This window comes from Marmota flaviventris, chromosome 1 (genome assembly GCF_047511675.1).
Source record: "Marmota flaviventris isolate mMarFla1 chromosome 1, mMarFla1.hap1, whole genome shotgun sequence".
NCBI classification, from domain to species: domain Eukaryota; kingdom Metazoa; phylum Chordata; class Mammalia; order Rodentia; family Sciuridae; genus Marmota; species Marmota flaviventris.
This window is the reverse complement of record NC_092498.1, coordinates 12,174,851-12,232,839: the sequence shown is the minus strand read 5'-3', so window position 1 is coordinate 12,232,839 and position 57,989 is coordinate 12,174,851. Positions and strand designations below refer to the sequence as shown.

At 45.4% G+C, this 57,989-nt stretch overlaps 3 protein-coding genes across 9 annotated transcripts in view; 2 read left to right on the top strand and 1 right to left on the bottom strand.

The window, feature by feature from the left end:
* Nucleotides 1-817: 817 nt before the first annotated feature.
* On the top strand, nt 818-16,098 carry Casp2 (caspase 2). 7 transcript variants are annotated; one of them, XR_011707370.1, is made up of 13 exons: nt 823-1,012; nt 3,429-3,579; nt 3,856-4,023; nt 4,177-4,258; nt 4,842-4,936; nt 5,198-5,374; nt 9,353-9,481; nt 9,635-9,725; nt 12,744-12,881; nt 13,017-13,126; nt 13,289-14,132; nt 15,337-15,406; nt 15,625-16,098. XR_011707370.1 is itself a non-coding variant. In XM_071611429.1 (11 exons), exons 1-11 carry the CDS (start codon nt 939-941, stop codon nt 13,205-13,207), a joined length of 1,251 nt encoding a protein of 416 aa, XP_071467530.1. In that variant the 5' UTR covers nt 821-938; the 3' UTR covers nt 13,208-13,382. The 7 variants fall into 7 exon arrangements, 3 of the variants coding, with proteins under 3 accessions (XP_027799194.1, XP_071467530.1, XP_071467505.1); XR_003583846.2 differs by lacking the exon at nt 15,337-15,406; XR_011707368.1 differs by having other exon boundaries at nt 15,337-16,098.
* Nucleotides 16,099-20,940: 4,842 nt separating this feature from the next.
* Nucleotides 20,941-51,423, top strand: Clcn1 (chloride voltage-gated channel 1). The gene is made up of 23 exons (XM_027943449.2): nt 20,941-21,120; nt 24,011-24,131; nt 24,510-24,641; nt 25,244-25,372; nt 25,578-25,711; nt 26,858-26,935; nt 28,020-28,098; nt 33,099-33,224; nt 33,524-33,608; nt 33,837-33,938; nt 34,241-34,325; nt 34,583-34,732; nt 39,757-39,826; nt 40,004-40,114; nt 42,648-42,861; nt 43,100-43,233; nt 45,259-45,503; nt 45,876-45,984; nt 46,258-46,337; nt 46,556-46,594; nt 50,189-50,293; nt 50,376-50,462; nt 51,052-51,423. The coding sequence occupies exons 1-23, from the start codon at nt 20,941-20,943 to the stop codon at nt 51,421-51,423; spliced, it is 2,967 nt and encodes a 988-aa protein (XP_027799250.2).
* A 1,914-nt stretch (nt 51,424-53,337) lies between these two features.
* Nucleotides 53,338-57,989, bottom strand: part of Fam131b (family with sequence similarity 131 member B) — an 8,738-nt gene continuing 4,086 nt past the window's right edge. Inside the window, exons 6-7 of the mRNA XM_027943386.2 lie at nt 56,450-56,593; nt 53,338-56,234 (exon numbers count right to left, since the gene is read on the bottom strand). Of these exons, the coding sequence (XP_027799187.1) occupies nt 55,762-56,234; nt 56,450-56,593 (617 nt within the window). The 3' untranslated portion in view covers nt 53,338-55,761. The remainder of the gene's footprint in view (nt 56,235-56,449; nt 56,594-57,989) is intronic.

Sequence of the window (57,989 nt, the reverse complement as noted above, 5' to 3'; positions counted from 1 at the left end):
AGAATGCAGGATCCTTACATCTAACAGGGTGGGCTGGGCAGGATCAGGAGTGACCCAGCTTCCTACAGTAGTAAGGCTAATCACAGCTCTGATGGTCCCTGCTCCATGTGGGAAGCAGTTACTGTGCCTCTCCCCTACCCAGGAGCTACAGTGCAATCCCCACGCAGGGTCTTCATCCTGTCTGAAAGCAGTGGAGTAAATTGCCCCAGGTAGACTTCAAGTTTTGACAATGGATGAAGGTCAGAAAGGTTAACAACGTGTTTCTTGGCAACGGGTGAAGGGTAGTATCCAAGGAGACTCCCTCCTGAATATCTATCTTGGAGCGCGGGATCACCTGCAGAGTGTCCCCAGCCCCTTCGGCTTCACTCTGACTGACTGCTGGGGTTCTACCCCAGCCCCGTGTCCTGCTTCTTCAGACCCCCAATGTGCTGCGACTGGGATGCTCCTCACTTCCCCCGCAAACCAACATTCGTCGCGGGGGTCTTGTCTAGCGCCTTCTGGTGTTCGCCCTCTAATCTGTGCATTCGGCCCCTGGGGGTAACTCCAGTAAAGCGACAAGTCTCACTGCCTCGGTCTCCGGAAGTTATTGCAGCAGAATTGGCAGGGAGCGGGGGGAGGAGCCAAAGGAGGAGGCCTTGATTTCCGCGGGAGCCGATGGCCAGTCGGATTCTTCAGTAGGAGGGGCTTCAGCCATTCCCCGCCCCTTCCAGTTCCGCCGGCGCCTGCTCTCTTCCCATTAGACGGCGCGACCCGGGCAAGAGTTCTGTGTTGCGCACGCACCATCACGAAGGCGGACCTGCCTGAAAGCGGGGCCGGGCTAGGAGCAGTAGGCGCAGGCGCGATTGCCCAGGAGGTCGGGGGAGGGATGCAGAGGAAGTGGCGGCCCTGGGTTTGTTTGGGTTGTGGGCGGTGCGTGCACAGCCCGGGAAAAGCGGGAAATGGCGGCGCCGAGCGCGGGGTCCCCTCCCGCCCTGCAGCAAAGGGGGCTAATGGCTGCTGACCGGAGGCGCAGGTGAGAGGGGAAGGGGTCATTGGGGCCTTCATGGCGTCCAGGAGAGTCGACCGCGCGGTCCCAGCGTGCAGTCTTGTCGCCCCCTGTTCTTGGAGCCCTAAAAGTAGCCGTGTCCGGGCTAGCTGCCAAGGATGGGAGGCCCTGAGGAGCCTTCGGGGCCGTTCCGAGCCAAACCCCGCGCAGGGGCGCGCGAGCAGCCCTCTTGGCCTTGCCTTTCGTGAGCAAAGACTGCCCCAGCCTCCCTTTGTCCACCTCTTGGGGGCTCTGCATAAGGATAGCTCTTTGCAGCCCTGCTAGTCTCCATCCTTTCTTCTGGGTGATGAGGAGGAACTAACTGTTCTCCTTAAAAACCAATGAGCCTTTCTGCAGGCATAAGTGTTCTGCCTGATATACATTTGATTTGGATAGACAGTTTCATGACCTGCATTGCTTTCCATATAATGACCAAGTTTTTAAGAAGAATTCAACATAGGCATTGAAGTTTAAGTACTCTGGGAAGATTGGGAGGCTCCTGAGTCTCAGAGCAAGTCGCCACTTCTGCCTTGATCTTTCCTGTAATGAGACAGATATAACGGGAAAGATGTATTGTAATGGTCTTGGTCCAAACCAGGGCCAGGACTGGGGATTAACCCAGAATTTCGGAATAGGCACCTTCAGAAGCACACAGAATCAAAACTTGGTTTTGTTAGACTCCAAAACTTGGTTTTTGTTAGACTCCCTTGGTTCTCTGCCCCCACCTTGCAACTGTGTCTTAAAAATTGAAGGTTTGGAAACTTTTGAAAAGTTCACATTGGGAGCAGGTGTGCAGAGAGTGGACCACGTTTTCGATAAAAACCGATAAATTTTTGGTTGAAAATTCAAGTACCAAGTCTGGTACTTGAGGGAAATTGAGTAAGTTGTAAGAATGGAAAAGATTGCCTAGGGAGGAGAGTCTTTTTGGGGAGTCCTAATTCAGTATCAACTTTAAGGACAGGCCAAAGGTCTTCCAAAAGAAATAGAAGCGTGGTAGGCAGAGAGGACCTAGAGGGAATGGCCCTTGTGAAAACTATTCGGAAGAGAAAGTTTTAAAGACTGATCTTTATCTCAAATTCCTTAGGGTTGTTACCAATCATAAGAGATCTGCTGCTTTGAAAAGAGATCTGTTACTTATGAACCAAATTTGGAATAGCAGGATATTCTAAATATCTCCTCTGTCTTAGATGCCCACTTGTTCTCTTCTTGGATATCTGAATTCCTCTCAGACTCTGCTTTTCCCTCTAACTATAAATATCTAGTCCAAGTACATCCATTTTATAGATGCATGTTTTTCTTGTAAATTTTATTATTTTTTGAAGTCAGGATGAAGGTTTAATTAACTAGGTTTTAGGTTGTGTGATGGACCTTTTTTTCTTTTCTCACTGCTCACTTCCAACAAGCCTTTAATGTTGTGTATTTGAAAACTAAGCAGACCTCTGCATTTACATACAAGGGCACCTAGATAATATATCGGAAATAGGAGTCTTTAATTCATAAGCAGAAGTTGGTCTCTTCCCAAATTGATAGAAACACTAAAAAATCTTTGAAATACAGATATCTCTAATAAATTACCACAGTAATTTAACCTTGCAGTATAATTTCAAGTGACACTGTTCATCACTACATCTGATAGGATTCTGATCATTTCTAGTGTCATTTTGTCACAGTAACTTAAAGGTTTTAAAAACCTTCGTTTGTGTAAGTAATCTAGAAAGCATGTGACTATTAAATCTGGCCATTGGCTTCAGATTTTGCCTTTGTATTAAATTATTTTATTCCTCACCCAAGGTCATTTTAAACTTACATTACTTTTAGATTAATACTATGAATGTTTTCTGGAACTCTCTTAATATTGGTCTGTCTGACAGAGATACATCCTTTCTCTTAGATATATGTGTACTTGTATTTGGTATCAAGATATTTTTTTTTCTTTTTTTTTTTTAATTTTTTGTTGTTGGTTGTTCAAAACATTACATAGTTCTTGATATATCATATTTCACACTTTGATTCAAGTGGGTTATGAACTCCCATTTTTACCCCGTATACAGATTGCAGAATCACATCAGTTACACATCCATTGATTTACATATTGCCATACTAGTGTCTGTTGTATTCTGCTGCCTTTCCTATCCTCTAGGTATCAAGATATTTTTATCCCACACTCAGACAATTCATCTCAGATAGCCTCAGTTGAATGTACTCCCCAAAGAATTTTACATTATTCCCTTAGGATTGGTGTACTATTACTGCTTAGTACATCTTTGATTTTAACCAAATTCAGTATAATGAGCCTAATCTTTGTTATTGTAAGTCCCCTTTTTGTTTATTTTGTCCATGGCTCTTCCTCTACTCTTTGTCCCAACTTGTACTCGACTGCCTTTTCATTTACTGTTGTCTATAGGATATCAGTGGTTTATGGTATGCATCCTGACCATCAGGAGACTCTGAAAAAGAACCGAGTGGTGCTAGCCAAACAGCTGTTGCTGAGTGAACTATTGGAACATCTCCTGGAGAAGGACATCATCACTCTGGAAATGAGGGAGCTCATCCAGGTATCTGGAGGCAAAAGAGAGGGGCAAGGAGATAAATTAATCTTAGGGGTAGGAATAGAAGATGATAAGCCATGATGCCTTGCTAAGGATATGCAGATGCCTTCCTAACTATAGAGAATTTGAAAGAAAAGACATAATGGAAAAGACTTCACCTGTACATAACTTTTTCTGTAAAAGGAATTCTTAAGATGAATGAGGAAACTACTAGAAAGCTTATGTAAAAAATGGGATTATAACTAGATAATTGTGATTTCATAGTTTGTTCTGGTCTCTCAGGCCAAAGTGGGCAGTTTCAGCCAGAATGTGGAACTCCTCAACTTGCTGCCCAAGAGGGGACCCCAGGCTTTTGATGCTTTCTGTGCAGCACTGAGGGAGACCAAGCAGGGGCACCTGGAGGATCTATTACTCACCACTCTCTCTGGTCTTCAGCACGTACTCCCACCGGTATGGAGCCCTGGATATGTTGAGATTTGGGGAAGGGTTACTCTGGCTGGAAAGGACTTTTTGGGGACAGGGTGGGGAAACTAGATTTTATTTTATTTGGACTGAACCTTCTCCCTAAGGTCTATCATGGTGAGTCCTAAAATTTTTTTACAGTTGAGCTGTGACTACGACATGAATCTCCCTTTCCCAGTATGTGAGTCCTGTACCCCTCACAAGCAGCTCCGCCTGTCGTCAGGTGAGAATTAATGGGTTAAAAGGAGTCTCACACATTGATTTCTCTTTTTTTGACTAGTGTTTGGCTTTTCCTTAACTAAGACATATTTCATACTGGGAACAATTCCTTCAGTGAATTTGTTAAGGACTAGTAGGATAATTTAAATAGTGCGTTAGCTGGGCCCATTTCCCTTCCATCACAGTTAATATTCTTTATGATGATTGGCCTGTTGAGCAACTTATATTGGTAGAAAATTTCTATCCAACTAACTTGTCTTTTCTTTAAAACTGAATGAGAAAAGACTATGTTTGGGGCTACCAACCTACTAATTGTGTAGCCTGGTGGTTAAAAACAGGCATTTATCAGATCACCTTTTCAGACATTAAACAAGTTGAGTACCTACTACTCCTGAGCCCAGTGTAGAGGATCCCCTGTGAGCTGAAGCTAACAGCACCTGTGCCCTCTTGGAGTTTACCAGTCAGGGGAATAAAAGACCAAAATTTATCAAAACCTCAGTTCAGAGGGATGTCTGATATTATAATTAACTGCTAGAATTGATGTTTGAATTATATACAAGTTTTTTTGCTTTCTTTTTGTATCACAGACACTATGGAACACTCCCTAGATAATGGAGATGGTCCTCCTTGCCTTCAGGTGAAGCCTTGCACTCCTGAGTTTTATCAAACACACTGCCAGTTGGTGAGTCTTGTGTAATGGCAAGAAAGTTGGAAATTAGATACTCTTTCATGAGTCTTTGAACCTAGTTTTCATGTGCATTTTCTAACTGCCTTATTAGTCAGAAAGTCATTGCTGGTTGGATGCCTTCTGTAAGTGGGTCTCTATTCACCTGGTGAAGTTAAGAAGATTATGTCTTTGGGAGTGGGGGATGCCTAATCTAGTGAGGGTGTCATAGTTCCTGTCATTAAGAAGCTCATGGTCTAACTTGCCCCCACTCCCCAGGCCTACAGGTTGCAGTCTCGGCCTCGTGGCCTGGCATTGGTGCTGAGTAATGTGCTCTTCACTGGAGAGAAAGAACTGGAATTTCGCTCTGGAGGGGATGTGGACCACAGTACTCTAGTCACCCTCTTCAAACATTTGGGCTACAATGTCCATGTCCTGCATGACCAGACGGCACAGGTACCTGAGACTGGAAAGACTGGCACGTAAATCAGATGACTGGGCAACACGTGGGGGCCAGACAAGTCTGCTGCCTCTGTGCCTGCTAGGATGTGTCTTAGAGGTTATGTACTCACAGCGTCACTACTGTTGTGCTCTTCACTTTGCAATCTAGTAAAAAAGAATTAGAACCATCCAGCTGTATCAGTGTTGACATCTCAGAGTAGCTGTGCTTTCATGGAGTAATAATAGTCCAGGGTTAGGTTCTCACTTTTACATGTTCAGAAACTTGATTCCCAGCCTCTCAGGAAGTGATGAGATACTGGGATTCACCCTAACTAACTCAGAAAAGATATTTATAAACTGGAACTATGCAGGACATTTATTCTTGCTTGATACCACTGCTTAGGAGCTTAATTATTTGTTAAATGATTACTTTAGAAGGTATAATTCTTTCAAATCATATTCCCCATATGTTATGGGGTTATGGCCCCAAGTCCTTTTGTGGGTAGATTGCTTCCAGACTAGATTCTCAGACCATAAGCAGTTTCATTGGGGTTATTCCTCATTAACCTCAGTGACCAAGCTGCACCACTACTGATTTCATTGCCTTTAGAATTTCTCTTGAAATTAACAGTCACTTATATATAAGTTTATTATGAACTATTTTGATTCCATAATAATACTTCCTTAAACTTGCCTTTGGGGTTGTTAGTGGTGACATTAAAATTTCTAGGAGATTCACTTTGTCCTGTTGAGGCAAAGAATCTTGGTTTTGTGTTTAGCATTTGTTCTGTGTCCTTTGTTCCCCAGCTGTCCTGCTTCTGTGGGAATAGTTATGCATCTGCTGTCACTTGGCTGCGGCCATTTTCGTCAGCGGGTACCTAGGTGTTGTCCTCTGGTGTTTTTGCCAGCTTCCCCATAAGAGCCAAGCAGAACAGCATCTTCGGTTGTCTTGTACTGAAGTAGGTCACACACTTGCCAGAGAGGCCTGCTGGCCATGCAGGGACAAGGGTAGCCTGTGTACCAGTCACTACAGAGGGAGTCCTGTGACAAGGTCACTGACACAAAATGTACACTGTGTATGTTTCCTCAGAGGTTTTGGTTCAGCCATTCATTTCACTAGGAGTCTATCATGTGATGGTTTTCTAAATCATACACAACTGAGAAAGGATTTTATATGCATAATAGTTAAAGATACAATACTGAGTCACCAACTCAGCTGTTTACTGCTGTATTTTGATACATTCAGTAGATTTAATAAATGCCATTTCATTTATGGCAAGCCTGGTGCAGATTCAAGGACCTATTGAATTCTCATTCTCTGGGAACAGTGTTCTATAACTAGAGTTGCAATGAGGCTTAATTTTGAGCACCTTATAATGGGGGACTGTTAGCTATCAGAAATTTTTAAAATGTGGGCCTTGAATTCAAGGGACTTGAGATAGATTAAGGAGTCTTAATGTCATCTAAAAAGGAAATGCATCCCTTTATATTCCTAAAGACCAAATAGGATTAGAGACACCATTTTCTGTAGGAGCAAAGAGGAAGAACCCCCTGGGAACATGTGGTCTGAAGGATAAATGAGGCAGGTGAGACTTAAAGAGGCTACTAAGGCAGAGGAGAGTGGTGGCATCTAGGCAGGGAGAAGAGTGTGTAGGCAAGAGCTGCGTGAGTCATAAACTAGGTGATCACCGTGGGTGTCATAATTTGATGCACTGGGCATCTGCCCTGCGTGCTGCTTCCTGGTAAACCTCTCAAGAGACTACTCTTGTGTAATTTTTCAGCACCAAAAAACATTAAGGTCTTCTTTTTCGCCTGTCAGACATTTTTGACTTTAAATTCCATTAGAAAACAGGGAATAATACAGTTAATCATAGTGAACACTCTTCTGTTGATAGTGCCAAAGAGAACACCAGAACTCTCTCCGCCCAGGTTTATTTTCAGTATCTCTTTGCATTGTTGCATCTACCTTGTACCTCAGGAGGTTGCTAGACCTAATGCGGACATTAAGAAATGGAGATACATTTTGAAGTGGCAAAGTTCCTTTTCTGATGTGCTAATGTCTTCTAACTTACATTCCAGTCACAGGCTGCTTTGAGAATGTAGGGACAGGCTGGATCATCCCTGGAAAATGCAGCCATCCTTATAATTTGTGTGTAATTTCAGAGGATTCACAGGTTCTTTTCACATGTTTCCCAACCCCCAGCCAAAACACACCCAAGAGCTAAGAACCCCGCTATTTATAGAACTACTGCAGAAATAAATCTACAGATCCTATTTTAAGCTATTCTACTTGTGGAAAAATTCCTCCAAATAACTAATCTGCATTTGTTGAATAGTTTAATCTTATTAAGTTTAGCTACAAAGTATGTATGTTCTTACTTTGAGTTTTGTTATACTCTATTTACTGGCCGAATAATTTTATGAAGTTGAAAATACTTATGACTAGATGCCCAGGTATATATTTTATTCCATTCTTCAAGCAAAAGTAACTTCTTAACTATTACATGTTCAATTCTACTAATGGTCAACTCTAAAGGAACATTCACGAGCATGTTATCTCTTGAAATTATGTGTTTCATAAACAAATTAATTTTGGATCTTTTATTAATTTAAGATTTCCATTATAGTTGGCTTCTATTTACCCCAAAGATAGAAAAAATAGTTGTTGTTTTTTTTAATATTGTCTATTTCAAGTTATATTGCCATGCATTTTAACTCTTTTATATTACATTTCAATTATATGCAAACAGAAGTATTATTCCAAACAAATAGATCAATACATCTCAAACTTATAGCATCAGGATCAGCTGGAGGGCTTGTTAACAGTTTGCAGCAGAAACTTTCTCACAAGTTCCTATCTGATGTTGCTATTGCTGCTTTAGGGATCACACTTTGGGAACCAGTAAAATATATTGTACTAACATGGTCTTTATGGGATGGGTGGATGGTAAATATATATGGGAAAGAGCATATTTTCATTAAATTTCCTTCAAATCCATAATCAAATGAATTTGTTTTCTCTCTGCTTATCTCAGGTACGAGAGAAGACCCAGAGAGACATAGGTTTGAAAATTATTATACTGTAAGACAATATATAACTCTCTGGTGGATGAACCAAATGTTTAAGTTAGTGATTTTCCTGTAGGCATTTGTGCAAGATAAACAAGATCTTCATTCAAACTACAAGATTGATCCATAATAGGTTTTTTTTTTTTAAGTAACATGATTACTCTATTAGACATGCGTGTTATAATGACAGACACAGTGATTGATTCCTTTCTGTGCAATAGCTCATTTAATCTTCACAAACTAAGAACATTTGCTTGTAATTATTTTCCTATTATGTGGAAATTGGAGCCTCAAGAGGCTAACCATTGTTCTAATCTACGGACCCTGGTTCACTCCTAGGTGACTAACATTGGAATTCACATATGTAGTCTACCCTGTGTGGAATCGTCCATCACAGTGTGCTTTCCTTAAGCAAAATGTTTTATGCAGACGTTGTCATTGTCTCTTGGATATTTATAGTCCCTGACAGAAAGAAACATAAATTCTGCTGTGCTTTCTGTCATGATGATATTAACCCTGTCACAGAGCAATGTTTTTTACCTGTAGCTGAATAATGGTCCCCCTTGTGTCATTTGTAAGGTCATTTGTTCAAATGAAGGATCTGGTTCATTGTCAGGGAACAAATTACAGTTGACCAGCTCAGGAATAGCTTCATTAGGGGCTTGCTTTAGTCTAGGAGTTTGTAACCTTTCCCAGTGAGTCTGTGAATCTATATGCAGAGTTTTGTGTCTGAATTCTTGTGCATTTTTCTGGCAAGTGCATAGCTTTGTTTAGCCTCTCAAAGTGGTGACATATCATTTGCTACAGGAATATACAGAAAACATTTTATCTTTAATAGCTTAGGGTTTCAAACAGAAACTAGAGATTGGTATTTATATTGGTGCTGATGTCAGTAAACAACTCTGAAAGGTGTTTTTCTTCTAGGAAATGCAAGAGAAACTCCAGAATTTTGCACAGTTACCTGCACACCGTGTCACAGACTCCTGCATAGTGGCACTCCTTTCACATGGTGTGGAGGGCAGCATCTATGGTGTGGACGGCAAACTGCTGCAGGTGTGTGTAATCTAGGGGAAGCTGACAGTTGGACCTAAGCTGCGTCACTTCCCGCCTGCCCTCCTTTATAGCAGCAGTTACTGTTGTATGTGTAGGACTTCCAGAGTCCTTATTGACAACTTATCCTCTCTTCTCCTTTATTTCTCTCCGCAGCTCCAAGAGGTTTTTCGGCTCTTTGACAACGCTAACTGTCCAAGCCTACAGAACAAGCCGAAAATGTTCTTCATCCAGGCCTGCCGTGGAGGTGAGTGCCCTGGCAGACCGGCACCTGGGTGATGGCTCCTGGGCAGCCTCCACCAGCTCTCACTTTCCTGTTTGCTCCTCTCAGGTGCTATTGGATCCCTTGGGCACCTCCTTCTGTTCACTGCTGCCACCGCCTCTCTTGCTCTGTAAGTGTCTCCCAATGCATGGGGTGTGCTGGGACTTGGGCAGCCCCTGGCTCTCAGGCTGGTCAGTTCTCTGTGCACCACCATAGCCTGTTCTCAGAGTTCTCTTGTCAGTGTCTTCGCCCCTTTTTCTGTCTCTCTTTTCCTACTTCTCTTCACATTTTATCTCCTTCCTCTTTTCTCTTTCCTTCTGTCTTCCCCCTTGTACTTCTCTGTTCACCTACACTTCCATTCTTGCTTCCTTTTTATCATTCATGGACCACACAGGATAACAATACAGACTCCATTTCAACCTTGGACTTTCCTGAGCTGCTTCTGTCCCTCTTTTTTTTTCCTGCAGTCTGTTCTACCCCTTTAAGAGGCAGGCCTGCATGACAAGGCTCAGAAGACACCACAGGCCTGCTTCTCACCCTGGAGGAAAACAGTAGTAATTAAGAGTTCTAAATTTGGAGTCAAATTCTGACTCTGCTGCTTAGTAATTATTTGAAGTTAAAGAAGTTACTTGACATTCCTTCGCCTCAGTTTTCTTTAAATAAAATGTAGACAGTTATACCTATTTCATAAGGTGGTTGTGATGATTAGATAGAACAGTGCATGAAAAAGCAAGTTTACACAGTACCTGATTTAGGGTAAATCTACAAAGCTAGCTATGACTGTTAGAATGTGGTCACTGCCCTCAAGGGGCTTATAGTTTGGGTTGAAGTCCATTTTGTTCAACCATTCACATTTTTGAAGCTGTTATATAATAGCTAACATTATTTTCCTAATCTGATATCACCAAAGATGTAGTTTACTGAGGCCCTACAACATGACTAATACTACACCGGATACTATCACAGAAGCAAAAGAGGATGTGGCCTCACTTTAGAGCCTAGCAGTTACTTTGGAAACTAAAGCAAATATACACTTAGTAGCTTGAGACTAGTTCTCAAGCATGAGCAAAATTAGAAACCACACCTATGAGGAAATACTTAGTAAGAATACATCATTTTAAGTGCAGTTAGTATGAAAAGACTTTTGTGGCTAGGGTAAGGCTTAATTTGGATCCAGGATATATGATTTACATAGGTAAATCTTTGGTAAAGTCTTTGGAGAGTTTTTCCAAGGGAAAGGAACAGTATAATGTGACAAGCACCTGAGAGTAAAAGGACACATTCCCCCTAACCCCAGTTGTGGGATCCAGTTAAAAAGCTGACATTTCCTGTGGTGTGTATGATCACAGGAAGTAGGTCCAGCTGATTACAAACTTTTACTCATAGTTGAGATTTTGAACTTCAACAGATGACAGTATGAAGCTGTTGGGAGCTTAAGAAAGAAATAATATGTTGAGTTTCCCCCAGGAAGGTCACCATGTGAGGGAGCTGCTCTAAGAGCATATGAGAACACAAACCTAGTTTTGCATTAACTGTGCTTTTCCCAAGTCCAGAGCACTGCCTGCCCCTGGTGGCACTTACAAATGTTGATGAATGAATGAAAATTTACCTGCCTAAGAAATTGTAGCAGTAATATAGAAAACATTAGGAGATGTTGTAAAGAAAGAACCAGTAGCATTTACTGAGTGATAGATCTATGATGTGAAGGCAAAAAAGGAGTTCCCTGTCTCTTGAAGGACATTCTTATCTTGGCCCATTTCCTTTAGGAGTCATAACCAGCAAAGTGAAATAAATATGACATTAGTGGTCATTTTCTTATGAATTCAGAGATGAATACAGAACTGAATCTGGATAGGGCAATTGCTCTTTCCTGGGGTAATCTGAATCTTTGCTCCTCCTCTTCCCCTTGTCTCTCAAAACTGTATTCATTAAAGGATGAACAGTAGTTGATTATTCCTTTGAAAATTTGAGCTTTCCTTCTGCTACATTTGATAATATAATTAATGTCTATGAAAGTATGACCCCTGCCAAGTTGACTAACATCTCAATTGAAGTGGAAGTTTCATAAGGTGACTTTTCCTTTACCATATCCTTAGGGCTTCATATAAAACAGCATCTGATACATGGCTGTTGCTCAGTGACCTATTATTGAATCATTGAATCTTGGTCCTTTTTTCCACAATTTTTCACCAGGCTCTTGAATGTTGCATGGAGCAGGAAATACTATGAAAGAGCACACACCTCTGCTATTGACCTGTGGTCTTCCCTGTCTCCCTTTCTACCAACAGGACTCCTGCCTCCCCCCAAATGAAACAGCAACATTGAAAATAAGAATCTGTCTTGGGATAGATAAGCTCTAAGTCAAGAGTTTGGGCATGTGCTCAGTGATGCTATGACACTACCACTGAGCTTGAATAATGGTGTTCTTTTTTCAGTTTTGAGGGAAAAAAATAAATTATTCCTATTTTAATTTCTTCCTTTTAAAAATTTCTCTTAAATCTTAGATGCCTGCTATAATTTATCTTGTAAAATTAAACAAGTAGTAAGCTTTAAAGCTATCAAAATCACCATGGGAACTACTGATCATGATTAGTTTTATAGCTTATTTTACCGATAATATAAAGTTATGATTTTTATATAGCATTTTTTGGTTTTTGCTTATGTAATAAAACTGAGTGTGTCAATATTCTATTGCGTTTTACAGTCAAAGCACTGTGACTTCTAGGTATTTTTCCAATTGAACTTAGATGATTTTTTTTGCCTCGCCGTGTATATATGCATGTGTTTGAGTGCAGTGCCTGGCCTAGTAGGCACCCCCTGGATAATGAGGCATGCTGGGAAAGTAATAACTTCTGTTTTTAAATTCATCTATCATAGGTTGGAGACAACAGCTGGAGATGACTCTTCCCATTCAAGGTTATAGGGAACTTGGGCTTACCTGTGACAGGCTGCTAGAGATGGGAGAAAGTAACATCTTTGTTCAATTTGTGTGCCTTTCTACAGATGAGACTGATCGTGGTGTTGACCAGCAGGATGGAAAGAAGCCCGGGTGTGAGGAGAGTGATGCTGGGAAGGAGGAGATGCTGAGGATGAGACTGCCCACTCGCTCTGACATGATTTGTGGCTATGCCTGCCTCAAAGGTATTTGGAATTCCAGTAGGTAACCCAGAAGATATACTCTGGGCTTGAGTTTTTCATACTGCAGGTTACAAGATACCATGGAAGTCACCTGTATGGGGGAGGATTCCCCATGACCTTCATGCCTTCTGGTTGCAGGCACTGCTGCCATGCGGAATACCAAACGGGGTTCCTGGTATATTGAGGCACTCACTCAGGTGTTCTCTGAGAGGGCTTGTGACATGCATGTGGCCGACATGCTGGTTAAGGTAAGTCAGCCTGGGCCGGCTCCACAAGCCCTCGCATCTCCGTAGCATTCTCCCTTCTCTTCCTTGCCCCACTTCTCTTAGGCTCTCTTCTCCTGTGTTGGACTGCTGTCGTGAAAGCACAAGCTGATCTCAGACTCTGGACCACTGGCTCTGCCTTTCCAGGTGAATGCCCTCATCAAGGAGCGTGAAGGCTATGCCCCTGGCACAGAGTTCCACCGATGCAAGGAGATGTCTGAGTACTGCAGCACTCTGTGCCGTCACCTCTACCTGTTCCCAGGATACCCTCCCACGTGATGCCACCTCCCCATCGTCCATGCTGTTGGCGGCCACTGGATCACCAGAGGCACGATAGAGCCTTTTTTCTTCCAGATGCAGTTTCTGTTCTGCCCCCTCAGGGATATGGGGACCCCCCAGGCTTGTTTCCGGTGCCCGTCATCTCCGCCTTTGTGTGTGGGACTCCAGGCCAGCTCCTCTTGTGTGAAGCTCTCCCTGTAGAGCCGGCTCTGGCTGAACTTGTTGCCAGGAATGTTTTGGCTGCAATCAAAGAGCCTGGCAGGCAGTGCTATGAACAGTACCATTGTGGGGGAGGGCATGCAGATTTCTTAGTGTTTGTTACTTCGGCCCCCAGGGCTTCTGCGGGGCACTTTGGTCGTCACTCTTATTACAGTAGTAATGATGTCTCAGAGATGGTCTCATATCTGTTGTTTGTTTCGCTTCCCAACACCGTTTGTCCCAGAGTGAGAGTTTGGAGGGTGTCCTTAGTTAACATAGGCATTTTCATTTGGCTTTGAAAAGGTAGATGTGACTGAAAGACACACCCTCTACTGTGAGCAGAAGTGCCTGTACATTCCCTTCAGGACCGCGGGTCCCTGTGGACAGCAGTCTTCTCACTTCGCCCTTTGGGCTGCAGGAAGCCAGCCTTTCATCAGCGGTTGGGTCTGCATGCTTTGCTCCTGGGAGTGTTAAAGAGCTTCCTTGGGCCTGTTTTCCCCGAGCGGTTACTGAAGTGAGTGTGTGGGGAGAGTGGGCAAAAGGCCAGGAGGGTGGTGTTCTCCTCACACTGACCTGCCACCGTGTCTGCTTTCTCTCCGACATGTCCCTTCCTCTCCCGTAGTGTTCTCATGTCCGAGCAGTCAAAGGGAACCTCACATCTGGATTTCTGGAATAGCTTCCACTGTTGTCTCCCTCCTTCATGTCTCTTCCTTTCACTGTGTTTCCTCCTGTTCAGTGCTGCCATGTCAGTGGGCGGTGCCCCTTTGCTGGGTCCTTTGGCTCCTGCACTCTGCTTCTTTGTCAGACTTGTTTCGATTTTATGTGGTCTTCTCTCCCCTCCCATTCTATTTCAGTGAGGATATTACCACATACATTATTATTCTTTCAAACCTAGAAACTTTATTTCTGCTTCTATGAAACCTTCCTGTTCTTAAGGCATTCTTTTCCATTTCCATTTTACCCCCTCCAGTCTATTCTTCACATAACAGAATGGTTTGGGGTTTTTTTGTTTGTTCATTATGTTTTGGGGGACATTATTTTAGTTTTTAGTTTCTTGGTATTAGAGATTGAACTCAGGGACACTGTACCACTGAGCTGCATCTCTAGCCCTTTTTATTATTTGTGGGGGGAGGGGGGACGACAGGTTTTTTGTAAGTTACTTAGGGTTTTACTAGGTTCCTGAGGCTGCCTGGAACTTTTGATCCTCCTGCCTCAGCTTCCTAAGTCACTGGGATGATAAGCATGTTCCATTGCCTGGCCACTTTTTTGCTTTTTAAATATAAATCTGATGATGTCATTCTCCTGCTTGGAACTCTTTGGCTTCCTGTTACACCTCATAAAATTCAAACTCCTTACTCTAGTTTGTGAGATATGGCCCTTGTCTTCCACTTGAACCTTATTAAGTAGTGGCTTCTCACTATGCTCTAACCCCGTGGCCTCTTAGTGTCTCAGCTGTTCTAAGCTCTCTATCCCAATGCTCTTGCCTGGGATAGCATCTTATTCTTCGAGTTTCATGGAGGCCTTCCCAATCTATGGTCTATAAACAGTCTTCTCTGTTTATTACTGCTTTCTGTTTAATTCTTCTTCTTTGGTTCTGAGGATTGAACCTAGGGGCATGCTTCCATTGAGCTGCATCCTCTAGTCCTTTTTATTTTTTGAGAAGAGGTTTTGCCACATTGTTTTTGGGTTTTTTTTTTTTTTTAATATTTATTTTTTAGTTCTTGGCGGACACAACATCTTTGTTTGTATGTGGTGCTGAGGATGGAACCTGGGCCGCACACATGCCAGGCAAGTGCGCTACCGCTTGAGCCACACCCCCAGCCCCGTTTTGCCACATTGTTGATTCTGGTCTTGAACTTTTGATCCTCCTGCCTCAGCCTTCCAAGAACCTGCAATTACGGTGTCCACCACCTTGTCCAGCTCGCTTCATTCTTTCCTTGCACTTATTGCAACTTGTAATTACATATTTGTTTGTTTTACTTGTTTGTTTTTATATCTCCTACTAGGCTATAAGCTCCAAGAGGGCAGGAACCCTGGCTCTCTTACCTGTATGGACCCAGTGCTTGGCGCTTACTAAATCTTCAGTAAATGTTCGTTGAATGAAGAAAGGAGGCCAGCAGCCAACCCTTTCTAGAATCCTACTTTTTGACAAAATTTCCCTTTTGACATTGTACAGTTGAGTATTTGTACTTGTGTTTTTCCAGGTGTTCTGTTTTTGTCCACTGGTATTTTTAGCTCCTTGAAGACATACCATCTGTGAGACAGCTTCTTTCACATCCTGCATGGTGCCTAGCGGAATGCACACATGCAATAGTCAAGGTGCTCAATAAACATTTGTTGTGCGAGCGGGTGGCTTGAAGACTTGCTCCCTTGGGTCAGTGTAGGATGGGCGTATTTGAGTGATCTAGCCTTTCCACTTCCCACTGCCAAGATTTGTTTTGCCATGAGGTGCCAAATAAATGTTCATATTTGTTACTGTTGCCTGCCTGGTGTCTGTTTCTGTAGATGCTCAGTTTTCAGAGCCACGTGTCTTCATTTTCTTGGGCCTTGTCCTGCGTCGTTCCTTGCCACCTCATGAGGCATACCTAGAACTGAAGACCCCTTATTTTGCTGCCCCTCTTTCTCATACATTGGCATAGCCCTGGGTTTGATTTCTCATGTTCAGATGAGTCTTTACCAAGCAGTGTTGGTTCTAGCTTATTTAATTATGGGATGGAGGCTGGAGTGACAGACTGGACTGGAATAGGAGGATAGGAGGGAAGGAATAGTAGTACTCCATTTCTCACATGGTCCAAGTGAGGTTTAAGGTGAGCAGAGATTGTAACAGACTTAGGGCTGGGCATGGTGGCACAAGGTGGCAGAAGGATCTTGAGTTCAAAGCTAGCCTCGGCAAAGGCGAGGCACTTAGCAACTCACTAAGACCCCGTCTCTAAATAAAATACAAGATAGGGTTGGGGATGTGGCTCAGTGGTTGAGTGCCTCCGAGTTCAGTTCCTGGTACCAAAAAAAAAAAAAAAAGAATTCTAGGGCAGCATGGAAGCACTGGATTCTGAGTTGTGCTCTTGGGGTATATGTCTAGAGACAAATGTGCAGGTAGAGGTGGGCTTCAGAGGTTTAGCAAGAGATTAAAAATTCTGTAGGAGCATTTGGGTGGGAAATAGCTGTGGGACTTGGGGAAAGTTGCTGAGGAGTACAGAGTGGGTGGTGGCGGGGCGGGGCGGGGGGGGGGCAATTGTCTAAGAAGAGGGAAAGGGCATAGTTAAGCTGAAGCACGTCACCAGACAGGGGATCCAGTGTGAAAGAATACCAGGGGCAAAGAGCACAAAAAAGGGACTGAAACCAGTTGGTCACGCTGTCAGGGATACAAGAATCTAGGAAAGTTTAAGGAATTGCCGGAATCTTGGGAGTAAGAACCCATTTTCAAGACGGGAAAGCTTCGGAATTACAGAACAGTGTTTGCTGAGCAGAAGTTCGTGTCCTTGCCACCTGCCCTTGAATCAGGGCATCAGGTTGAATTTCACAACTCAATTCCCTTCCCCCACTTACCTCTGCCAGGGGATTCTCTTCTAAAATTATCCCCCTCCCTGAGCTGGGGGCTGCCCTCTGCCGCCCTTCCCCATCCTGTTTTCACAAACGGAAAAGGAAAACAGGAAGAAATGAAACAAATGATATACCAGACCAGAGCTGCGAACCTAAGAGGAGGGAGAGCTGTCTGAAGACAGGAGAGTGGCTACTGGGGATGGAGTGCAGGGCCTAGGGAGGCACTGAGCAAGGAGTTTGCTGCCTCCCCAGGTCCCACAGGGACTTCCCACTGTTTTTTGGTTTGGTTTGTTCAGAAGGAAAACAAGGCTCAGAGATTCAATTATCATTTATCATAAATGAAATGTAGCATTAAGAACTTGGATTCTAGAACTTTCTAGGTATGATTTTCAAATCTGGCCCTGCCTTTGAAGATACTAGAAACCTTGGCCAAGATAATTTACATTGAACCTCGGTTGCCCTTACTTAAAAATGAGGAAAAGGTCTCTGTCTTCAAAGGCCCCAATGAGGATTAAATGTGATGCAGGAAAAAGATTATCATATTTGGAAAGCCAGAAGAGGTAGAAAGAGGCCTGCTGATTACTACAGGGAAATCCTAATCTGCTGGGAATAGATAGAAAAAGACCAAGGATTTTTCACCCTGTGCTGGGACTTGAACCCAGAACTCGGCCCCTTAAACATGGTAGACAAGCTTTCTATCATAATGATAGCTACATCCCCAGCCTAGGATCAAGGAGTCCTAAAAGAGCAAAGCCCAATAAGGAGTAGAGGAGAAATGAGCACCAGTGGGGTCTTCTACAAAGAGAAAGTGTCTCAGAGGTAGTTGTAGTTGCTTTGCTAAAATTTCAGAAAGCGGAGCATGAGTGCTGTGCTGCCAGCCATGCAGAGGGATAACACGATGACTGTCGGATTTATTGCCCCATCAGTTGGGGAGGCTGGACTTGGAGTTGGAAAATACAAAAAACTCAGAAAATCCATACCTAAATTCCAAGGGAGATGCATAGGACTATCCTATACAAGCACCTTTACCCGCCAAACAAACCTCCCTCCCACTTATGCCCCCTGTGGCCACTCTGTATAACTTCCTTCAAACAGCAGTTCCATAAGCCGCAGGTTTGTTCTTGATTCTCCTAATATAAGAATCTGGTTCTTAGAGTGGCAGTCTGCTTTCCTTCAGGACTGCATGTTTCCACTTGGCAGGTATGAGCACTTTCCTGACCCCTCTGGTCTCCGCCTCCAAGTCTGAGAATCGAGATCAGGCTGAGTTTCTCAGGGGCAGGAAGGAAATAGCAATTGCATCTGATAGTTGTATCAGTTTTGTACAAAAACCAATTACCTTTAAAAGAGCCAGACCTCACAAACAAGTGAAAAATCTTTTCTGTTTCTGAAGGCCTCCAACAATATAATGTCATTTTTCACTCTATTTTCTTTGTTGAGGAAGCGCTCCTTTCATTTCGCACCAGTTCCTTAGAGCTTGCCTTATCTACTGTCTGCAGTAAGAGCAGGTAGCCTCACAGAACCTTTAGTCCCTCAAACAATCACAAACATTTGTCATCTCGAAGGGTGGATGATAGGTCTGAGGATTTATGGGACTAATGGTAGAAAAGACGAGATTTTTTTCAATTTTATTGGTATATAATTGGCAAATAGAGATTTTACATATTTATGGCATACAACTTGATGTATTGGTATACGTATACATTGTGAAGTGATCACTATAATCAAGGTAGTTAACCATCATCTCACGGTTACCCGGGAGTGTGTGTACGTGTGTGTGTGTGTGTGTGTGTGTGTGTGTGTGTGTTGAGCACACTTAAGCTCTACCCTCAGCAAATTTCAGACACTTAGTATAGTATTGTTAATTATACTCACCACACACATTACATCTCCAGAACTCATTTGATAACTAAAACCTTACATCCTTTGACCACCATCTCCCCAGGACCTATACCCCTAGCCCAGCCGCTGCTCTCTGCTTCTGTTCCACTGCTTTAGATTCCACCCATGAGTGAGATCATGAAGTATTTGTCTCTCTGTTTCTGGCATATTTTACTTAGCATGATGTCCTCTTGATCCATCCAAGTTGTCACAAATGACAGAGTTACCTTCTTTTTAAGGCTGAATAATAGTCCATTGTATATGCACATCACATTCATCTGTTGATCTGTTGTTTCTATATCTTGGCTGTTGTGAACAGTCCTGCATTGAACAAGAGAGTATTGATATCTCTTAGAGTGATTTATTTGTCTCTGGGCAGATACCTAGAAGTGGGACTGCTAGATAATATGGTATTTCTATTTTTAATTTTTTGAGGAATTTCCGTACTATTTTCCATAAGTATTGTACCAGTTTAGATTCTCACCCGAGTCCACAATAGTTCCCTATTCTTTGCATACTCTCCAACACTTACCTCTTATCTTTTTGATAGTAGCCATCCTAAAAGGTGATATCTCGTGGTTTTGATTTCATTTCTCTGAATGTTAGAAATGTTGAGCACCTGGAAAAGGTACTTTTTAATGGTATCCATCTTCCCGATTGTTTGGGTGATTCCATTTAGTTTAGGTCAAAATTAAACATTGTAGGCTAGACGTTTGGTGTCCCTACCTCCTGGTCCTTGAATTTGGATGGATCCTAAATTTTGCCTCAGTTTATAGCTTTCATCTATAATGAGATCATTGGGAAGGAATCTTCTTAGGAAAGTCTGTGAAATAGACCCAATGCTGGATGGAGCAGATAGGCCTCGGTCAAAAATTATTTATTGGCCTAAAAGAGGAAGAATAAAGAGGTGACTTCCCCTTTGTCTTTTGCTTGTTGGCTCATCATGGGAAGCACTCCTTTCCCACCACCTTGCCTCTGGCTTATTTCCGCTTCTCCCTGTTATCTGCCTGCGCTGACAGAGCTGTCAAGGGCACCACAGTTTAAGTGGGAGCTCAGTCCTTCCGCGTAGATCTGGGCTGGCCATGTGGTTGATACATGTGGGTCTGGGAAAGGGGAGAAGTTCGAGAACCCAAGGCTATTACCAGTGCTTCCCTCAAGTGTTCCACACCCAGAGGGTGATAAGGATGGGATCAAGGGGGTGGCACCAAAGGTTATTAGCAGCGTCTGGCAGACCAGGGCAGAGAGCTGAAGGAGTCAGCAGGGAATGGAATGGGTTAGAGAGTCAGCCAGAAAGAAGCACAGGATCGAGGTGAGAACTGAACCCTGCAAAGGTACCGAGTTGGAGACCACCCAACAGGGAGAGATGGCAGAGAGGCACCAGCTGCTCTCCCAGGTAAGTTTCCTGGCCAGCGTTTCCAGACCTTCTAGTTACTTCTGCACCGCACCCCTGGCCTTCCACATGCTGAAGGAGAGGTAGGAGCCAGGGCCTTAGTACAGACCAGTGCAGCACACAGCCTGGAGAACACACTGAGCAGCTCCCTACCCTGCCCCAGCGATATTTATAGAGGAATCACTGACCTGGGCCTGGAAACCTACTAGTGACTAGGGAGGGGACAATGCTGCTGGCCTGTGAAGGGAATTCCCTGTGGGGCTGTCCCACAGGTTCTTATCCCAACCCCCATCCCAGCACTACACTGACACCTGCTTCGACCCCAAGCAGATCAGATGTGGCTGGGGGGGGGGGGGCATGTCATGTGATGGGGAGGCATCTATAAATAGCTGGAGGTGGGCATGCTGCCCCAGACGCCTTGGGGACAGGCGAGAGCAGAAGCTTAAGGAGCTGCCCTGGGGGGAGGACAGGGGCAAGCAGGCCAAGGCCTGGCTAGGGCTGGGGGGCAGGCCACATGGAGCGATCCCAGTTACAGAGGCATGGGGGTGAACAAAGCTGGTGGGGTAGTGCCCCCCAGTACCAGTACATGCCCTTTGAACACTGCACCAGCTATGGACTGCCATCTGAGAACGGGGGCCTTCAGCATCGGCTCCGAAAGGACACAGGCCCCCGGCACAACGCCCACCCCACCCAGGTAAAGTCCTAAGGGGAGGGAAGCGGTGGACAGGGGAGAAGGTGGGGCCAGGGATGGATGAGTTAGGAATTAGGTGAAAAGAGGGAGCACCTTTCAACTTTGTAAAAAGTCCATGGTAATATGTTCAAATTATAAAACCCTTTCAAGGGTATGGACTCACCTAAGTGTGCACTCTAGAAATACATGTGCAGATTCATGTAGCCTTTACTAACAGGATAACCAACTCCTGTGGGGAACTGGCAGAAACAGATCCAGGAGGAGCTGGTGCTTACGTAACCTACACAGAGTGATTCAAGTTGGAGCCCACATGCTCTGTGCTACCAGCATCTCCCACATGCAGACCCTGGGGGATTTCTGCCATGCAACCTACCACAGAACACACACACACACATACACATACACACACACAAACACCGAACTCTTCTACAGAAAGCAGAAGAAAGGAGTCGAGACAAGTAGAGAAAACAGGCTGGGTGTCTTGCCAGTATTCAAAAACCTACCCATGTCAAAATGAGCAGAGAGATGTATTCAACTTTTAGGAGTTTGAGGACACAGCTCAGTAGTAGAGCACTTGTCTTGCTTGCACTAGGTCCTGGGTTCCATCCCTAGCACCACAGGGGGTGGGGAGTGGGGGAAAGCTCTTAGATGACAAGATTGAGCAAATAAGAACCTATTAAGTGTGAACCACTTAGAAAGGTGCTGGTCCTAGAAAGGAATTGGCAAACTAGTTAGGGAGAAGCATCCTCCAGGGGTGGGGATCAGTGGGTTCAGACCACTGATCATGTGGTTGATACATGTGGATCTGGGAAAGGGGAGAAGTTCGAGAACCTCTCTAGAAGAGAGGAAATAGAGTTGGGCCCAAGGAAAGGAAGGTGGTGAAATCACCCTGGAAAGTTTACAGGCCACGATTGTTAAGTCTACCTCTCGCCACAGAAACTGCAGAGACCGAGAGCGGAAGGTGTCCTGAGGGTCAGATCAGACTTAGAAAGTGTTTTGCTGACAGGGAGCCTATGTTTCTGTAGGTGTGAGGCTGGAAGCCTGAGGGGTGCGCTGTGCGGGTGATTCACAGCATTGGAGTCAAGAGGATCCTCAGCCCTGACCAGTCCCCCAGGGAAACTGTGGAGGCAGCACAGGGCTGGTGGAACTTTTGGGGAGCAGGACATAAATGTCATGTAGGCTGCAATAGTGAGATAGTGGTTTCTGGAGATGGTGGCACCTGACTGTGGCCTCTGACCCAGGCCTTGGAACACAATGTGAGTACCCTCATTCTCAACAGGGTACTGGTCATTTCTAGAGGGGGGAGGGTGACAAATTGAGGGAAAGTGCAGTTAGGGCACTTTCTGGTGACAGTGAGGACACTGGCCAAACATGCATGAAACCACATGGGAAAGAATGACAAATTGGTTTGGAGAGGGGTTCAGCTGGTTTCCACAAGTCTTTGAAAGCAAAAAAATTAGTTTGGATTTTTATGAGGGGAAATTCCAGAGTTACACAAAGCAGGGAGGATGGTATAATGAACCCCCAAGTACATGACAGTTTTCCACATTTCATCCACCTCATTTCATCGACTCTTCACATGCACAGAGGACTGTCAACATGTCCCAGGCATGGCATCACTTAGAGACTTGGGTTTTGATTCTGCCTTCCCCTCCCCTGCTTCAGTGTGGTGGTTAGTGCTGGACCAGCACAATGGATCTGGTCCTGTAGCACCTCCCGGCCTAGGTTTTGGTAGGAAGCACACCCTTCCTAAGCTATGCCAGCCTGGGACCTCAGGGAGCCAAGGCAGCCCCAGTTTTCTGAACTCCACTGGGAGTGTCTTCTAACTCTGGGTCCCAGGCATGGTTCTGAGGGAAACACTGACTCCCTGGGCCACTGGCCTCATCCTAGGAGACGAAACAGTTGAGAGCAGAGCAATGAGTGTGTGCTGGTTCCGGACCATGTGTAAAACTGATGCTCATGTTATGAAATCAGATCTCTTCTAAGTGGTTCATCCAGAATCAGCAAAATGGCCTGGCCTGCACCTGGTCCTAGAGGCTGGAGATAGTGTAGTGGGGGACAAGGGGGCAGTTAATAGTGGTCATTTTACATGCACCTCACAGTCACATATGCTAATGTCAAGAGGAGGCTTTGGGATCTGACTGTGCCTCTCTACCCCTTCACATGACAGTGGGGCCTGGTTACCTTGTTTTGGGAAGTAGATTGATTGACTTCCTTATCAGACCTGATTCCTCATTATGCCTATGAAGGCTGGGGAATGAGATGGATGGGGTTTATCCAAGCTCAACAGAGAATCCAGGTGCCACAGGAAGGCATTCACAGCAGGCAGTATAACCAAGTCATTTGTCTCCGTACCCATGTGCAATTTTTATGAGTCAATGAAGAATAAAAGTCATGTGCTAGCTTGGCCAGTTCATCCTCACCTGGTTCAAAGAGTGACCCTAGGAGGGAAGTCAGTGTCATGGAGTTGGGGGTCTTGGAAATTATAGAGTCCTACAGAAAGCATAGTGACACTTAAAATGCCTACCAGCTATGGATGCCCAATCTAAGTACGGTTCTCTGGGTCTCCACTACCTAGTGGGAATTAGCCTCCCTGATGAAGGCTACCATGGACCAAGATGAGTACAGGGTGAGGAAGGGATAAAAAGAAGGGGTGTGTGTGTGTGTGTGTGTGTGTGTGTGTGTGTGTGTGTGTGTTGGGGGTAGGGATGGACAGGAAAGAGCAGGAAATGTGTGACTGGAGAGTGGAAAGGTAAGAGCAGGGAGACCACAAAGTACCCTGCATGCAGCCCTCAACACCCCGGATCCAAAAGAGCTCTATTTCTTGTCTGTGAGTCTCCTTGCTGCCCTCTGTCTATGCTGAATAGACATTGACCATTCTCCTTCCATCCAGATTTATGGCCATCAAAAAGAGCAATTCTCAGACAAGGAACAGGATATGGGGATGCCCAAGAAGATGGGCTCCAGTTCTACGGTGGACAGCAAGGATGAGGACCACTATTCTAAATGTCAAGGTGATGGGGACTGAGGAGTAAAGGACTCTGGAATAGGAGGTACAGGGATTACAAGAGTACCCTGGATGCTCCGTTGTACGTACCTCCCTCTTCCACACACTCATAGAAGCCCTCCTCTAGGAGCTAAGGGAAAGGCACTTGACCCACCTCCTTCACACTGAGCCTTGTTCCCTACTGTCTCACCCACCCTCCCAAGAAACAGGAGCTTTATAGGGGAATTCACAGATTGTGGGGGAGTTGGTAGAGGTGTAAGGAGAATTCAGCAACACACACAAGACCCTAGAGCCCAATTCCTCCCCTCTACTCCTCAACCGCACACTTGAGGTAGTGACTGGTGGGCTGCGTTTGTCTATTTTTTTAACCCTTTCCTCTTCCTAGATTGTATCCACCGCCTGGGACGTGTGGTGAGAAGGAAGTTGGGGGAAGACTGGATCTTTCTGGTGCTCCTGGGCCTGCTGATGGCTCTGGTCAGCTGGTGCATGGACTATGTCAGTGCCAAGAGCCTTCAGGGTAGGCTCCTCGGGACCGATGCCCTCGGCTCTCCCCACACAGAGGCTGTTCCTAGGATTTCCACCTAGGGCAGGCTGGATGTGTTTGGGTAGGGGATGCTGTACGGAGGGCAGACACAACTTGGCTGAAGCACCTGACCTCAGACAAGACCAAACCCATCAAGACTCGAGGCCCAAATCCATGTCCCTTCCTTCCACCTGCAGTGGACACCCCTCTAATAGGTTAACCCACTTGCTCCAGTTTCCCCAGGATCTTCCCAGTTTTAGTTCCGAGTCCCAGGAACCCCTCAGTTCTGGCCAGGTGGGTGGATTGGTCACCCCATGGCCTCTAGCCATGCGCTACAGTCTATTCTCAAGTGTGACTTACAGCCCAAACACCTGCCTCCACTGGCAGAGGGAACTCGAGCAGGCACTCACCTCCTGCAACTCAGGTTTCCCACATGTAAAATGAAAGTAGTATCCCTGAGGAGAGGCAAACAGGATGTCCGCAGCCTGGTAGCACAACCAGCAGTGTGTCTGCCATGCAGTGCTATAGACGTGGGTGGCAGTGATCACCATAACTGTCAGCATCTCCTCCCTGACCCCAGGCTTGTGTCCCTGCAGCCTACAAGTGGACTTACGCCCAGATGCAGCCCAACCTTCCTCTGCAGTACCTGGCCTGGGTCACCTTCCCGCTTATTCTCATCCTCTTCAGCGCCCTCTTCTGCCAGCTCGTCTCTCCCCAGGCTGTTGGTGAGAACTTTCTAGAAGAGTCCACACAGTCGTGTTGCTTGCAGACTGTTCCTCCCATCCTTCAGCCCCACTTCCAGCCCTTTGGGGGCCCTGCCATGATCCCCTCCAGGACAACTTCTTCAGTCCTCCCAACCCCCATTTCCCTTCCATCTCCTGCTTAATCTCCAGCTCAAACTTGCCCATGACCCTTCTTTAACCCTTTCAGGCTCTGGAATCCCTGAAATGAAGACAATCCTTCGTGGGGTTGTCCTGAAGGAGTACCTCACAATCAAAGCTTTTGTGGCCAAGGTGGTGGCCCTGACTGCTGGGCTGGGCAGTGGCATCCCTGTGGGAAAAGAGGTGGGTCTGGTGTGCACTGGGAGAGAGCTGAGGAGAGAGAGAGAACAATCTAGGGGCACTCTGGGAGCAGTTATGGACTAAAGGCAAAGCCAAGAGGCAACAGGGAGGGGAAACACTGGGAAGGTCCTCTCCTGGGGATGCAGGTCAAAAACGTCAGAGCTGGGGGGCTTTCCTTTAGATCAGTCTCTCAACCTGGGCACTGTTGGCATTTGGAACTGGAAAATTCTGTGCTAGAGGTACTGTCCTGTGCAGCGTGGTATTAAGTATCATCCCTAGCCTCTAACCATAGAGGTCAATAGCAACCCCAGTTATGACAACCAGAATGCCCCCAGACATTGCCAAATGTCCCTGGGGGGGTGAAATCCTCCACCTAGTTGAGAACCGCTGCCTTAGCCACAATCCCCTTATTTTAACATGAGAAAACAGAGACCTAGAAACAGGCTGTGCTTCTTCAAGGTGTCACCCTCTGGTCTCAGTTCATCCTCATGTACCCTTTGCCCCCTGCTGTGGACACTCCACACATCCAGAGTCATGTTTTTAAAATGGAATAGGTCACATCTGACCTCTGATCAGTAACTTCTCTGCAGCTTTTCATACCACTTAAAATCTGAAGGTCTCACCCTAGTCTGCAAGATCTGGGCTGATGACACCCTCCCGTCTGCTAACCTTCCAGCCTCCCAGCCTGCCCCGCTCACTGTGCCTGGTTCACAGGGCTTTCTTCCCATCCCTCCACCACACCAAGCTCATCCCCACGTGGGACTCCTGCACTTGCTCTATTCACTCTTCGTCCTGACACTCCTGTGGCTCACTCACTTCATTCAAGGTGCTACTCTGTTTCAACAGGCCCAAGGAGGGGCCTCACCAGGCTACCTTTATCTAAGCACATGTCACCACCCGCCCTCAGCCACCCCATCTCTCTCTCACCCTCCCTCATTGGCCTCTTAGCTGGCATTATCTGAAAAGAAAACATGCAGGTCTATTATCTCCCTCTCTGATGAAGCTTCTCAGAGGCAGAACTTCTGTCTGCCCCTTTTCCAGCACTTCATCCAGTGCCTGAAGCAGGAAATATTCATTTCACTGAACCCTCTGACCCATTCCCTGCCTTGCAGCCTCTCACCCTGAGCCCTGGCTATCCCTCTCTTCTAGGGCCCTTTTGTTCACATCGCCAGCATCTGTGCTGCTGTCCTAAGCAAGTTTATGTCCATGTTCTGTGGGGTCTATGAGGTAAGGTTGAGACAGTGGAACACAGTAGGCGCCAGTTGTGAAGAAAGCCAGCCACGTGTGCACAGGGGGCTGGGAGGGCTGCCTCTGCTCCAGGCTGGCCATGATGCTGGAGGGGACATTGCACTAACCACACTCCTATTCTCCTTGGCCCTGCCTGCCCACATGAGCTGTCTAGTGCCTCCGTTTAGCCTGTGCTTGTCCTCCTAGAGCACACCTGTCCTGATCCGTGCCCCACCATGGTGACTGGGCTGGTCTGCCCTCATGTTACCCTGCTAATCCATATCGCTGGATCCTCCATCAGTTCCCCTTGATATCCCTCCTGTGCTGCCCTTGTCCCTTTGCAGTTCCTGACCCCCACCCTGATCTTGCTTACATCCCTCCCGCCTGTCCCACCCTGCCACCCCCTGGCCCCGCGTGCTTCTCTGTTGCAGACCGTGCCTGGGCAGCTTGACCTCCTGGTGCCAGCCTGCGCGGTAGGCGTGGGATGCTGCTTTGCAGCCCCTGTTGGAGGCAAGTTTCACTTCCTCCCCACCCCAGTTGCCTGAGCCAGACTTGGAAGAGGTTTGAGTGGCTGTCACAGCTTAAGGGTGGAGAGGGTCATGCTCACCAAAGGGGCTGGTGGGTGGGCATCCAGGGAGTGACCAGAGATTATCACCCATAACCTCAGTCCCCTGTGTTTTTTCACCAAAGGGCTGGATAGTCTTCTGAGAATAATTGCTGTCTCATGCAGAATTTGCTGACACTTTTCTGCCTGTCCTCTCCTGACTATTTTGCTACTCCCACTCTCACCACGAGTGTCCCCATCTCTAGCCCTCTCTGGTCACTTATAGTCTTACCTGCCTGGTATATATTGGCTTAACTTTAGTTCATCTTCAGTTTGGGCCTTGAGCCATGAGGTCACTTCCTGTTTGTCATACTCACTGAGTTTCTCCTGGCCTGGGAGTCACAGGGGCAGTGGGACCATGATGATTCCCTATGACTTAGGCCTCTAACTCTGCCTTCTTGCTGTCCCTACATGTCTCCCCCACCTCTGCCCCTTGCCCTCCTCCTCCCTCCTGCCTCTCTCTCTCTCTCTCCCTAGTAGCAGCCGTACTATTACACTGATATCCTGACGGTGGGCTGTGCTGTGGGGGTTGGCTGCTGTTTTGGAACACCACTTGGAGGCAAGTTCCCCCTCCCACATCAGGCCACCTACCTGGCCTTTCTCACTGTCAGCCTCACCCAGTACTGGAGCTAACCATTTTCCTATTATCATGAGGACAGCTTTTATGAACATTTTACCAGTGTCTAAGTTCAGTTCCTGCTAAAAGCTGTATGAGTGAGATGTCATAGAGGAGAGTACTGAACTGAATCAGAGAGGGCGAGTGACTGGAGCAAGGGCATCTGTTGGAAGCTGCCAGGCATTTGAACCAAGGCAGTCTTCATAGTCCTCTACTTATTTAAACCCCATTTGTATCATCAAATCTTTTGCTGCCATGTATCATGTCTTGTGATAGAATCCATGCACTTCTTTCTCCAAGGGAAAGCTTACATTTTGCTGTGTTCTATTAAGGATGTGGGAATTTAAGTGGACTTTATTTAGATAAGGACAATCTCTAAATGGGGGGGCCTTGTGGAATTTTTTTTCCTGATAACAAATTATAGTTTAGTTTGACTCTTTCTACCCATATGAGGCAAGCAGTGGTCTTTCCAATAATTTTTCTTATCATGGATGTGGTTGAAGAGGCTGTTCTGTTTATTTAGTCATCAAAATCAGGTATAGCCACCCTAACAGGGCAGGGATAATATGGATCATTCATTGGATTCATTGGTGATAAAAAACAAAAAAGGTTACCAAGTTGATAACTGAAGGAACAAAATTACACAAAGGGCATATGCTTTTCAAATGACCACCTGCTAGAGGTTCTTTTCAATGTTGAAAATGTGATCAGTCTTTCCCTAGAGGAGTCTTTCAGGTCACTAAAATGGCTTGGCTCAGGAAGAGGGCACAGGTCAGAGTTCAAAGTCAATGCAAACATACCCTGCTGCCTTGTGCTGACCCTGTGCCAAAGCACGCAGCATGGGAGACTGGGTGAGCACACCAGCAGGCACCCATTTGCACTCCTGTTGTCAGCTGTAGTCACTGAAGTCATTAGTCAGTGGAGGGCACTGTGTTTGAACCTCTACTAATGTTACATGTTCACACTTACTTCTATATTCATGTTCACTTTTACTTACTCTTTAACCTTCATAAGATCTGAAGAATGTTTTTAGACAAAAAAGTTTTGTTATTCTAATTTTGTTTCTATTAGCCAAGTTTTTTTTTTTTTAAAGTAAAGAATCTACATTTTCTATGTAAAACCGGAATTTCTGAGGTGAATGATAAAGGTTTTTTGGTCCTGTGTAGAGTACAGAAAAGGCATAACCCATAGGAAAGTTACAAATAATTGCTTTGAACACAGAAATTGTTAAGCACTTAGCTGTGATCCCAGCTATTCAGAAAGCTGAGGCAGAAAGATTACAGACAGCCTGGGCAGCTTAGCAAGATCCTGTCTCACAATAAAAATGAAAGGCCTGAGGATGTAGTTCTGGCACTGATGGTGTGCTCCTGGGTTCAATCACCTATTAGAGAAAGAAAAGGAAGGAAAAAAATTAATTATTAAGCACTTGGAAATGAAGGTACTGTGCTCAGGCTGTTTGTATTAAATGATAAATGTTAAAGGTCTCTGCAGATGGCATTACTTGATTTATTTTTTCATGAATATAGAATAAATCTGAAAGAAAAGTTGGTATTAAGATCATTCATTCACCACGTAGGCAACTCAGTTCCTTACACTAATGAATGGATTATCATTCAGTAGTCTACTGAAATGACAAACATCTTTTTGCTGTCATTATTTGTCAGGCACCATGCTTAGTCCTGTGCTTGCTGGGTGCTCATGTTTGAAAGGGAAGAAAGACACACAGATCATCACAGCCCAATTAAGTGTCCCAGTGGCAGCCTGGGCAGCAGTGGGAACCTACTCCTAGGCTGCCTGGGGAGCCTGTGAGGCTTTACAAAGGGCAGTGTTTAATATGAGGTTTTGTTAATAAGCAGGAAATTACAAGAAAGACAGTGAGGCAGGGTATACTGGACAGAGGAATAGCATCAAAGTCAAGATCTGGGAAACTGCCATTATATAGGTGAGTGCTATTAGGGGGCATGGAAAAGGAAAATAGGAAACGAGTCTGGAAAGGTAAATGGGCAGACCCATGAAGGTCTTCACGGGCCATGCACAGGAAGGTAGGTTTTATTCTCTAAACTGGGATTGGCCCAAATTTACTTTACAGAACACAGTTCTTCATGGTGTTAATAGATATAACAGGTAAAAAATGGCTTCAAGACCAAATCCGTTGGAAAATGCTTGGTTAAACATATAGTTTTTTTCTTTAAAAAAACTGGAAGGGTTGTTAGAACAGCTGAGATGCTGACTTGCATGGTGAATGCCCCAAATGTGGCTGGAAACATTCCCACAGAATCCTTTTGGCAGCCACTGTCTTGGGGGACTTGTATCACACAGACCTGACTTTGGGAAGTGCTCTGAAGCCATGGAAGGATTTCGAGGAAGGAAGAGACATGACCAGCTTTGCATATCTGTCCAATCCCTTTGGCACATGTGTGCAGGATAGAATTGGCCTGTGGATTAACAGGATTAATCTAAGATTAACAAGAAGACCATTGTCATAGTCCCAATGCTAGATGACAAAAGACTGAAGTGGGCAGATGTAGAAGAGATTGAGAAGAGGTTGATACATATGAGTGGTAGAAAGAAAAATGGGTGTGACCTGGTGATTTCTTTTATGTGAGGTTTGGAGAGATAGGTGAGAAGGAGGGGCCTAGGCTGACACCTAGGATTTCCAGCAAAGGCAGCAAAACAATGGTATTAGTAACCAAGGAGGAGGACGTGGGAAGTGAAACAGCTGGGGAGCTGATAAAGATCACTTTGAGTATGTTGAACTTGACATTCCTGTGGCATATCCAAGCAATTCCAAGTAGACAGCTAGCTAGGTAAGTCCAAAACCCAGGAACTGGGCCAAAAACAGGTTTGCTAATCTTGGTATGTAGGTGTAGCTGGCACTGCAGGCAAAGTGAAATTGAGAGCAAGAGAGGGAGACCAAGGACAACACCCTGAGTTGGATAGAGTCATAGAAACCCACAGAAAAATAGAGGAAGATTCAGAGTAGAAGAGAGCAGTGTCCCAGACCCAAGAGGTGAGCAGTTTGTTTCTTTAAAGCTTTGTTTCCTTTTAAAAGCACATTTTGTGTTTGGCTCAGGCTAATGTTAAAATAAGCTCTCATTCTTGAGCATACAGTGATAGACTGCTAGGGAAAGTGTCCCAGATCCACACTGTAGGAAAGAAAACCTAGCCCAGGATTTCAAAAAATTGTTGTAAAATATTAATAAGTTGGAAAGTTTCACTGAGGCCACTCAAAGCTGATTTTGCTTTTGTTACTGATAGAGGAAAGGAGGGAGCCCTGCTCCACCTGATCCCCACTGTGGGGACGCCTCCTCTTAGGCAAAAGGCATCTGCGTCCCCTGATGGGATTTGAAGAGCAAGACAGCAGGAGTGGCCAGCAAAGCTGCCCCAGGTCCCCTTGGGCTGGTGCCGCCTGCTGAGAGACCACTCACTCCGTTCTGTTCTCTTCCTTCCTCATCTTACCCTTTCTTACTCCTCTTTGATTTGTGCCAGATACTAAATTGATTTCATAAATCTGAACAAATAACTAGAACTGTAATAATCCAAATTCGGAGAGAGTAAGATGAGAATGGGTAGTTTTTACCTGAAGAAAAGATCTAGCTGGCGTGGTTACCCAGAGGAGGTGACATTGGGGCTCACCGTAGGACTCCATTCCCTGGGCACACTTAACTCAGTGTAACCAGTTGACTGTCCCCTGCAGAAGAGGAGGCAGAGGCCCTTGTGGGATTTGAGAGATATCACTTATAGATAAGGAACAGGGAGAAGAAATTCCTAACATTTGTGATACTGTCCAAAGGGGAAGGCAGGTTGTGGGTTGTAGGCACACCAATAACCAACCATCCATTGTGGGAAGAAAAGGGATAAATCTTGCCATGTTCAATGGAACCTCATCTCCATTCATCTTACTATATGCAGGGTCTCCTTCCTCATTTTTTGCTAAAGATGAGACTTAGCCATGTTTTAATTAATTTTGTTATCAAGTTTTACTTTGCATCTAATTAAAGTCCACCACTTTTAAAGAAAAAAAAAACCTTATTTATTTATTTTCATATTAGGGTTTGTACCTGGAGTTGCTCTTCCACTGAGCTCCTTTTTATTTTTTTATCTTGAGACAGAGTATTACTAAGTCCAACCCACTTACTCTTAATATGTTTAAAGGTTTATCTCTTTTGAATCTCTTGAAAGCTGTTTTTGTAAACTCATTAGAATTCCTTCCTTAGTCTCCATGCCCCTTACTCTTATTCTATAGATCCCCCTCCTCATTTTCTACTCCAGTGATTACTCTCAGAAATAGTACTAATGAGGACTACTAATTGGACTACAACCCTTTCTTAAGTATGATTGTTTTTAATCTTCTTCCAGCCTTGGTTACCCCCCTTGCTTTGGTCCCTTTCAGTCAGGATTTCTATGTTAATTTTTGTTTGTTTGTTTTAATTTGCATGAGTCCTCTTTCTTTTCTGGGAATTGTCAGCTTGTGTAAATACCCTGCTGCTTTCTTACTTCTCCAAACTCCAGCCCCTGGAGGTAGGCAGTGTCAAGAGAGTCCCAGTGAATTCTGAGCTCTGCCTGGCAATTCTGCTGAGTACCTGCCCTAGAAGCTTCCTCCTTTTAACCTTCCTACAGAGTGTTTTCAACTGCCTTTAAACATCTATTGATATTCAATAGTTGTGAACTACATACTACTCAAACCTACATACTAAGGGGTGGGAGGACACAACCACTTGAGCCTTATGGCTTGGGGGTAGAGGGCACATCCATTTCCCACCTCTTCCTCCAGCCTGGGCAGGCCTGTGGTGTGCAAACTGCAACACCAAGAGATCATTCCTTTCTACACTGGCCTGTCCCAGATTTAGATTTAAGTTTCAGCAAAAACTCCCCATGTCTGAGCAGTGGGGCAGTGGGACAGTGGGGCAGTGTTTGCTGATCCCGCTTCCCTGTCCCCATAGGAGTGCTATTCAGCATCGAGGTCACCTCTACCTACTTTGCTGTTCGGAACTACTGGCGAGGATTCTTTGCAGCCACATTCAGCGCCTTTGTGTTCCGCGTGCTGGCAGTGTGGAACAAGGATGCTGGTAACAGCAAGGCCCTGGGTGGAGGCCTTGGGACATAAGGATGCTGGTGAAAGGACATGGGGGGCAATTTAGGAAAGGAGTAGGTGGCATAATTTAGAAGCAGGCCCAAGGTTATAGAACAAGGACCTAGGTCATGGGGTAGGGAGTACAACTATGGAGTGATTGTGTATAGAAAAATGGAAATCACAAAGATAGGGAGAAATCAGGCCTGGGGGCAAAGGGGCAGGAACCCTGATGGCCCACCCCCCATCTGGCTGGCGGTGGAACCCCCACTGGAACCCTGCCTTCTCATCCTGCAGTCACCATCACTGCTCTGTTCAGAACCAACTTCCGAATGGACTTCCCCTTTGACCTGAAGGAGCTCCCAGCCTTTGCTGTCATCGGGTCAGTGGGGCCAACTGCTCTAGGTGTGGTGAGCAGGGTGTGGGGTGAAGCTATGGATTGGAAGGGACCAGGCCCGGAGGTGCGGTGGGCGAGGGGAGGTGTGGCTTGTGCGGGGAGGTGGGTGGAAGGGAAGGAGGGAGTCTGGTGTTTGTTTCCCTGCAGTGGCTGGGTTGGAGGGATGAGGGTTTCACGCCTGTGAGGTTCCAACCCGATAACTTACGCCCTCAGGATTTGCTGTGGGTTCCTGGGAGCCGTATTTGTCTATCTGCACCGCCAAGTCATGCTTGGTGTCCGAAAGAACAAGGCCCTCAGCCAGTTTCTTGCTAAGCAGTGAGTCACTGCCCTTCCCTTGCCCTACCCATTAAATGTTCTGATTTCTCAAGTTCCTCCCTTTCTCTTTGTAGAAGGCAGTAAACGCCTCTAGGTGGCGTGTAGGAGCAGGAATACTGCGGGAAGGGCAAGTTGTGTGGGCTCCTCTATAATGATTACTTTTTTTGGCAAAGAGAATGCTCTTTGTTGAAAGACCTGAGAGACTAGAGTGGACTGCAGGAAACTTGAGCTTGCCAAAGTTCTTGTGGTATTCACCATGGGTGGCTAGGCTGGGGGGAGGGTTAACTCTGTTTCTCTTTCAGCCGCCTGCTGTATCCTGGAATTGTCACTTTTGTCATCGCCTCGCTCACCTTTCCACCAGGAATGGGTCAATTCATGGCTGGAGAGGTCAGCCCTAGGGAGACTGGGGGTTTGGGGTTGGAGGTCAGGTCGCTGCACAGGGACTAGGTCCCTCAATCAGGAAGGGAGGAGACAGCTCAGGCTGTGAAGCTTAAATAGTTTTGCCCATGGGTGGACCCTCCTGGGAAAAGGGAAAAAGGGATCCTTGAACAGACAGGCTGGGGAAAGAGTTCTTCATTCTCCATGTAAAAAAGGAAATACAGTCTCTCCCTGGAGAACCTGCTTGCTCTGCTTCTTCCCCTCAGCTGATGCCTCGCGAAGCCATCAGTACCTTGTTTGACAACAATACGTGGGTAAAACACATAGGTGACCCTGAAAGTCTGGGCCGATCAGCTGTGTGGATTCACCCCCAAGTCAACGTGGTCATCATCATTTTTCTCTTCTTCATCATGAAGGTACTGCTCCCCGACTGCAGACCTCGTAAACGTGTCTTCAATCTAGGTAGCCAGGGTTTGCATGGGGTAAGAGGGGGCAGAAATTCTCTGGTCTTTCTCAGAACTTACAGAAGAAATCATAGAAGCTGCAGAAGTGAACCCAGATCTGGGCTAATTGCTCCGTTCATATCAATTTCTCGATGTTTGACATAATTATAATCACCCTTCCAGAGGTTCCACTTGTTCTCTTATTAAGGCATCTGAGAAGCCAAGTAAACAGAGTTTAGCAATATAGATGGCTGTGTAGAAACCTTGCATTAATTAACCAAATTCCTCCCACATGTTAGATAATTAGTACTTCATTCTCCATGTAACTGATAATTCTTTTTTTTAAATATTTTTTAACTGTGGATGGACACAATACCTCTATTTATTTTTATGTGGTGCTAAGGATTGAATCCAGTGCCTCACACTTACTAGGCAAGCACTCTACTACTGAGCCACAACCCCAGCCCCTGATAATTCATTTTTCAGGTGATTTGCACGTAGATTTTCTCCCCAGATTATGGGTAATCGTTTTTCTAGAATTTCAAAAGAGATAAAATATTTAAATTAATTTTAGTACTGACTATAAATAATTGTTATAAATGTTATTATTCTTCATTTAGGTAGCTAAGTTATTAGGATCTTTCAACTCAAACCATTTTTTCCTAACTTCAATTAGGATCTTTTTTATATCCATTCTTTTTCATACTTGCCCATCAAAGGTTATATATATATAGCCTACTCAATTATTACCCTGTACAAAGACATTTTTAATTTCCAGCCCTGGTGTGACATCTAGACAACTGCTGATTGCCTCTTTTCCTTTTTCTATGATTATCCTTCTACTAACACTGTGTCTTGCTTAAATAACCCAACATTTTTCTCTCTATATTAGTGTTCTCATATGTATGTCTGCCTATATAGAACTTTCATGTTTTTGAATACCTTTCTATTAACTTGTTCATTAAAACATTTTATGAATATATATTTGCCCAGGACACAAGTCACTAAGTTATATTTATATTGTTATTACAATACAGTAGGTTTATTTATTCATTTGTTCAAAAAATGTTACTAAACACTTGCTATGTGCCACCATGTAATATTTGATCATTGATCTTTGGCTAATCTTATGCTTGCAGTTGAAAAAACTTATTTTCAAAGATCCTTTCTTGTTTTATTTTCTGCTCCTTTAATGTGCTTTTCAATGATCTTATTATAAGTACGAGTATCAAGTATTTCACACACCAGGTCTTTCCACTCTGTAACTCATACTCTCAAGATCCGCTACAGGTTTCTTGAGGCAGTATTTGTGTGTATTCTCCCCCAGTTCACTTGAAATGTTCACTTCCATATTTTGCACACTTTATTAATTTAATTCTTCTTTATTTCTTCAAAATATTTAAGAATTTTGTTATAAAGAAGTTGTCAGCATCTTGTTAGGTATTTGATTTCTAGGCTTTCATTACAGAGTTTGTTTTCTCTAATTATAAATCCAAACCCCCCCCCCCCCCCCCATGTTGGTCATTGAGTCTACAAGTCCATCTGCAGTAGGTGGATTGCAGTTTGGATGATATTTCAGAATTTATTGTCCAGTGATGATAATTGTATTTTTCTGATATCTCTTTAAATTGAGTTACTTTGTAACTTTGGAGTTACATACACTGTTAAAGTGTCAAGATTTTGAAAAGTTTTATAGAAACAATATACTGTATATTTTTCAACATTTTCCCTTCACCTCCCACCTCCCCAGATTTCTAGTTATGTATCTGGATTGCTCTTCACAGATTAAAACTTATTTTGAGAAACCAATTTGGATGCTATAGAAGACCTCAATTGTATATTGCTGTAATTAATTTCTCACAATATTATTGATAATATTTACATCATAAATGTATCAGAAAAAGTAGCACATACTTCCTGGGCTATATTTCAAGTCCAACAGTTTGCAGCAAGCTCATAATATTCTATAATATTTATAAACATAAAAGCACTCATTGCTACAAATCCGTGATGTTTCCCAGCATTTTCACTACCTAATCATTGGATTCACAACCATGCCCTTCTTTTTTCCAAAGTTTGAGAAATAGCAAACATAGCCAATTTAAAATGTAAAAATTATCATATTAGTCTGTTCTTCATTGCTGTAAAGAAATACCTAGGAAGTCTACTTTGTAATGAAAAGAGATTATTTCAGGCCCCCAGTTCGGGACAACCGAAGAATAGTGACTTCACTGGGTGATGACCGCTTTGTGGCAAAAGGGAGCACATATGTATCTCAGTGTTCAGTCTCTTGTTTTCCCTCTGTCGTCTTATGAAGCCACCAGGAATTAATCATGAGGACTCCACCTAGATGACTTTATCTCATCCTAACCAGTTCTAAAAGGCCCTACCTCTAAACACCATAGTCATGTTGCCACCCTCCTAATACCACACAATGGGAATTAAATTTCAAACCATGAAACCTTGGGGCACTCACACCATATGCAAAACATAGCAGTGAATAAAACTGCTTTTCCACAGTTGGATTTAAAATTTAGTGCCTGTGGACTTCTGGCAGTGTCATACAAACAAGTGGGGTTCTTAGTTCAGCTCTTTCATAATTTTGAGGAAGGGAATTTTTACCTTTCTCCATCTTGAACCATGGAAAGTATCATCGTGTTATAAGTCAAATGATTATGAATGTGATTCCAGCTTCTCGATTTCCTTTTAAATAAGTCTAACTTTACTACCTACTATCAATATGTTTGCAGCATAGCCTGAGAACATTATGTTCTCTGTAGAATTCTTTCTGCCTGATCATATATCACTCTGTCTCACGAAGAGTCTATATGCAGTGGCATCTGCGGTAATAAGTCTCTAGTTTCCTAGTTCTCTGTAATTGGTGATTAAAGTCTTGGGAGTTGTGTTCCACATCAGTTCTGGATCTTTTCTTTCATGTGTCAATAGCTAAAAAAAGTCTTGCTAACCTCATGTCATTCTTTGTGCTATGGAGGTTGATAACTTCAGAGTCCTGCCCCCCAATCCTGAACGTGTTCTTACGCTTATCTTGGAGGATAATCTAGTTCATCCTCTGAAATCAGACATATCGGTCATTGATTATCGGTATTACTGGAGCTTTTGGCTTAACCTGAGCCTTCAAAATCCCTGTGGTGTTGTTGTACTTATTCCAAAAAGATGTTCATGATAATTCAAGAGGTCTCAAACTATTAAATGTCATAATAATTTAAGAAGCTTAAGCTACAATTACCTAGAATCTTGTCTCCAGATAGTCTGATGCATGGCCTCCAGTGGGGTCTTGTCATTGCATTTTAAATAATGCCCCTGGATGAGCATCACTCTGTTAGGTATTTTAGTGACTCAGCTCCAATAGTTTTTCTGCTTTATATGAACGCTGTTTGACCAGCCTATCATCTTTCCTTCCTTCCTACCTCCATCCTGCCAATTTTCACAGAGCACTGTGCCAGTGAGAGAAGGCAATCACAAGATGCATTCTCTACCCCAAAGGAATTCTCAGTGTATATTTTCTTCATTTTGCGCAATTAACTTTATGGTTCTCAACTGTTTTAAATAGACATATTCTGCCATGAAAAAGTGTGTTTTGGGCTGGGGTCATGGCTCAGTGGTAGAGTGCTTGCCTCACATGTGTGAGGCACTGGGTTCAATTCTCAGCACTGCATATAAATAAATGAGTAAAATAAAGGTCCATCAACAACTAAAAAATATTTTTTAAAAAAGTGTATGTTTTGTCTCATCTCACAAAACACACTTTTTTAAGCATCATCTCAGAGCTTCTGGGATTATGCTTCTTCAGAGTCTTCGTTACTGTCTCTTCAATTCAGCCTTGACTGATGGGAAGTCTTTCTAAGGTCCAGAAGTTTAAAAATTTTATTTCTCATTAGTTTGCAGTGCAGTTGGAGCAATTTAAAAAATGTGAATCCTTTAATCATGGCAGTTTGCTTTGACCTTTAGCTGTTACCATCTTGCACCTAATTAGTTTGAGATCCTTATCTAGAATTGGCTTACTTATTTTGGAAGCAATCATAAACCTGTTGCTGAGTTATTATATTAGTCTCATGCCTTTATTTCTTCTGCAGATATTCCAAATGTTCAACCACTATTTTCTTTTCATTCTGTTTCTCAGTTCATTTGTATTCTTTGCCTTAGAATGTGCATACTGCTTTAGCTAAAATTGTCCCAATTTCTTTTGGAATACTACCTTATGAAGTTGACCTTGGAGATCTTTTCTATTGTATTGGCTGCCTAATTGGGCTCTTGCTTCATCCTTTCAGAACATTCAGGACAGGTTGATTTTGTGTGTGTGCGTGGTGGGGGACAAAGCCAAGACCTCACATATGCTAAGCACATTTTCCATCACTGAAAAACATCCCCGTCCCCAGATCTAATTTTTCAAAGCAAATAGCTCAGGCCAAACAGTCTTCCTTTCAGGTTTCTCTGTGAGGTTCGCCATATGGGGGGCTTTGTAAAGACACATGGAAGCTAAATTCATTACGCAATAAGTCACTAGGACTTAAGTGCTTACCAGTTAGAGCTGGGGCTCCTTTTCAGAAATATTACCTGACCAGGAAAATAAATCTAGCTTTAAGAGTTTCAGGCTGCTCTAGAGGTGAACTGTCTGGGTTAAATGAGTACAGTGGGCTCAGGGTCTTTGGGGCTTGAAAGGGGGGTCCTCTGGGGCTCTATTCCTGATTACAGATTGTCAAAAGGGAAACAGTCATTCAAAGTAGGAGGGATTTAGGTTAGCCCTCTGCAGGAACTTTCTTATCCTGTTGTCTTTTGTGATCTCTCATCCCAAAAGTACCAAGTTTTTGGTTTTGTAGAAAAGATGGCAGGCAAGATGGCTTCCAGAGGATTAGCTATCCCTGGATTTCTGTGATGACTCTTGAGGTCGGAAGGACCACAAGGAGTGAGAGTGTGTGTGTGAATGTGTGTGTTGGGCAGAGTTGAGAGGGGATTCTAATACTTCTTTGTTACCCTAGTTTTGGATGTCCATCGTGGCCACCACTATGCCCATACCTTGTGGAGGCTTCATGCCTGTGTTTGTGCTAGGTAAGTTCTGATGGCATCAAACCGGTAGCTGCAATCTAGGGTTCTGAGAATCAAGAAAGAACCTGAGATGCTGGAAGTTTGTATTTGCCCTTAACACTCATGAGAGATTATCCTGAAAACAGGGAGAATAAAGAACTTGGATTTCTCAGCACGTTCCTTCTTTTATCTTCCCACTAGGAGCTGCATTTGGAAGATTGGTAGGAGAGATAATGGCCATGCTGTTCCCTGAAGGTATCTTATTTGATGACATCATCTACAAGATCCTTCCTGGGGGCTATGCAGTTATTGGTGAGAAACTTCCCATCCTCTGGTAACAAACATTCGGTACCCCAAACTCCCACAATCAAACTCTCCGAATACATTTTCATTGCAGTGTACACAATATGGTTTCAATTTGAGGCCATCTAATTCAACTTCTGTGCAAATAACCAACCCTTGGCTCTGACACCAGCTCCTATTATACTTCTGCAGGCCTTAGTTTCCTCATGTGGATGAGGGATAATGGGGACTAAATGTGAAACATCTTGGATCCTGTCTGCATATTCAGGTTTTTTCCTTTCCTTCCTAAGAATCATGGAACCAATAAAGCAGGTGACTGGCTCAGGTAAACTCCATCTGAAAGGGGCTAATGTTAATAAGGACTAAGGACACAGGAGCGGCAGCTGAGAGACATGAGCTCTAGGTTCTCCCTGCTACTTGTTACCTGGACAGCCATGGAGAAAGCTGCCTGAGCCTTAGTTCCTTTACTCTGAAGTGACTTCTGGGATGGAGCCATCAAAGTGACTGATATAATCCCCAGGATCATCATGCATTTTCCCACCCTCCCCTCTTCTCCCAAATCCAGAAGCACCAACCAGCTTTGTGGCTCATGTAGTACCTTGCTCCCAGTCTCATTATAATGTCTTCCTTTTGTCACTCAGAGTCAAGGATTCTTTTTTTTTCCCATACTGTTTATTGGTACATTCTAGTTATACACCATGGTGGGACTTGTTATTACGTAGTCACACATTCGCACAATATAATTTGGCCAATATCCTTCCCCATATTTCCTTTTTCTCTTCCCTTCTCCCTCCCCCTGGTCCTTTTCCTCTATTTTACTGATTTCCCTTCATTTTTTGTGAGATTCCCTCCTCCACCTTTCTGTTCCTTTTTTCCTCTCTAGTTTCCACATGAGAGAAAAACACATGACCCTTGACCTTCTGAGTCTGGCTTATTTCGCTTAACATAATGGTCTCTAATTCCTCCATTTTCCTGCAAATGACATAATTTCATTTTTTATTTATGGCTGAATAAAACTCCATTGTGTACATACACCACATTTTCTTTACCCACTCATCCCTTAGAGTCAACTATTCTTATCCTTTATCTTCGTGCCTCTCAGGTGTCCCTCCCCGTCCTCCCTGGTGGACATTTCCCAGTTTATGTGTCCTGTGATAGACAATGTTCTGAAGTATGTTGGATGCATCACCCAGTAGTGTCATTCCTCCCAATATTTCCCTCTGTGACTTTTTCTTGTTCCATTTTCACATATACCATCCCAACGTTTTACCTTAGGCTATCTAATATTTATATTTAAGTAAAAAATGTAGTCAGTGCAGGAGGGACTATTTGGATTGAGGAGAAAACAACTTAAAAAATTAAGCAAGATAGATTCATAGAATCATAACATTTTTGAATCGGCAACAGCTTTAGAAATCATTTAAGGATGCTTTCACTATACAGGTGAGAGCATGGGATTACAGAGAAATTAATCTCTGTTCATACAGTTGAGGCATAGAATCAGGATCTGATCAGGTCTCATTGCTCCAAGTCCATAGAACGATTCTTGGGTTTTCATTAATTGTTGGCATCAAGGCCCATGGTAAAATACCATCATGATTTTATTACAGAAATTTTTTTCTGGTACTGGGGATTGAACCCAGGAACACTCTACCACCCAGCCACACCCCAGCCCTTTTTATTTTATTTTGAGATATGGACTTGCTAAGATATGAGACTAGTTTTGAACTTGTGATCCTTCTGCATCAGCCTCCAGAGTTTCTGGGAGTATAGGCATATGCCACAGCACCCAGTTTAACATAGTATTTTAAAAACCAATTATGGAGCTGGGTGCAGTGGCATACGCCTCTCATATCAGCAACTCTAGAGGATAAAAAATTAGTTCAAAATTTAAAAAGGGCTGGAAATATAGCTCAGTGGCAAAACACCTCAGGTATGATAGATAGATAGATAGATACATACATACATACATACATACATACATACATATATAAAATTGAAAAATAAAGTGCTCAGTTAAAAATTATCCAAACTTTCACAGGACATGATGGCACACACCTGTAGTCCAAGTGGCTCAAAAGGCTGAGACAGAAGGATCATGAGTTCAAAGCCAACTTCAGCAAGTGAGTTGCTGAGCAACTCAGTGAGACCCTGTCCCCAAATAAAGTACAAAATTGGGCTTGGGCTGGGGATGTAGCCCTGGTTGAGTGCCCTTGAGTTCAATCCTCAGTACCAAAAAAAAAAAAAAGATTCAAACTTTCAAAAACAAAGAATAGATTGAACATTACTACCTTCATCTTGTAAATTAAAATCTTGGCACACAAAAAGATTTTGTGACTTACTGAAGATTACACAACAAGGTCTAAAGGATGGATTTCTAACAGGTCTGCATTCTAGCTCTACACTTGACAAATTGTTATCTCAGGAATGTTGGCACTGCCAAGGTCCCGTCTCTCATTCTGTATAATTCGCATCACATCCCCAAGTGTCCTTGCCAACCATGGCTGCCTTAACCTACTGATCCTTTCCCATGTCATTCTAGGAGCAGCAGCGCTGACGGGTGCCGTGTCCCACACAGTTTCCACAGCTGTGATTTGCTTTGAGTTAACTGGTCAAATTGCTCACATCCTACCCATGATGGTAGCTGTTATCTTGGCCAACATGGTGGCTCAGAGCCTGCAGCCCTCCCTCTATGACAGCATCATCCAGGTCAAGAAGCTACCCTACTTGCCTGACCTTGGTTGGAACCAGCTCAGGTCAGGGACACTACCTGGAATTAGCACAGAGTTGATGAGGGAGAGGGGGCTCTGAGGTTGAGATGGAGATCAGGGTCAATGTTGGGAAGCACTGTTTTTAATTATATTTGTGTTTCCATGTACTAATAAATACTGTGAGTGACTAGTGCATGGCAAACCTCAAGGGAGGAATGGAAGGGACAGCAAGGGCATAGGCATGTGTGTGGGGGCCAACCCACCCTGCTTTCTCCCTCCATAGCAAATTTACAATCTTCGTTGAAGACATCATGGTACGTGATGTGAAGTTTGTTTCCGCTTCTTGCACATACGGGGAATTGCGATACCTGCTCCAGACAACCACGGTCAAGACTTTACCACTGGTGGATTCAAAAGGTTAGTGGGAAGGAAAGAAGCAGACTTCTGAGCTGGTGACCTAAACTGGGGTTGTACAGAGGCAGAGGTGGCTCTGTTGAGCAGGCTTGCCTATACAGCCACCCTCCTGCTGTGGAAGGCCCAGCCTGGACTCATAGGGATCTTGATCTTCCTAGAGGAAAAGGTCAGTGAGGAAGTGGTCAAATATCCAGTTAAATAAATACAGTTGATTCTTATTGTTGGAGGCAATTCTGTTCTATAAAGTCACCATGAGCCCAGAATTAGTGAGCACTATACTGAACAATTGCCCCTAGGGGAAACATGGCAATAGGTTCCTTAGAGACTCTGGTCAGTATTTTGTCAACTAATCAGCATATAAACTTATATTATATGTGTTCCTGTTTAAAGGTGCTTTATTTAATAGATATTTGTTATTTATTAACATTTAACTTGTGGCAACAGCACTGTAATCATTCCCGAACAAAGCTTACCCTAATACACATACTTTCTCCGTACGGCATATCCCAGCCTCCTTGTGCTTAGGAACACTAGACAGCACTTCAGCACCATGGTATTATGTTTGGGGGTCATTTTAAGCAGCAAAATCACCAATACAAAGCTTGAAGATGCAAAAATCATGGCTTTAAGAAGCTTGCAAAAAAGAATCCTTATTTACAATACTCAAGCTGAAAGGAGAAAGCTAAGCCCTATTTTGTTCAACCCCAGATGGGGACATGAGCATTGGGAAACTTAAATATTTTGTTCCTCTGTATGTGTCTGTGAATTACAGCAAAAGCACCTCTAATATTGATATGGGGTTACAAATGTACTTTAGGGAGTAGGTGAATTCACAAATAGGAAATACATGAATAATGAGAATCATAGCCTCTTACTACTTAACTAAATCACACCTGTTCTTTAATGTTCAACTTAAGGAAGAGATGAAACTGTTCCCTAGGGAGGAATGAATGGTTTTAGTAAACAGTGACTTCACATATCTCTTCCCTCACCATACCTCTTGCCCAGATTTGGTAGCTCATCCTACTTTGTATTATTTTATTGTGGTTTATATATTTATGTCTTGTCTTCCTCACTATTCCTTAAAGGTAGAATAGTGTCTACCTTTAAGGAATAATGAGGAAGACAACCTATAGCTTCTGACTTTCCAGCATGCCTTGTCCTAAATATTTACTAGATATTCAATAAATACTTCTCTAGTGAGTGTTTAAATTATGCAATAGAGAAACATCAGGTGGAGCTATTTGGAGCCATTAAGATTGTTAGTTCTGATTTCAAATAATCAGAATATCCAAATTTCTCAATTTAAACATTTTCTCTAAACTAAGGCAGGTTCTATTATGTTATAAAGCAATGGATCTTGGTGTAAAGGTATAGCCCATGAGGTGCAGGATTTTCACTGTAATAACTGAGACTTAGCACAATTTATCTCAGTAACACTGCTACAATTTTATGACCTTAAAACTTAATGGAAATGTTAATTATTATAGCAGAATTTCTGTAAACATATCCTGACCTTTCCAGAAAAAGTAGGCATTTATGTATGTCTAGAAGGACCCAGTTTAAGTGATGACATGTCAAATGTGAAAGGTATAATTGTGTCCTTGTTTCCCTTCTTCCAGAGTAGAAGACACGTGCTTGCATTGTTTGTACTTCTTTCAAAGTGTGCTCAGGTCATAGCCTGTTTGAATGACTTTTCACAGATTATTCTATTGGACAGGGTTGATTGATCCATTTTAATACTGAGCTCCTCTATTTGCAAACATTCTATATGAGGACAGCATCCAAATAAGTACACTTTTGCACCAATTGATGTGATACCAATTGGGCCTGTAAGTGCTAAATGTGTGAAATAGAAGGGATGGAGTGAGGTCAACCCTGGAGGATTTTTGAAATGAGTTTTTAGAAAGAGAGGGCTGGAGAGGAAAAAAAAAACAGACACTGGGTTTCTGCTCCCGTGGCTCAGTTGTGCCAGGTAGCTGAGCAGAGTCCGGAGCAGCCCCCAGGCTGAGCGTGGGTTCCCCCCAGATTCAATGATCCTGCTGGGCTCCGTGGAGCGCTCAGAGCTGCAGTCGCTCCTGCAGCGCCACCTTTGTCCGGAGCGGAGGCTGCGAGCTGCCCAGGACATGGCGCGGAAGCTGTCCGAGCTGCCCTACGACGGCAAGGCGCGGCTGGCAGGGGAGGGGCTCCCTGGCGGCGCGCCCCTGGGGCGGCCCGAGTCCTTCGCCTTTGTGGATGAGGATGAAGACGAGGACCTCTCAGGGAAAACCGAGGTGATGAGCCTGGAAGGGCCAGGGGGAGCCGGACCGAGGGGGCGAAGGGAAAGAAAGTTGTCGGCAGGGGTCGCTAGCGACATCTCCACCGTTTGGCGATGGCTGGGCTGGACCGTGACTGGTGCAGGGAAACTAGGAGATGGGAGACCAAATGTGGATGGATGACTGAGAATTCTGGATTGGGTGAAATAAAGGCAGTCCTCTGAGTCCAGTCCCTGAAGGAGATAAGGTTGTAGGTGACTGTCGATGGGAATTCAAAGGGATGTAGGAACCTGAGCCACCGGGAGGAAAAGTTAGATTTCCCAGGACACCCACTGGGAAAGGCAGGGAGGTCTCTTCTCTGAGGCTGAGAATTTTTATTATTTCTTTCAGCTGCCTCCTCCTCCTCCTCCCCCCTTTCCTGCTGCTCCATCCGCCCCTGAAGAGCCCAATGGACCCCTGCCCAGCCACAAGCAGTCACTGGAAGGCCCCGAACCTGCAGGTGAAGACCTCCTAGCATACCCCTAACTCAGGCCTTGGGTTGAGTCTGAGCTCACCACCTAAGGCCTACTCCTATGAGGAGGTATGCGACTGGTGATGGTGGGAGGAGGTCTTATTGCCCAATTTTCCGTATTACTGCCCCCAGGGGCAGAGGTGGAAGAGACGTGTCTACAGAAATGAGGCACCTGGGAAGTGCAGTCCTTTGGTGGCAAAGTGTCAGGGACTGCTCAGAAGCCCCTGGCCATTTCTTCTCTCTATGCACCACTCCTTTCAGGTCAAAGATTCTCCATCATCCATTGCCTGCTAGGCTGCTTGCTGGGCAGAGCTCGCCCTGCAAAAAAGAAAACAACCCAGGTGAGAGGAGATGTGTTCACAGGGACTAGGGGAAAGGGATCTTGTCTTTGAGAAGTGGGAAACCACGGTCCATAAACAGGGGTAGAGATGCCTGCGGGGAAGATGACTTGGAAAGGAGGTTTCTGTGGCCTTGGCCAGGAAGAGATGACTCCTGCTTCATGGGAAACCGTTGCTAGTGTGAGAAGAAAAAGACCTTGACTTATGTCTTTCTTCTCTAGGATTCAACAGATTTGGTGGATAACATGTCACCTGAAGAGGTAAGTAAGAGAAGCTGCAACCTTGGGTGGATTGTTCTGCCCCATGGAGGTATTGATGATTTTTTCCCTACTTTCTTCATTGTGTTATTGTTAAGGATAAAACAATGCTTCCTAGACAGGAAGCATTTTGAGAGGTGGGAGTAAGGTATAATTGTGGAGAGTAGGGAGCATGTGATGGGCCCAATAGTATTCTCTGAGGAACAGAATTGTTAAAGTTCTGAGCCTCTGTGGGAAGATGGGGCCATGGTACTAAGATGAGCCTTGAATCTTCTGGAGTTAAGGGACATTCTAGACCAGGCAAAGGCCATTCAGAAGGGTGGCACTTAACTGAAGTAAAATGGCACCATGGATCCAGCTCTAACCGCAAGGATGGAGAAGAACCACATTAAAACTATCATGGATGAATCTGCCCTGGTGGTGGATATGGTACTAGACCCATCAGGTCCTGAAACTGTCAGACAGTGAGTCTGGGATCTGCAAATGGAAGACAAATCATGTGTGGGGACAGGTGCCTATCTCCTAAAGAGGCAGTTACCAAGTCCTCCAGAGAAAACCCAATACTGACTGTGCTTGTTTGTGAGGAGAGAACAGAATGTGGAGCAGTGGTTGGGAGCCTGATCAAAACAGGCCCTAGGGGTTGTAGAGGAGCAAAAAAATCCATTAGCAACTATTTCGTGTAGCATAGAAGAGTACAGGCTGGCTGCAAATCCTGAAGAGGCAGAGCTTTTGAAGTGGGTAGCTGACAAAAAGCCATGGTGGGTTCTATTTTAAAATAAACATCTTATTGGACATCCACAATGAGTATGTGCTGCATATCAGAAGTACTGCAGGCTCAGAGGAGGAGGTTGTGGGTTGGTGGGAAGAAAGAAAAGAAACCTTCCCTTTCTCCCCTGCCACTCCTCCAAACACATGCCCTTCTGATACATAACTTGCGGAAAAGTTAAATAGATGATCACAGAGGCAAGAGAAGAAACCTTCCTTGGGACACAAAAAGGAATCAGATGGGCTATGACTGCATTTTAGGAGTATTTTGTTAAGTTCCTAAATCCGATAATATAAATACATATGCTTTTATTGTACCAAAAAGTGAAAACCAGAGCTGGATGTGGTAGCACATGTCTATAATCCCAATGACCCTGTAGGCTGAGGAAGGAGGATTACAAATTTGAGGCTAGCCTCAGCAACTTAGTGAGATCCTGTCTCAAAGTTTTAAAAGAAAAAAAAAAGGATGTGGCTCACTAGTAAAGTGCCCCTGGGCTCAATTTCCAGTATCACAGTAAATTAATTAATTAATTAATTAATGAAAGACAGCTAATTTGATCAATGTGGTCTTTTTTTTTTTTTTTTTTTTTCTTATACTGAGGATTGAACTCAGGGGCACTTGACCACTAAAGCATATCCCCAGCCCTATTTTGTATTTTATTTAGAGACAGGGTTTCACTGAGTTGCTTAGTGCCTTGTCATTGCTGAGGTTGGTTTTGAACTCCTGATCCTCCTGCCTCAGCCTTCAGAGTCACTGACATTACAAGCATGCACCACCATGCCCAGCTGATCAATATGGCTTTTTTAATGATTGTTGGAAATAAAGTTCAGCCAGACATAAAAAGAAGATAGATCATATATTTCTAGCTTGTCTTTCCCAAGGAAAACTTTAAGAAACTACCCACTCCCATGTGACAAGTTATGGAGGTATTTTGGAAAGATAAGGTACAAATTCAGGATATTTTGAACACATTTCTCATATCAAATCAGATGAGATGACAACCTTGACAATATCAAGATGTTGGTATTGACAAAAAATATAAGGGAACTATGGGAATTATGAAAATAATTCAATATGGTAAGAATTCATTCAATGTCCCAGCAAATCAGCATATTCTGTTTAGAGTATACACGGTTAGAGGTCTGGTTTCTAACTGGTGCTGAGCTTTTTGCAAGACCCTACAGCAGCATCCTCTTCCCTTTACACAGAAACAGGGGCTGTACCTTGGTCAGCACACAGTTCTAGAAGCCGGGCTCCACCCATTGCTGACTGTGGAGTCTTGGGCACTTGTGTGCCTCTGCTTCCTCATCTGCAACGTGAAGATGAAGATAGGGTTGTGGGGGAGCATTCAGTGAGCTAAGACACGTAAAGCAATTAGAATGATTCTTGGCACAGAGGAAGTGCGTGTATTACTGCTGCTGGAGAGGCAAAAAAGGAAGCTGAGCAGGCCAGAAATTATCATGGAAGAGGACAGGACCCACCCTATCCATCCTGTAATATATCCTGCCTGCAGCAGTCCTGCTAAGTGCTCGTCCATCCTGTGCTGAGGTTAAACCTTGTAGGAACCTTTATTCAGGAGTTTTGAGGAGGCATGACTGTCACTGTCCAGGAGCCTCAGGAAAGGACAGATGGAGGGAGCCTCTCTGTGGGCCACACACTAGACCCTAGAATTCAGTGACAGCCTTTGTTGTTATTCTCCGAAGCTTAGAGGTACAGATTTGGACAAAAAGGGAAATAAGTAGGTAAAGCACTACATCACTCAGAGAATACAGACTGAAGAACAATTTTAGAAACTCTTAGGTCCTTTTATGACATAACGGTTCGTTTGTAATCTTGGAGTTTCCAATTTGTTTATCTAATGTCAAGAGAATTGCTGGAGCCAGGCTAGAATGCCAGTAACCTTAGCTCAGGAGGCCGAGGCAGGAGTATGGCAAGTTTGAGGCCAGCCTGGGCAATTTAGCAAGACCCAAAATAAAAAGTAAAAAGGACTGAAGATGTAGCTCAGAGGTAGAGTGCTTGCCTAGCATCTTTAAGCTCTGCATTTGATCCCCAGTTTAAAAAAAAAAGGATTATTATACTGGCCTTTGTGCCTCAATGTTCCTATCATAGACCAAACTCAAAAACTAACAAACTAAAACCAGCTTTCCTCAAGTTACCTGAGTGCCATGAGATGCCAGTCTGCTTAAATTCAATACATATTCAGCGTGATTGACTTCATCAGAGGTTGCTGTGCTAATTTCTTCATGTATATAGCAATCGGTGCGTGCAACATTATCAAGGAGCAGGTGTCTGGTAGGCAGAGGAAAGACAAACGCCAGGCAAGGGCGAGCATAACCAATGCCATTTCTGAAAAGGAAAGACTTGCAGAGCTCCACAGGGAAGAAAAAGAAGGACAGTACGTCTGGCTGGGAAAGTCAGGAATGACATGATGTGGGGAGGGGGTTGGTGCCAGAATCCAGGTGGTGAGAACAGCAAAGACAACCAGAAGGTGCATTTGAAGAACAGAAAGCGATTGGGTTTGATTGGAGCAGGGGGTCTATGGGAATAGTGGAAAATAAGGCTGGAAAGACAGGTCGGAAGTCAGTGTTTGGGGTCCCATGGATGAGGGCTTGGGAGACTAGAAGAAGGAACCCTTTTCTTGGTATCCAAGAGTGCAGGGTGGGTCTAGGGCCTGATGAGAGAGAGAGAGAGAGAGAGAGGCACTGTCCTCTGGGAACAAGGGTCAGTAGTGGTTCACCTGTGTTTCAGTGTTCTGAGCAGGGACAAGGAGGCTAGTTCGGGTCAAAGCTGGGCCTCTGTGATATTGGCGATGGTCCTACTCTGCCTGACAGATTGAAGCCTGGGAGCAGGAACAGCTGAGCCAGCCTGTCTGTTTCGATTGCTGCTGTATCGACCAGTCTCCCTTCCAGCTGGTGGAGCAAACGACCCTGCACAAGGCAAGGCCTTGCTGGCTGCTCAGGGCTGTAGGGAGGACAGGCAGGTGTGCGGGGTGCACTGACCTGTGCTCTCCCCACTCAGACTCACACCCTCTTCTCGCTTCTCGGCCTCCATCTTGCTTACGTGACCAGCATGGGAAAGCTCAGGGGTGTCCTGGCACTGGAAGAGGTAATGGACAATGATGGGTCCCCCGTGAGGAGCAGAGGGGCAGATGTGCATAGGACAAGGGGGTACGAGTGAGGAAGGGATGGTATGGATATCTTGGAAGTCCTTCCAGGTTTCTCCACTTCTCACTCAGAGACTGGAGGAAGTGGGGGGAGCAACCAGTGGGAGGTACAAAGCCTATCATGGCTACAGTTGCAAAGGGGGGCAGGATTCTCCACGCCAGGTGAGACCCCACATCACCTTCCACTGATGGCTTGAGTCACATTTCAAAGAGTGTGCCATGGGAGGGAAAGAGGTAGGTGGATGAGACTAAGAAAGTCACTAGGAAGGAAGGGTCAACAGAGGGCCTGAGTCAGGGGAGCTGGAGAGTCACTGCCGCTCCACAGGCAGAGCTGTCAGTCATGCTCTTGTCTCCTCCTTGTCTCCTTCCTTTGTTCCTGTTGTCTGTCTTTCCACTTCTCCTTCCCTGCCCCTCTGTTTCTTTCCCATTACTGTTTCCTTTTGTGTGTCTGTTCTCACCTGTCTCTCCCCCACTGCCCTCATCTTTCTCTTTCCTACTTTGTGCCTCTTTCCCTCTCCTACTCCTCACCAGCTACAGAAGGCTATTGAGGGCCACACCAAATCTGGGGTGCAGCTCCGCCCTCCCCTTGCCAGCTTCCGGAACACAACTTCAACTCGAAAGAGCCCTGGGGGACCCCCGCCTTCTGCAGAGGGCTGGAGCCTGCCCGAGGATGGAGCTGGAGTCCTTGGAGCTGGGGATGTGGCTCCTGCCTCCCCAGAGACTCCTGTGCCACCCCCATCCCCAGAGACCCCTCGCCCCGTGGCCTTAGCCAAAGCAGAGGGTGAGCTGGAGGAGTTGGAGCTGGTGGAGAGCCCAGGACCAGAAGAGGAGCTGGCTGACATCTTGCAGGGCCCCAGTCTGCGATCCGCGGATGAGGAGGATGAAGATGAACTGATCCTTTGACCACCTTCCAGGCCCTTGAGCGACTGCTGAGAGGCCCACGCCAGAGGGTGGACTTGTGTGGGCAGGGTGTCCTGAAGGGCACACCTGTATTTTGCCCCTCCCAGAAATTTTAAAATGTGATGTTCTTAAAGGAGGAGTTGGAACTGGGGCAGGGAAGAGTTTGGGTCAATTATTCAGACACTTCTCCATTCCCCAGGCAGGTGTTTCTAATCCCCAGGAAGGTCCCCTGATATCCCATGGGTCTTCCTGGGGTTTCCTGTTGTCTGGATGGGGTCCCTGCCTCCCCTCACCACCTTTCAATTCCCCAGTGCTTTTGTCCCAGCACCTTCCTGGTCTTGCTTTTCCTTTTGTTTCCAAAGCTGGAGACTAAGCAATGGCCCAGAATGATGGTGGCCTTGCAAGAGCCATATTGGAGAGGGAGATAGGACTACCTCCTGGCCTTGTGGACAGATCACCCCAGAATGTGTCTTCAGACTGTCCACAGCTGCTTCTCTGGAAGCCCCAGCTTGCACATATCTGCTCCAACCATGTGCCACCAGATCCTATCCACTGCCTATCTCTAGGGTCATTGCTAGAGCAGGAAAGGCCAACCACACCTCCCTTCCTCTGTCCCCTGCTTCAAGCAGTGACAAAAAGTGTCAAAAGACCATCAAGGGCAGATGCCTGGAAAAGGTTGCTAAAGGGTCCACATGGAAGGGGCAGGTATCTTACTGTCAAATAACATGGTTGGCTCCATGGTATTGCCTGACTCCCTCTAGCAGAAGGCCCCATTTCCTTGTTGCCCTCTGTTTCCAGGTTCCTCCCTACAAAATGGATCTTCCCTTACCCCACTGTAGTGATTGACCTGTCCTGACAAGGGTCATCTCTCCCCTAGAACCCTCTGCTAGAGCTGCTGCTAAGAACCAAGGCTGGGGTCTCTCTGACATCCTTGGCCCCCTCTTAGACCAGCTCCTTGGATTCTTCTAGGGGTGTGGAGTTCAAGGGCACCCTGAAAATGGCAGGCTGTTTTGGTGCTTCCCACTCTTGGGGCAGTCATATCCTCCTCCTTGGCTGTGGAGCATGCCTCAGCCTGCCTTCCTGAAAGAGATGCCAGGTGCGCCGAGCATCCAGAACCTCCGCTCCTCACCCCAGGGCATGGCTCCTTACCCTCCCTCCCTGCCTACCTTATTTAGTTCTGCAGTTGTGTCCTCTCCCCAGCATTCTCCTCCTGCCCCTCCCCTGTGCCCAGTCTCTTCCGTCCCCCAAATAAGACACTTGAAGTCAGAGGGTACCACCACAGTCTGTTTAGTGTAGTTGAACACAGGCTCTGGCCTTCTCCAGCCTCGTGGCATCCCGTCCACCTCCCCAGGCCAAGGGACAGATGCTGAGCCTGGGTAGGGAGATTGGCAATGAGCATCCAAGCCCATGCCCGTGTGTATATAATCTATAATATTTATATATTTATATAGAATTCTCTCTGTAATATATGTCATAGAATCTCTCTCGGGCCTGGGTGAGAAGGTCACATTAAGAAAACATGCTAAGACTGGCCATGAAAATGGAGATGTCTCAGACCTGGAAGACAGTGTGGGATGTACGGGTGGGTGCAAGGGTAAGATAATGAATCCACCCTCAAGATCCCCTCCTTAGCAAGAGGATAAGAAGGAAGGTGGGGGGGGGAGGGGACAATGGAAGGGGAGGAATGGAAGGTTCGGATTTTCATTTAATAAATTCAGTTGAAAATGAAAGTGCACCCCCCCTAAAAAAATCATTTAGCAAGAGCAATTTCATTCACAAGAATATAAAAACAGCTCTGCTCCAGAGCTGCTGTAAAACGTGCCGCACAGCCTTTAACCCCAAAGGAAAAGCGACCCTTCCCCACCCCCCAGCCTTTTCCTGCACATGCCCCACCCCTCCCCTTAAAATAGGCTAGAAGCAAACCCCCATGCACCCTGCCCCCAGCACCAGAGAGGCAGTCCCTCCCTCCAGAAGAGTCCAAAGTGGTCCCAGGCCAGCTCCTCAGGTCTTCTCCCTCTTGAAGGGGGTGGAGTGCCTAGCTAAAGGCAGACCCCACCTGACTCTGCTGTGATGTGGCAGCACCCAGGGGACCAAGCCCCAGTCATGTGTGAACCCTACTAGTTCCTTCAGCTCTTTAATCATCTTCTGTCGGGGACCATTTGGCTTCGTTGGGAAAAGGAGGGAGGAAAGAAAGCTGCTTTAGTTTACCTTTCTGAACTTCCCAGGGCCCTGAGCAAAAAGGAACTGTACTGAATGAACCTGCTTCCTGGATTAGGTATCCATCATGAGCTGGGGGTAGAACGTAGGGTACTGGGGGATGAGACAAAGAGGAGAAGGTGATGCACTGACAGAGTGGGTCGGATAAGGCAAGGAATCAGGGGCCTTGTGGGTGGAGGGTAGCCTGAGCACACAAACCCCAGTGACCTGCAGCAGGAGATGGGCCTGGACAGCTGCCTGGGTAGGCAAGCTAACCCCTTCCCGACCTCCCAGCAGTGAGGCCCTGGTACGCCGAGTCATGACACATTAGCAAGCACAAGAGGTATTTTCTCCCGTTCAGGCAGCATTAGATGAAGTAAGTGACCAGTCACCTACCGTGGCTCACCATGCCCACTCTCATTTCTGCCGAGAACCAATCTCAGGATAGCCATTCTCCCCCTCCCCTGGAAGACAGCACTGGCTGCACTTGAGGGGCACATGTGTATGAGGGTTGGAAACTGGTGGAGGGCAAGGGTCATAGATGGACAGAAGCACCCCAACTCTTGACCTCTTCACTCCAAAGCCACAGAAGTCGGGCCTATGGGAGAATGGGTAGCTTGTGCTCCTGTCCCAGCAGAGGATCAAGTAGTAGGACCCCTAACAGAGTGTGTGACTCAGGCCTTGAGCTGGGGCCTTAGGAGCACAAGGAAAGGGAAGCAGGCTCTGAGCCTAAGGCTTCTGCTCCTGCCAAAATTCTACCTCCGCCATAAGCCAGGAGTGGGCCACCACTTCAATGGTAGGGGCAAGTTCTGCCCAGCTTCACTCCCCAGTTCACACTGGCTCCTGTCCTCAGGCACCCTCACAGAAGTACTGGGCTGACTTGCTGCTCCATGTCCCCACCTTCCAAACCAAACCAGAGTGGACACTGGGTGCCCACGGTAAGCTTGTACCCCACTGCAAACCCATCCTGAAGGAAGGATGCACTGATTCTCCCCTCTTCCTCCTCAGGCAGCACAGGGAGGGAGGGAGGACACCTGGGAGGCCTTCCCAGGAGTTCTGGGAGGAGCTGACAAAGGGACAGAAGGAACCAGTGCCCACCTTGGCCCACAACCACCAGCCTCATCGGGCGAGGCAGCAGCAGCACCCGACTCCTCCCTCTGCCCTGCTCGACCCTGAGTCCCACAAAGTTATAAAAATGTAGAAAAGGCAAAGAGAAAAGTGTAAACAGCTCCAGAGAATTAGGGTGGGTGGGAGGAGCCCTGGCCCTCATGCTCCCCACCAGCCAGGACACCTACATCCTGTGTCAGCAGATCTCGTGTCCCTCACCCTCCTCAGGGCCAGAATCCTGGAGCAAGGGGTGGAAGAAGGCAGGAAGGGAGCCAGAGCTGGAGCAGCCAGCTCCAGCTGGTCTTTTCCCAGATCTTAGGATCCTCCTTTCAACCATGGGACATTCGAGATCGAGATCCTAGAACAAGCTGCCGTGTTTGTCCTTGATCTCATTAGTAACCCTCTTAACTCTGGGCAGGCCTTGAGATAAAGAATCATGCTTGTACTCCCTGTAAATCCAGCTGCCACGTCCACCTCCTCCTTGGCTCCTGATCTCAGAAGCCAAATTACCCATCGAGGGCAGACTGTCCACCCTGGACACCTACGTGCCCTTCAGTGCCCGCCGAGCCATGAGGTCTGCTCCTCACAGTGGGAATAAGCTGGGGCCACTGCCAGAGGAAACACAGAGTCGGGAACAGCAAGAGTGAAATGGAGAAAGGAGGCATTCAGACAGCACAGCCAAGGCTCCTGGAAGACGGAATCAGGGAGCAAAGAACTGAGATCCAGTCTCCAGCAGGCCCCTTGCCCTCCTGTCTCTGGGCTGCACACAGGCAGACCCAGAGACCCACAGCCACGGCTCTTCTCTCACTACCATGCCAGGTTCACAGCCATATAGTTGCCTGGGTCTCAGTTCCGGGCCTGTGGTTTCTAGAGCGTAAGCCTAGACACAACCCCTGTGGGTCCTCCACTTTCCAGGCGAGGGCTGGAAGCTCCAGGGTTCCCCCGAGGTCTTCTGCCCGGGTTTCAGCTGTGCTGCTGGGGCAAGGGAGGGTCTGGGTTGCAGCCATGCCCCTCAGGTGAGAGTGGCGTGGGAAGAAGCTAGTTGTTGGCCTCACCCTCCTCCTCATCAAAGGACTGCACGCCTGAAGATGTGACATCAGACACCTTCCTGCTGAGAGCAGTGGACACCTCAGGGTCTTCTCGTGGGGAAAGCGACTCCAGGTCTCGGCATCCCGCATCCTCTTCCTCCTCAGGGGCCAGTGGCCTCTTCTCCTCCTCAGCAGGGCCCCTAGCCAGGTCCACCCCACCCACCCCTGGCACCCAGTCAGTGTCTCCCCCCAGCAACGGTGGAGGCTCCTGAGCAGAGTATCCTGAAGCAGGGTGGACAGGCCCCATGTCATGTAGGCTGGGCTGTGAGTCATCAAATGCAGGGCCAAGGTAGGATCCTGTGGCTGGAGAGGCAATGAGGGACTGGTCACTTGCTTCCCAGGCATCAGACGATCCCAGACAGTACATGCCCTGGGACACATAGGAGTGAGGCCAGCCATCCATGGGGGCTTGAGCGAGGGCATCTGTAAAGAGAATCAGGAAGGTTGAAGGGGCCACAGAACATCAGAGGCAGTAATGACAACACAGAAGACTGAGGGTAAAACAGCGGGTGCACAGAGTGGGAGGACAGTGGGAGAGTCGAGACCAACAGGAAAGTCCTGGACAGGTAGATAGAGGCAGCCCAGAAACCGGGGAGCCTCTTAGGCCCCAGGGGTTAGGTTCTGGAACCATCTCTCACCCTGACTCTCCATCAACTCCTGGTAGTTGTCACTGTAGTTGCAGCCCAGTGGCTCCTGGGTGGAGTTGACACTCATGTCCTCACCATCCATGGAAGACCAGGCCATGAGTGTGGCCTCGGAAATAGCAAATTGTTCCATGACTCCTGGGAGAAGAAGTGCAGTCACCACGAGATTCCTCAGGGAACCCACAGACACACGCAAAGGGGGCAGAGACACCCTACTGCAGCGAAGCTCAACAGAATCAGAATGCAAGCCACCAGTTTCATTTTAAGAAAATAAAAAAGAAACAAGTAAAACTCACTTTAACAATATATCTTATACCCTATGTAGCTCAGTATGTATAAAAGATTATCATTTTACCATATCATCAATATAAAAATTATTAATGGGGGGCTGGGGATGTGGCTCAAGCGGTAGCGCGCTCGCCTGGCATGCGTGGGGTGCTGGGTTGGATCCTCAGCACCACATAAAAATAAAAGATGTTATATTCACTGAAAATTTAAAAATAAATATTAAAAAATTCTCTTTCTCTCTCTTAAAAAAAATAAAAAAATAAAAACTATTAATGAGATATTTTACATTCTTTTTTTTATATGAAGTCTTTGAAATCCAGTCAGTATTTTACACTTAGAGCACATCTCCATTTGGACTAGCCACATTTCAAGTGGCCAGTAGTTACTGTATTGAACAGCATAGTTTTTGTATATACCTTGAAACAAGGCAATATTGTGGGACTTCCCAGAAGGTCAGATTTAGGATGCCTAGGGGAAAGAGTTAGGGGTCTCTAGTGAGATTAAAGTTAGGGATTCCAAAAGTTCATCTTCGCAGGTTTTTAGGAATTGAACCTAGTATTAGGCGGTTGAGAGCAGAAGCTAACTGGCAAGTTTCAAGAACAACAGAGAATCCCCAAAGGCACATCAAGGGAATGTGGGTCTACAGTGTTATAAACTGTAAGCTCAAGGGACTGGAAGGAGAAAGAAGGGTATAATAGTGGACATGGTTGTACTTGGGGGACCCTATTCTAGTCAAAGTAATGAGTCAGTTGAAGCTTGTATTGCTACTGCCCTGTCCCAACCTCTGCATGTCCTGCTGTTTTCTCCATCACCCATACCACCAACACACCAAATATTGCCTTGCTGCTAGACCTACCCCTCTTTGTAGGCATTTTTTTTAGACCTGTCATAAGAGCTCTGCCACCCTTATGGGTAAACTACATGTCTGTAATGGAACCTATACTGCGTTCCTAGAACTCAACTCCTTCTGTAGACCGCTGTCTCCTAGTCTAGTTTCCTTGAGCATGAAGAGGTTGTCACAAGTAATGAGCCCAGTAAGTGAATTCCTGACACAAAATGCTGACAGGCTAAGGCTAGAAGAGATCCCCAAGGCCTGGCCTTCTTTCACTTCTAGAAACATGAGTAGAAGCAGAGGCTTTGAAACCCAAGGCTCCTGCATTTCTCTCTACTAAGGGAGTCATGGGGTAGTCCCCCAATGTAGGAGAGAAAGCATCAGGAAAAGGAGGCTCACAAATCCTTAGAATTT

Coding starts and splice junctions, on each gene's coding strand:
- Casp2 (XM_071611404.1), top strand. CDS start 939: ATGGCGGCGCCGAGCGCGGGGTCCCCTCCCGCCCTGCAGCAAAGGGGG. Junction 12,882..13,016: donor TGGCTATGCCTGCCTCAAAG/GTATTTGGAATT, acceptor TTCTGGTTGCAG/GCACTGCTGCCATGCGGAAT. Junction 13,127..13,288: donor TGGCCGACATGCTGGTTAAG/GTAAGTCAGCCT, acceptor CTGCCTTTCCAG/GTGAATGCCCTCATCAAGGA.
- Clcn1 (XM_027943449.2), top strand. CDS start 20,941: ATGGAGCGATCCCAGTTACAGAGGCATGGGGGTGAACAAAGCTGGTGG. Junction 26,936..28,019: donor TGTTCTGTGGGGTCTATGAG/GTAAGGTTGAGA, acceptor TCTCCCTAGTAG/CAGCCGTACTATTACACTGA. Junction 33,225..33,523: donor AGTGTGGAACAAGGATGCTG/GTAACAGCAAGG, acceptor CTCATCCTGCAG/TCACCATCACTGCTCTGTTC.